This window comes from Arachis hypogaea, chromosome 14, assembly GCF_003086295.3.
Source record: "Arachis hypogaea cultivar Tifrunner chromosome 14, arahy.Tifrunner.gnm2.J5K5, whole genome shotgun sequence".
Lineage (NCBI taxonomy): Eukaryota > Viridiplantae > Streptophyta > Magnoliopsida > Fabales > Fabaceae > Arachis > Arachis hypogaea.
In genome coordinates this window covers 139940068-140010910 of record NC_092049.1, presented here as the reverse complement: position 1 = coordinate 140010910, position 70843 = coordinate 139940068, and the positions used below count along the sequence as shown (strand labels likewise).

Genomic DNA, 70843 nt, shown 5'->3' with positions numbered 1-70843 from the left:
ACAACAAAAATTACTAAGTACTTATTTTGATTCAGATTAATTGTCTATTTGTTTGACCATCATACATTAATTCTATTTATTTTACACTAATAACAATAAGATTGGTCTTACTATACATCAAAGTATTTTTTAAGTTATTAAAAAAAAATTTTTGTCAATCAAGTTTAATTAAATTATTCTAAATTCAACAAAAATCACTCCCACAATTATTTGTGTAAATCACACATTTTTTTTTCATACATTTTTTCATTATTATTGTTTTTTTTATTGTTGTTGCTGCTGTTATTACATTTTTTTCTCTTTCTTCTCTTATCTTTTTTTGTTTATTTTTTATTTGATTTTTTTTATTTCTTTCTCTTATTATTTTTCTTGTTAAGATTAAGATCAGAGGATGAAACAAAAAAATAAAAATGAGAAAAAATAAAAAAAATGAGAAAAAATTAAGAAGACGATAATGAATAAGAGAAGGATAAGGAGTTTTGAATTATGCAAAATTTATTCAAAAAAATAGTACCTAAATTTTTTAATCGTGACACAAATAATTTTTTAATTTTAATATCAAAATTTTTTAATAGTAACACTAATTTTTATTAAGATGGTAAAATAAAAAAAAATTATGAGAATATATAAAAAATACAATAATGACAATGATAATATATAAATGATGATGATAAGGAGGAAATGAAGAGTTAGGAAAGTTTTAAATTTTGCAGAATTTATTAAAAATAATATTAAATATTTTAATCGATATCGTGATATAAGAAGTTTTTTTAATTTTAACACCAAAATTATCTAATCGTGATATATATTCTTGCTAAGAAGACAAAATAAAAAAAATTATAAAAATATAAAACAAGAAGAAAAAGAATTAAAACATAATAATAAAGAAGACGAAAAAGAAAAAGTAAAATTTTAAATTATGTAAAATTTATTATAAAAATAATATCAAAATTTTGTAATTATGATATAATTTTTTTTATTTTTAACATTAAATTTTTTTAATCGTATATATAAATTTGACTTAGTTAAACTTACTTAAAAAAAAAATAATTATCTACCATTTCTCCATAAAAATACATAGTAACATGTATAGGAATTTGAAGTGTTGGGGTGATGAGGTCCTTGGCAATATATATGCGTGGTCTTAATGGTTACCATACAACACTCACTGAAATACTGACAACCAACCCACCTTCCTCTCATTCTTCATATTCATATTAATTCTCTCTTCCTCCATTCATATTCCTACTTATTCATTCTCTTACTCTCTCTCTTTTCTCTCTACACTTTTAGTGCAATTGTGGGAGCTTCTTTTCAACTTATAACCAAATAGTATTACACCACCTCAACAACCTAAGGTACCAAGGTAAGGTTAATTATTACTTTCATTTTTGTTTCAATTCCTTCTCTTTCTTTTTTCCTTTTTGTTTTTCTCCTTTCTTGAGTTTCATTTTCACTTATTATTTATGAATTCTGTTAAGTAATCAACAGAGGTTTAATTAACAAGATCATCCTGATTTTTTAAATTATCAATAATTAGTGATTATTAAAATTTTATTTTTAAAAAATTTAAAACCAATAATTATTAATCATAGTTGTTTAGAGTTGACTGATTAAGAATTATTTGTCTATACTTTTTTATTTATTTATTCTTCTTTAATTTTCCCATGCACTACTTCTGATGATGATGAGTGATTTATTTATTTATTTATTTATTTGGAGCAGCTAGAATTAATGACATGAGTAGATAGAAGAAGATATATAGATAGAAAAAAAGATCAGAGAGATGAAGGGTTTGGGAAGGCTTGTGGTGAATCTAAAGTCAAAGATAAAGTCATTGAAAATGATGAAGAAAGCATCATCTTATTATTATGATAAGATGGAGAAGAGTGAGAGCATGAGGGTTGAGATTCGAAGCAGAAAAGCCAGAAAGCTTATTGAAGACACACTCAAAATTGCTGATTCACCAAAATCTTCCAAGACTTACACCTTCTAATAATAATTCCATTATCTTCTTCAATGTAGTAACATATATATACATTCTCTTTAATATAAGCTAATTAATTAAGCTTATGTAATGTAACGCTCTTCCATATTTATGTACTTTCAATTTCAGCGTGTATAACGTATATTTAGCTTAATTTTTCTAATTAATATTCTATTAATAAAATAATCAACTCATGTCAATTTTAAATTCAGTCTTGTGTATATATATGCAATAATTAAGTAGCATGCAATAACAATTTTTAAATAGAGTTTAAATAGATAATAAATTAATTTTTTTTAAGCAAATAAAGCTGTAAAAACTTGTTTGTGGGGAAGGGGGAAACCTTGTTTTAATCTCAAAAAGTATATAGATTTTCACTTAGCTCCTTTCGTTTTCATATTTATTGCGTATTAAAATCAGGTCCATTTTTGGTTGGACCATCTATGAAGAAATAGTTCAGGGTAGTTATGCCATTCAATTTTATTTATTTAAAAAAATTATTAATGTCATGAATATAATAAATTGGTGGCACCAGAAATTGTTCTGTTGTTATTTTATTTTTAAAGACCTATGTGTGCAAGTAAATTAAACACTTTAAGGGCTGAGATTTTTAAGAATATACTATATACAGAATCCGGAATATTCTTCAAGGAATTTCAAGTTTTTACTTTTTAGTGTTACAAATTCTAAATATTATATTTAAAATTGAAATTAACTTGAAGAGTTGGAAAGTATCAAAGAAAATATATTTCTGATTTTTCTACCGTTTCATATAGTTAGACATTCGTTTCATATATTGGGTAGTCAAGTAATGTAAGTGACTGAAACTAAAACAAAAAAGAAGAAGAAGAGAAGTTGTGGAAATTGGTTACACATTAACCATGAAAATGTAGGGTTTGATGATGATGGAAGACAATTAAGGGACGTAATTTGTTTCCGATTTGGCTATTGCATGCACATGAAAATGAACTCTACTAGCTAAACACAGATCTACCTTTTTCAATTAACTAATAATTTGATGTTTTGGTTTTTCAGGTGTCATTTAATTCGGTAGACTTAAAACTACTCATTTACAAATTTAAAATTAATTTAATATTTTATTATTAACTAATAAATTACTATATATATTAAAACAGAATTCGATTATAATATTATAATAAATAAAATCTCAATTTAATTCTTAAAAATTTTTTATATTATAATTTTAAATAAATTAATTGATTTTACAAAATTCATATAATGATGCAAAAGTAATTCTTATTTAATTATTTTTGCTATTTAAATTTATGGATTTTTTATTCTTAATATTATTTTCGGTATCATGTAAAAAAATTGAGTAATATTTTTAGTATTTTTAAAAAGTAATTAATTAATAGTTAGAAAGAAATGCATCTTTTTATCCTAATTTTAGAAAAGAATAATTTTGATTTATCAATTTTATTTGACGGGATAATTACCTAAAAAAATTTACATTGATTGGATCATTACTAAAAAAAATCCAAATATCAAATGATTTGACTTTTATGTAACATTTAATTTTATAAAATTTGTATTAAGTCTGACAATTTTATAATTTAAATCTTGTTATGATTTTATATTTTACGTACTTAATTTATTTTTTTTAATTTATTATAAAATCTCAATTTTTTCTACTTTATTCGATACTAATTAATTAAGTAGACGAGAGAATTATCACTCTTTTAACCCAAATTTATTCTAACTAATTTGATTTTATGTTTGTAGCTTTTAACTAATAAGATCATAAATTTTAACCTTGTGAATAATAAAATATTTGGATATAGAAATCCTCAAAAGTGAAGGTAGTTGTTCTAAAGTGAGAAACTGATAAATAATTACCATTCAATATTATTTTGATTTTGGACTTATACAAAATCACAAGTATTAATATAATTAGTTTCTTAACTTTTCACTTTATAACAACCTTCACTCTATTTTAGGTTGGAAATGTTTAGAGAGCAGCAACTTTATTAAATTTTGGCCAGTATATAACGAGCAAAGAAAAATAAGTTATTGGATGAAATTTCACATCAATCTCACACCATTAAAATCATCATTAATAACTATTTGATGGCTACAAATCACAAAAGTTGCTGGCCCTAGCATTCCTCTCTCAGGTTTAACTAAAAATGACTACTAATGTCAAAATCTTCAATTTTCATAATGCATCAAAAGTAAAAAATAATTTCTGATGCAATAGATCAGAAAAGGACTTAGCATAATATTAGCATATATATAATTGTTTCTTCCAAAAAGTATAGTCCAAATTAAAACACACCACACATCTTTTGTGCTTCTCATCATAAACATTGAACAACTTAATATATACAAAACAAAATAGTAGTACCGAGAATAATAATTCTTAGACAGAATCAGATCCTTTCACACATCACTAAGGTAACAGTAAAAAAGGGAAAAACACATAAAAGTAGATCATATATTATATAATGTTCCCTCTCCTTATTAGAACTTTTTTTTTGCTATGGGGCCAGGATTTGAGAGAACCCAAAAGCAAGAGACATTCTAACAGAAAAAAGAAACATTCAAATTATTATAAATTGTTCTCTTTGGACAATGGGGTTATGAGATCCAATCAAAACATGTTTCTATTGGTAGTGTAGACTTTTGACATATACCATAAATATATGAGGGGTGCAATTCACATTATTGTTACAACTTTAATTTGATTTTATTTTGATCACATAATATAATTTATACTTTATAGTGATGATGAGTAGTCAAACTCTAAGTTATATATAATCCAAAAACATAGGACAAAACTTGAAAAAAGAGTTGCATGTTTCACTGAAAATGTTTTTGTTTCATATCATTCCGTATCATATATATTACCTCACATAATCAGGATGAAGCGGTAGAATCAAAGTATCCTTGTGTATGGAAATTATATTAACAAGGTTAGTTGAAATTCTTATATAATAAAAGAATTTTAGACAAAATAAAACATTATTTTTGCTTAAAGACATCAATACTTATTTATTTAAATAATTTCACGCTTAATTTTTTTTTAGCTTTGGTCTAATAGTAAAGGATTTGAATAATATTGTACAAAATAAGTTGTTTCAATTTACTTTTTCATTAGATATGAACATATATGTATATATATATTTTTTATATGAAATTATATCAAATATTTTCTATTTTAAAAGATATCATTTACTATTCTAATAAATTATTCTAATAAATTAGAATGCATATTTTTCTATCCTAATAATAAATATATACGAGAGTACTCTTTGAATACTGTATCTATATTTAATTATAAAAATATTATATCAATAATTATCCATTAATATCTTCTCAAGGTGGAACATGCAAGTCTTCAATATCCAACTTGAACAATATTGTCTTAAACTTTTTTGGCATCTAAGAGTTTTAGTAAAAAAGTCGACTTGTGAGTGAGAACATAAGATAGAAGGAGATTGGTGCACCATCTCATCTCGAATAAGATGATGGTCTATTTCAATATGCTTCGTGCGTATTCATGAAAAACTGGATTTGACTGTCGCAATAGAGACGAATGAAGACATAATGAGGCACATATAAAGATGAGAATATATCTTTAATCCATTTCAATTCTTTTGTTGTTTAAATCATTAAACGATGTTCAGCCTCAATCGAGGAAGTAGATACTGTCTGTTATTTCTAAATTTTCAACGATATTAGTAAATTACCAAGTTAGATGAATCAACCTATGATTGACTTGCGAGTGAGTGGATAACTAATCCAATACGCCGAATATGAAGTTCGGAAGGTTCTGTAATCCTACGCATTTGTTCAGGACGAAATCGAATATGACGAAAAACTCAAATCGGGCATTGATAACGACGTCTCGATCATGTATGTCATCAATGATCTTCGGCGACAGACGGAGGAACAACGGCGGCGGTGGCGCCTCGAATTTCCGGCAATCTGATCGAGAATCGAAGGGTTTCAACAACAAAATCGACGAACATGATCGGTCGTCTTCCACGGAGAACAAAATCTCTCGTGAAACCTCTCCGAAAGGTCAAAAACAGGCGGCGCCAGCACTTGCGCAGCGGTCGCGAGCGTTACAGGCAGAGAAGAGAGTGTTTAACTGGAGGCTATGCTTGAGTCCATTGGTTAGGGCAAAACCGAACGAGTACTTGGTCCATAACCATGGAAGAACAGTTCAAGAAACCGGTGCATCCATGGGAGGTGGGGCCAGAAAATTAGATTTATCTCGACGACGTAGTTTAGCTGCAGTCGATGGAAGAAGCTTGCCGATTTCAGAAGAGTCGCTCACAACCGTTGATTTTTTTTAGGGTTTGGATACTATGTAGAAAAGAAGTTATTTCAAATTATTTTTCTATTAGTCATGAATATATATACATTTTTTTGATATAAACTTATATTAAATATTTTTTATTTTAAAAGACATAATTTATAATCCTAATAAATTAAAATGTATAATTTTTTATCCTAATAATAAATATACACGAGAGTACTTTTTGAGTACTGTATCTATATTTAATTATAAAAATATGTATATTTAAATTATTCTTTAATAAATATACATAAAATATTATATAAATCGTTGTGTGAAAAAAAAAAAGAAATAATACAGTTGAATAAATTTCAGTAAGTAATCGAACATGACGAAAAATAATTGTTATAAGTTATGAAGTTAATTTAGAGGATTTATAGTTATAGTTAGTAATTGGGGTATGTTTATGAAATGAGAATTATTGTTTATAGTATTGGAATGAATTATTGGTTAAGTGATTGTGGAATAAAAAAGGAAGAATTGACACATTGACAATTATTTTTACATTTTATTTTTTTGTTGATATACTATTGGGCCTATATTAAAAGTTGTAAACCAAATTGGATTTAGCCAAAGCATTTTGCAGCCTGATCCTAATTATTTTGATAGAATAAATATTGTCACTCTTGTTAAAGTGAAGAAATTGATAAGATGAACAAATAAAATTTTATTAATCTTTAAATTAAAATAATAATCAAACATAATAAAAATTACAAATTCAATAATAATTTAATTCTCATTTTATCTTTTTTCAACTTTAAGTATACTAAGGATTTTCATTTAGTTTCATTGTTTTTTTTTGTTAGTAGTTTTCTGTTGTAACAAATATATCGAGTTTACTATTTTTTTTCCCAATTAATAATGGACAATCTTGATTCTAACCATTTATATTCATATTTATTTATTTTTGAGGGTCAACCAATCACTTTTTTTTTTTTGTCATAAACCAATGACCTTTTATTAAGAGTCCTATTTTATGAGTCTATTATTTATTTAGAGGTATCAGCTTAAGCCCAACTACAAATTGGACTATGTACGTTTTCATCCAAATTATTAGCCGTAGTTGTTACCAAAAAAAAGGATTAGCTGTAGTTTAAAAATGAACTATATTTCAAGACCAAACAAAAAAAAGAATTATATTTGGGTTTGGGTAGGGTTGAAGGGCTTAGCCCAAGACAAAAAAAAAAAAACTATATTTATAACTGAGACTTAGTTTAAGAGTTGTCCAATCTATTTGACAAAAAAAAAAAAAAACTATACTTATGCTGTAAGACTCATTTTTAACCGAAAATGGATCAACAGATCAGAAATGTTTAACAAATAAATTTCACTAATTTATATGTGTACACTCTAAAAAATATAAGTAAAAACGGTATTGATTCATGTATACAAAATTCTAGTAAATATATGTACAAATTATATTATTATTTTGTGTATAAAACATCTATAAATATAGATGTAAATTATTATTCACTAAGTACTTACAAAAAAAAATAATAACATTTGTTGATTATGTTGCATTGTTCGATGGATCAATCCGAAATCCCAATGACAATCTAACACCTCAAAAATTGATTTGTCCTTTAGGTAGTTGCCACTTGTCAAATTAATCTCATGATAAACAACTAGAGTGTGAAATAGTGTACGAGAAACTAGACTGGTTTAATTAAGTCATGTATCTGCTATGATGCATATCAGCATTATCTTTGAGCTTCATTTTAAACTTGATCATATTATTGGAATTCTAGCTTCCGCAGTATTCTCCTACAAGACCAAGTTGGTGGACTTCAAATCTTCTATGAAAACCAGTAGAGTAATACAAATTGTTTTATCAAGTTATGAATAAAAGAGTTCAAGAGGATCAATCTTCACTAACTTGATTGCTGTATCTAGTTTTAATAGTGTTAAGTTGAGATAGTTAATTGCTTATTGCCATTTATGTTATTTGATACTAGTTTTTTTTGCCTATTTCATCGAATTGTTAAACAATAATTGGATTATATGTAACAATGCTCGAAATTTGGGTATGAAGGAAACTAGATATAAAAGCCTATACACAATCTTGTCACTCAATCAAACTATATATAACTAACTCAATACAACCTTATATATGATTTGTTGTTGATGGTTTATAATCCTTTCTATGTATGGAAGGATACCCATCTTTTCTGTAATCAGTGAGCCTATTATGGGTTAGTTTCATTTCCCTCCCCTGAATAAATGTCTTAGAATTTTAAATCAAAGTCATGCATGCAAGTTCAAAATCTTAATTAAGGTTGTCAAACTCTCAAATGAGCCAATAAATTCTCGTAATTCAGAGTTTACAAACTGAGTTTTGATTTGTGGTTGATGGTTAGAAGAATAGATCAATACCCTTATCAATTGCAAAGATTTTTTTTTATCCAATAGTAAAAATAGGGTGGTCATGCGGGTATAAGAACATATCCAAAAATTTCAGGCCTTTTTCATCACTACCTTAATACAGATTTTACAGTCCTATACTATATTCTTTTTTCACCAACAACCAAGGAATTAACCATTATGTTCAATGGTGGATATGCTTGAAAAAAATATACAGGTAAATATTTCTTTGTGACAAAATATCCCATCAGCATTTCTTTTTAGTCCTTCATTATTTCATTACTCCACGCTGCATGCATTGTGCAATAACAAGGCTACTTCACAAGACTTATGATGAATTCATTGCTTTGCATCCAAGTAAAAAGTTTCTCATTTAAACACAAGCAAGCAAGCAAACAACTCTTAATAAATAATATCGTATATCAAATATATTATACATGGATTGAAAATATATACTTGAGTGTCAAATAAAAAATTAAGCTAATCTTATGAACATAGTTTTGGCAAGTAATAAACAGCAGCATTACTCAAACTCAAAGTATGATTCTTTGTCTTGTTTAGACTTGCCAATTGGGTCTCACTACTATGTATTCCTTCATCACCATCATATAACATTGTTCTCTTTTTAGCATCCTCTTTCACATCAACGATAATGTTCTTGAAGCTTTTGAGAAACATGGAATCAAAGAAGCTTTTCAAGTGATCATTTTTTTACAACAGGCTTTTCATTCGGCTTTGTTTATTTATATTTAATCTTGGTTTTGTTTCTGAAGGAAACGCCAGATTTCTACTAAGATGTGTGACAGCTTCAGCTGACAACTTTTCATGTTTCAATGTGAAAGATATTCTCATTTTTTCTTGATCACATTCTTGCATGAATCTATAGATTGTGTCCGCAAAAACCTTTAGTTAAGCATCAAAGTGAATTCATCATAAACACTAAAAACCAGGAACAACATCTTAATGAACACAATTCAAGCAAAAACTAAAGTACATTTAGATAAATATCTGACAATGCATAATTGATCATGAGATTCTCTTGCAGTATCTAGAACCACTCTAATCAATGCTTCAAATTTACAAGGTTTGAAATGGGGATCAGGAGCAACTTCTAATAGGAACAAATGCAACATTTTCACAATTCGTTTTTATTTTTCTATTACAAAAGCTTAAAATAGGAATGCTGAAAATTTAATTGAGAATGCTGTCATTTGTATAATAGTTAACATCTCTTTTTATTCTTTGCTGTCCTATTTATATTTTTTCATCAGTTTGAAATGCAAAATGGTAAAATTTGTATAATTTTACTATTTTAAATTAATTATTAAGAAACAAAAGTGGCTGCCAATGAAAATATGCTTAGATTACCATGCATGTGTCAAGATGTCATATTGATGGCAATGTTCACAATTACAAACCTTTGGAAACCCCTCATTTTCTGGATATAATTTTCAACAAATATTTTTATAAACACATTTCTAATCCAGTTGACAAGATCATAAATTGCATGGCAGGACTCTTTTCCGCACATATCAATTCATTCGGTCCAGACCAATCTATTTTATGGGTAGAAAAGATAATTTCTAGGAGACATTCTTTAGAAAAATTTTTAGTAGATAAATCATATATGCATACAAATTTGGATATTTACTATGTACAAATTACAAAATATTATCTATCCCCAAAAAAGTTATATTGCATGCTCATCTTATATTTTATTTTAGTTTCCTCTTTTTGAAAAATTAGTGGTTTAGTTTTATAAAAATGGGGATGGAGATTGGGAAGAGGATGGTTTTATTCATGGGAAAAAGGATCAAATTACAGTTATGTAAAATTTAAAAGTTCTGCTAGGGAACCAACTAGGTCCAGCCAACTTCTGTCAACTTTTTAATGGATTCGATTTCGAAATCCATCTTAACAAAGGTAAGTTGATATACATGGATGTTTCTTCTGCTAAACATTATGATGTTTCTTTTTCATACTAAATAGATGTTTTTTAATGTATTTTTTGAATTTTTTGCATGACTGATGTGGATATTTCTATTTTTTTAAGAATTATATGATTTTTTTTTAAATCCTATAATTGGACATTTCTTTTGTTAAGTATTAGGATTTTTTTTTTATATTAAATGGATGTTTTTTTTTATATATTTTTGCGATTGTTCAAAAACATCCCGTGCTCCACCACTCCTTCTTCCTTGAACAACTCCTGAAACTGAACCAGATTGTACTTTTCGCAAAACTGCACCACCTCCATCAGCATCGCAAAATTGTTGGCGAATCCAAAACCAGTAGCACCACCAGGACCAGCCAAGTAACCGTGACTGTTGGCAAACGACGGCGGCACAAAGTCCTCAACCATGGGGTTCAACTTTGACAAAAGCTCCTCCAAATCCCTCATCTCCCTCTTATAACTCTCACCACAGTTCTCCCCATTCCTTACAGCATTAATCCCAATATACCCATCATTGTTGACCACCATCTGTTGACCCTGAATACCGTTTCCATCAAACCTATTTCAAATCTAACCCACCTGAGTCTTGTAATTACCGTTAGGGACTGACACAATAGTGTTTGTACCTCTATCTTGATTGAATACACTGTTCAGATCACCACCACCACCGTTGACAGCACCTCCACCTCCGTCGCCGCCGCCGCCAGACCTTGCCTTTGATTTCTCCATCTCAGTGGTGTCCGATGAGACAACACTATTGTCAAATTTTTGACTGGAAGAACCGATTTATAAAAAAGCTTCCTCCTTTTTCTCAGCTTTCAGGTTTTGCTTCTTTGGCGGAGAACTTTTGAGAGAGAGAATCTGTGTGTATCGTTGTTGGGGGTGTGCAGGTTACTATAGAAGAGAAGGAGAATGTTTTTATAGTTTTTAATTAGGTTTAATTAATCAGTTTCTAATTATTTAAATTTTGAATTTAAAAAATTTTAAATTAATTATTAATAATTATAATTAATTGAGTTGTTCAATTCTTGGCTGATTATACACTTGGTTCCCCATACTTTTCCAAAATTTAATTATGTTATGCATCCCGCTATGTTACCAACAGCATTTCAGCCAACTTCTGCCAACTCTGATTTATAACGGTGTTTAATAGAAGTGTCTTTGTAGATGTGTCTAATAAAAATATTTTTTTCATAACTGTATCTAATGAAAGTGTTTTTATAGATATATTTTCTGAATGTGTCTCTTTATACATGTATTTAAAATATAATAATTAATTATTATTGGTAATAAGTTGGCAAATAGTATATTGGTACCTTATACTTTTCTTTATGTTATTATATATATATATATATATATATATATATATATATATATATATATGTGTTAGTTAGTTAAGAAAAAAATAATATAAACTTTAAGTTAACAAATAGGAAAATACATCGCATGTAAAAATCAGGCTCATTTTTTTGGATATGCAAATTCTGTGTGTGTAGTGCATGGATATGGAGATGCGTGGTGCTAGACATGAATGTGGGATAATTTTTTCTGAACCATAAAGTGAAGAAATCGAACTGTCCGATTTCTTTGTTAAAAAAATTATGAACACAAATCGGATTTGTGTGGGAGGAAAAATCGGAGGGTCCGATTTATACTTTTAAAATTTTTTTATTTTGGAAACAAAAATTGGATGATCCGATTTCATTATTAATTTTTTTTTAATTGTTTAAAATACAAATCGGACGATCCGATTTGTGTAATGTAATTTTTGTAGTTTTTTAAACACAAATCGGAGAGTCTAATTTGCTCTTGACACCATAACTGCCTAAACCACTCATACATTCCATAACTGTGTCCTACACCATTCCTCCTTCCATATCTAAATTATAAAGTGGATTATCACATCCATGTTACCTGAAAATATCACCGAACAGATACAGAAACAAAAATAAATACATAAATAAATAAAAAAAGAAAAAATAACAACAATATTACTAAAAATAAATCCAACCATTGCATTGTTATCGACTAACCTTCTACAATAAATTTTATTGGTATAAATTTTTTTACTTTTATTTTTTCAAATAATAATTTTATAAATACTAATAAATTAATTATAATAAAATTCATACAGTTTAAAAAGTTATAATTAGATTTTAATTATGTTAAATAAAAATCTGTAATTATATTTTTACTAGTTATTAAAAGTACTAAAAGTTACATTACCTGCTATTAGCAATTTAGCATTAGTATTATTATTACTGTCATTCAACACGTAGCTTGTGGCACTTCCCCTTCATGATGGGAACTGTGTTGTTCTACTGTTTTGGTCTTCTTTTTTCTTCTTCTACAGCTTCTGTTTCTTTTTCTTGTTCGTTGATTTCTCAGCATCATTGGGAGCTTCAGTTGCCACATCAGCATCGTCCTTTACCTTCCTCTTCTTATTCTTTTTCTTACTGGCCAAACCCCCTGAGCCATTTCCCTTGTTGCTTCCTTCAACTTCATTGGCAACTTGTGGAGAAGCCTCGGCTGTCGGTGTTCCAAAGATCGAAGCTTTCGACGTCTCTCTCTTGGATAATACTGCCATTGTGGGCAGTAGAGTCAACAAGACTTTTGAGAGAATGAGAAGAAGGAGAAGAAGAAGAAGGGGCATCAAAAACAACGAAGTTGGATTAAGAGGGCTTATAAAAACCCAAGGCCTGCATCAAAAGGCCTATATTAAAAAAGAAATAAAAAAGAAACCAATAAAAGCCGAAAGGTTTACTCCGTAAAGCCCAAAACCAAGAATATACAGATTACACGTGCAACACTTTGGTAGTGGACAACAATCTACTCCGTACCAGCCTCCCCCATGAGGCTGATTCTGCCAGCCCCAGGCTAGAAGTCACCATATGCATGGATGACAGCCCTTCGCAAAATGAATGAAATAAGCAGCAGTGCTTCTACACATCGTACAACAGTTATATGTATGACCTCCTTTATCTTTTTCAAAGCATTAGGAATATGATTGTTGAGTATAGTAACACTATAAACTAACACTAGTACAAGATACTTTTCTTTGTTATGTTTTTCATGTTGTTAGAGACATTGCAGCCATAGAATAGAATATTCAGGAAGAATGATCACATAACTATTCTCAATATACAAACTCCCTATCTCTCATACACTTATGTGTTGCACCTGATACAATAGTAGTAACTAAAAATTATTTGAATCTGAACGTGGATGCATCAACTTAAACTCTGGCAAGAAAAGAATGGCATGGGTTGTTTTAAATTACCAGTTAGAGTATATTTTCCTTTTCCAAAAAAAAAAAAAAAAAGGGGGGGGGGGTGGTTGAAGATTGTAATTTCTCATGGGCGACCTGCATTTTTTCATTCTTTGGTAGATTGCACATTATACATAAGAAAGATGAGGCATACAACTCAGGAAACACTAGACAATATTCATCGATTTTCCCCCAAAGTTGCTCATAAATCTTCCAACCATGCATAACGGGGCAACATCTCGTTACGAGAGGCATGTGGCATCTCAAGGTCATCGCCTAACAGCAGGGTTTACCCCGCGAGGCTGTGCCTCGTATCCAGCTCCACCTCGAGTGGGTGGTGTTGCAGATCCGTAAGGCATATTGTTTGCTGCTGGAGCATGTCCATGTGGGCCAGCAACACCCCTTGACTGTGCATCATAGCCGGCTGTCCTCGATGGATCATAAGCAAGTGCTCTCTGCGGATCGTAACCAGTTCTTTGGGGATCAAAAACCTGTCCTCTCTTTGAATCATAAGTGGTTCCTCTAAATGCATCATATCCAGTCAATCTCTGCGGATCATAAGTTGGCCCTGAAGATGTGTTGTAGCCAGGTCCTCCTCTGGAAGCATCATAAACAGCCCCTGCAGAAACTGGACCCGGTTGAGCACCAGCAGTAGCAGCAGCAGCGGCGGCAACAGCACCACCAGCCCCAGGGATAGGACCACGTCCCTATTAACCATCCAGTCGGATAGAGCATTAATATATATGATCAGAAAAACAATATAATTATAGTCACTGGAATAAAATCAGCATCTTACTTGAACTTATAATCAGAATGAATCAATCCAACAAACGAACCTTTCTAATTGGTAACTCCAATTATCAACAACAAAGAGATTTGTACTACTAGAAGGGCTTAGCTACATGTATCAAATTATCAAACAACACCTCATATGTTCACATTGATATCACTAACATCAAAATCTCTGAAAAAAATTTCTACGTATCCTTGCTGCTAATATACAACTACTACCCTCTATAGATCTTCATACATTCTGAGCAAGCATTCAGTCATCAACCACACATTCAAATTCTTCTCATTTTCTACTGTTAAACTGTATTTCTTTCACTATATTATAAGAAAAGCACAATTACATAGCAGTTACACACACAAAGCATCTTACCCATCTGTGTTACTATTGAATCAGTCCGATTTTTTATCTATAAATAAATGAAATACTTCTAAATATTGCTATTATGCAAATCACGTAACACAGACATGCTACTTCAACAGATTTTGAAGAAGTCTTTATCAAGGTTATAAAAAGACTAGTGTTAAATGTAAAATCAGTGCTATCCCAACGCCAATTATGAGTAACAATTCATTGCAGAAGTAAGATCAAAATATGTCCAATTCAGGCATACTCCATATTATACCACTAAAACACAAACAACTGCTAAGAATTTAATCATTTATAAAACCTGCAACAGGTTGGAAGCATAACAATGCAAGCAAAACATATCATGACTCCTTGACAACAGAGGCAGATAGTTCTAAATACAATTAATTCATTCTACTTTCTACCTAGATACTATATTTAAGGCTAACAAAGTATCAACTTAAAAACATGAAAACATGAAGAAAAAAGTTCAAAGATTAAATTTTATCAAAAATAATATAGAAGTTAATAATATTAGATAATGGATCTGAATGCTGAACTCCCACGAGAAACTTAAAAACAATGTAGCACATGGTGCATCACACACCTGCATAACAGCATAACCATCTTCGTATGCATTTTGTCCCACAGGAAAAGTAGAAGGCTCACTCTCATTAGTTCCAGAGGTGCCACCATATGGCCCACCTAAATTTTATTACATACCATGATCAATCCACAATCTTGAAAAATTGAAGACAAAGGGTTCCAATGTAGAAAACAGGTAACAAAAGGAGATACATACTGCTTCTTCGATCAACATTAGCAGTATTTGTAAGCTCTGCTCGGAGTTTTTCCACTTCCCTAGTCATGGAAACATAGTTCTTTTCCATGACCTGAAGTGATTCGAGGTGATCATTGTATAATTTCTTTTCATAGTCAAAGGTCGCCCTGCATGACCAGAACAGCAGATTATAACTTATAAGGGGCGCATAACATGGCAGCCGACACTACACTAGCATGATGTAAGCACAAAAGGTGAGATAGAAACCAAAGGGTTAGGTTATCATGCTACAAATGTGTCGAGATGCACATAGAAAGATCAAGTGGGTAGATATCAATTGGATATTATGGATGGGACTAAAGGGCCACAATGAAAGCTGTTTGGGTGCTCAATAGAATGGAGAAGAGCAAAAGGAAGATTCAGATATAAAACAAAGAGGAAGGTATGACCTATGCGCCTACCAGTTGCTGACCGCACTAAATGGGACATCCCTACCCAAGAAGGGAAGTATAGATGGCTCAATATATGTTTGGCTCAGTCACAATCCCTGGCTAGTAAATTGTTTGGCAAATTTACCATGTCATCCTTCAAGAGATTCCCATGAGCTCGACTCAAGAAGCCAATGAAATGTCCCTGGCATTCAAACTTCCAGAGGGACTGTTTCTAGAAAATAATTACAGTCCAGAAAGAAAAGGCCAATTGGCCTTGTATAGTAGGGACTCCAGCTCTGGAACAAGCATATTGATTCCAAAACCCAAAAAAATAGGATCTTTGGTTTAACAGTTTATAGGGTAAATAAAATGGAATCTTTTAGATAACCAAAGAAAAGAAATTTTTTAAAAGACAAAAAGTAAAACTAGGCAGACTTAAGGAGCAATTGGGTGCTGTTAATGAAGTTAGATAACAGGAACTACTAAGCCTTATTTCGCGCTATGAGGTTCAGATTCGCTGCATAGATCATACAATGCCACTGCCTTTATCATAAAACAAAGTCTATATAAAGCCACTAGAGTCAAGTCATTTCTGATAGTTTCATCTGCAGTTTTTGTTGGCCTAGGGCTGTTATTAAGCCACAAAAAGGAAAATGGGAAATATAGATAGTCTTACTCTTTTCATTTCTCTAACCATAAGTCCCTCAAAAGATGAGGACCATTATTTACAGAATGCATACAAGCACTGCTAAACCTGTCACATCTCCACATTATCTTTACCCACTGCCTAAGCGACCAAAGCTTCTAAAAAACACTACCATAAGTTCACTTAAAATTAATGGACACACTCATGTCTCACTGAAATAGCATTTCAAATTGTCTATTCTAATTATTAACGAGCAGGAAGCATTGTCATTCAATCCAGCAGCAGTTAAACTTATACCACAAAACTTAAATAAAAACAAACGATTACCTGCAATGCTGATATTCTTGTCTGAGATGCTCCAGCTCTGTGATCAAGGCAGGAATCTGCTGCACATCCGCGTGGACCCTTTGAAGCTCCTGATTCAATTGCTGTGCTTTACCAATAAGCTCCTCCCTGGACACAACCAAGCTCTGGGCCTCCGCTCGTGCCTGCTGCAGTTCATGCTTAATAGGCTCCGCTGTTTGCAGCTCAGCTTCCATCTTGCCAATCTTTTCCAACATGCCCCGTATCTGCTGCTCCCTCTCTGCCTTCACGGTGCCAATCTGCAAGTGCAACATTTGCAGCTCGTGCTGTGCTGCAGCAAGCTCCTGCCTCAAAGTCCCATGTGTTGCGGCGAGCCTCTGATTCTCAGTAGCCAATCTCTGCATCTCCACATGCTGTGTAGCAAGCTTCTGCTCCATCACTTGCGGGGGTGGCAACATATCGAAAGGAGAAAACGGGCCAGGATGCGGATGCATCACAGGAGGCACCTGCTCCGGGTGTAACAAGCCATGCCCCGGGGGAAGTGGCCGCCTCATATGGGGAGGAGGCGGCATTCGACCTTTACTCCCCATTTAGTCTATATCTAAGCGTTGACCTGAACGTGATTTTACACAATTGCATAGAATCATGACTATGTCAGGGAACAAACGCCATTCGATATCAAGTCACCCATATGACACTTCTAACGGGTTTAAACAAAATGAAAATTTGAAGTTTATGCAAGCTAATACCATAATCATGAAATTAGGACACACATATACAGTACATATATGCAAGTCGCCAAAAGACAATTTTGAATGAAAATTTGAGCAAACTGAAGTGAAACAAATATACCCAGAATTCATATAACGAATAAGCTTAACGGGAAAAAAAAAAGATGGGAATCATTCGAATGTAAGAAAGGAGAGAAAGAAAAGAATGTCGTACCTTTTTTTGCCGGAGAGTATGGGGATTTGGGGAGCTCAAGAGGGATTGTGAAATTGTGGTTGGGTAGAGTGAAGATTGAAGCTGGAAGAGGGAAAGTGGGAACACTGAAGAACCCTAATTTGGAGGATGAAGGAAGGAAGAAGCGATGATAGTTCCTTTGGCTTGCTGACAGCTGCATTCGTTGCAATGGTACCTTCTTTTCTCTTTCCTTTTTTATTTTTTTATTTTATTTTTGACGAAATTTTCTTTGATATTACCATTTCGATTTTCGATTAACTTTTTTATTCAAAATCATTATAATATTATTAATGTTGCGAAATAAATAAATAAATAAATAAGATAAATAAGGAAGAGATAATAAAATAAAGTATAAATAGAAAAATACTATTATCAGTATTTATCAATGCTATTATACTACTATAAAAATAATATATTAATATTATATTAGTAATAAGAGAAAAATAAATAAGTGCTTTATAGTAAGAAAGAGAGAGAATATTTTAGTTTTATTATTGCTGCAGGTAACATTCATAGGATTACTTCATTATATATAGGCACATGAAGTTCTTCTTTTAGCATTGAAAATAAAAACCAACCGCCCACATTAATGGGCATTCAATTTAACCTTATCACAACACTCCCCTTTGAATGCCCATTTAGGAATATGCCTCATTAAAACCTTACTAAAGAAAAACTCAGTGGGAAAAAACCTTAGTGAAGGAAAAAGAGTACAATATCCTTTGTGACGGGGACTGCCTCGTTAAAAACCTTGTCAAGAAAAACCCAATGAGAAAAAAAACCTGACCAAAGAAAAAAGAGTACAATCTCCCCCTCTTGTCAACATCATTTAATGTCTCGAAATCGGTGCATCCCAATCTCATGTACCAATCTTTCAAAGGAGGATTTTGGAAGTGACTTTGTGAATAAATCTGCCAGATTGTCACTTGAACGGATTTGTTGGACATCAATTGTCCCTTGATTTTGAAGATCATGAGTGAAGAAGAATTTGGGAGAAATATACTTTGTTCTATCACCTTTGATGTATCCGCCTTTAAGTTGAGCAATGCATGCTGTATTATCTTCAAACAGGACAGTTTGAGCTATCTTATGATCAATCAGTCCACATGATGATAGGATATATTGAATCAGACTCCTCAGCCAAAAATACTCGCGACTAGCTTCATGAATCGCCAGTATTTCAGCATGATTAGAGGAGGTTGCTGCTATCATCTGTTTCGTGGACCTCCATGATATAGCTGTACCACCATATGTGAACATGTATCCTATTTGAGATCTCCCTTTATGTGGATCAGACAAGTATCCGGCATCTACATAGCCAACTAGGTTTGACTTCGATCCATAGGGATAAAACAATCCCATATCAACCGTTCCATGAAGATATCGAAAGATTTGTTTGACTCCACTCCAATGTCTTCTGGTTGGAGAAGAACTATATCTTGCTAGTAAATTCACCGCGAATGATATGTCAGGTCGCGTATTATTAGCAAGATACATTAGCGCTCCAATTGCACTAAGATATGGTACTTCAAAACTAAGGATATCTTCATTCTCTTCTTTAGGACGAAATTGATCCTTTTTCACATCCAAAGATCTTACGATTATTGGAGTACTTAATGGATGTGACTTATCCATATAAAATCTCTTCAAGATCTTCTCTGTGTATGTTGTTTGATGAATAAAGATTTCATTTTGTATATGCTCGATCTGCAGGCCGAGACAAAATTTAGTCCTTCCAAGATCTTTCATCTCAAACTCTTCTTTTAGAGTTTTTATAATTGTTGGAATCTCTTCAGGAGTTCCAATGATATTTAAATCATCAACGTACACAGCAATTATAATGAATCCAGATGCAGTTTTCTTTATGAAAACACATGGGCAGATATCATCATTCTTAAATCCGTTTTTGGCCAGATACTCAGTAAGACGATTGTACCACATTCGTCCAGATTGCTTTAGACCATATAAAGATCTTTGCAATTTGACTGAGTATAACCCTTTGCGAATATTTATTGGATGGTTTAGATATCTTTAGTTCTTCAGAGCCTTTCATATAGATATCCCGATCTAATGAGCCGTATAAATAGGCTGTTACCACATCCATTAAATGCATATGCAGTTTATGAGATGCAGATAAACTGACCAAATAACGCAATGTTATCGCATCCACTACAGGTAAATATGTTTCTTCATAATCTATACCTGGCCTCTGAGAAAAACCTTGTGCTACAAGTTGAGTTTTGTAGCGTACAACTTCATTTTTCTCATTTCGTTTTCTCACAAATACCCATCGGTATCCAACAGGTTTTACATCTTCTGGTGTAAGGATTACAGGTCCAAAGACTTCACGTTTTGCAAGTGAGTCTAATTCAGCCTTCATGGCTTCTTTCCATTTTGGCCAATCATTCCTTTGTCGACATTCTTCGACTGATCTTGGCTCAAGATCCTTACTTTCATGCATGATATTTAATGCCACGTTATATGCAAATATTTCATTGACAATTGTCTTATTTCGGTCCCATTTCTTTCCTGTAAAGACATAATTTATCGAGATCTCGTCATTTTCACAATTTTCAAGTACCTGAACGTCTTCTGGCGTTAAAACTATATCAGAATTTTGGACAATTGCAGGTGTCTCTACTATGTCTTTTTCAACAGAAATAATATTTACCTCTTTTCTCTTTCGAGGATTTTTGTCTTTGAAACCGACAGGTCTGCCACGCTTCTAGCGTGAATTTGCTTCGGTGGCAATTTGTCCAACTGGGACATCAATCCAAATTGGGGCATTTTCTGCCGGTATATATGACTTGGTTATCCTCTTTGTATCGGAAAATGCATCAGGCAATTCATTTGCTATTTTTTGCAAATGTATAATCTTTTTAACTTCTAGTTCACATTGCCCTGATCGAGGATCTAAATGCATCAACGATGATGCATTCCAGTTAAGTTCCTTTTCAGGAAGCTTATTCTCTCCCCCCTAATGTTGGAAATTTTGATTCATCAAAATGACAATTCGCAAACCGGGCTTTAAATACATCTCCCGTTTGTATCTCAAGATACCTTACTATAGAGGGAGAATCATATCCAACATATATCCCCAATTTTCTTTGGGGTCCCATTTTGGTGCGATTAGGTGGTGCAATGGGAACATATATCGCACACCCAAATATTCTTAAATGGGAAACATTTGGCTGCTGGCCAAAAGCTAGTTGCATGGGAGAGAACTGATGATAACTTGTTGGCCTCAAACGAATAAGTGCTGCGGCATGTAAAATAGCATGCCCCGAAACCGAGATTTGTTCTCATAAGCAAGGGTCTAGCAATTAATTGGAGGCGTTTAATAAGTGATTCTGCTAACCCATTTTGTGTGTGAACATAAGCTACTGGATGTTCAACACTTATTTCATTAGCCATACAATAAGCATCAAAAGCTTGGGAAGTAAATTCACCAGCATTATCAAGACGAATTGCTTTAATTGGATTTTCTGGAAATTGTGTTTTTAATCGAATAATTTGAGCCAGTAATCTCGCAAACGCCAGGTTGCGAGAAGATAATAAGCACACATGTGACCATCTCGAAGATGCGTCTATTAAGACCATAAAATATCTAAAAGATCCACATGGTGGATGAATAGGTCCACATATATCACCTTGAATCATTTCCAGGAATTCAGGGGACTCGAATCCAATCTTTACTGGTGATGGCCTTAAAATTAACTTCCCTGAGAACATACAGCACAACAAAATTTACTAGTTTTAAGAATCTTCTGGTTCTTTAGTGAATGTCCATGGAAGTTTTCAATAATTCTCCTCATCATGGTTGTTCTTGGATGACCCAATCGGTCGTGCCAAATTATGAATTCATTTGGGCTAGTAAACTTCTGGTTTACAGTGGCATGTGATTCAATTGCACTAATCTTGGTATAATACAACCCAGATGAAAGTGAGGGCAACTTTTCTAATATAACCTTTTTATTTGAATCATGAGTTGTGATACATAAGTACTCATGATTTCCCTCATTCATAGTCTCAATATGATATCCATTTCGGTGAATATCTTTAAAACTCAACAAGTTTCTTCGAGACTTGGTAGACAACATTGCATTATTTATTATGAATTTTGTTCCTCCGGAAAATAAAATTATAGCTCTTCCGGAGCCTTCAATCACATTGCCTGAGCCAATTATAGTATTAACACATTCTTCTTTTGGCACAAGATGGGTAAAATATATATCACTTTTGAGAATAGTGTGCGAACTCGCACTATCCGTAAGGCATACATCTTCATTACATATCCTTGCCATTCTCTTCAAAAACAAATAATAATAAAATGATTAGTATGCACAGTTAAATTGAATACTTGATCGGAATTATTTTTCTAAAAAATACTGCACATAAAAATAATGTCATATACTAAAATTTTATTTTTAAACTTGACACATTTAATAATTTCAAAATTCATAAACATTAATATTTCATTATTTATATACATCATATTTAAAACTTAAATACATAGAAACTAAAACTTAACAATACGTTCCTTACATTATTTATTTACATGAATGCTTAACAATCTCACACATTAAACTATTCCATCATTGATCAAATGACGAATATTTTCTTCAGGATCCTCAAAGAAATCAGATACATCATAATGGGTGGTGGAATTTTTAGCATCATTTGAAACGAAATTTGACTCTTTTCCCTTGTCGTCCTTTTTTAAAGATGCCTGGTAAAGATCAACTAGGTGCCTTGGGGTACGGCAGGTACGTGACCAATGACCCTTTCCACCACAACGGAAACACTTATCCTCTGTTGATTTATTCTGCTCGATATTTCTTTCTTTATCCCACTTCTGGTGAGATCCTCTCTTTTGAATATAATTTCTTTTCTTTCCATAATTTTTCTTGTTATTAAAAGCTTGCCATTTACCTCTTCTGGGGTAATTTGCCGCATTTACTTCAGGAAATGGGGCGGCGCCAGCTGGGCGCGCTTCATAATTTTTTAAAAGCAACTCATTGTTGCGTTCAGCAACAAGAATGCAAGAAATTAACTCAGAATATTTTTTAAACCCTTTCTCTCGATACTGCTGCTGCAGGAGCACATTCGAGGCATGGAAGGTTGAGAAAGTTTTCTCCAACATATCATGGTCAGTTATCTTTTTCCCACATAATTTCATCCGTGAGGTGATTCGAAACATTGCAGAATTATATTCATTTATAGATTTAAAATCTTGTAGACGCAAGTGCGTCCATTCATATCGAACTTGAGGAAGTATCACTGTTTTTTGATGATTGTACCTTTCTTCAAGGTCTTTCCAAAGATCTGCAGGATCTTTTAATGTGAGATATTCATTTTTCAATCCTTCATCAAGATTACGACGAAGAAAAATCATGGCTTTGGCTTTATCCTTCTGGGATGCATTATTTTCAGCCTTGATGGTATCTCAAAGATCCATTGAATCAAGATGGATTTCAGCATCTAATATCCATGATAAATAATTATTTCCAGATATATCAAGAGCATTGAATTCAAGATGAGAGAGTTTCGACATAATGAAAATTTGTTACCTGAGTCTTCCTAAAAATTTGATCAGAGTCTCGTGCTGATAACGTGTTGTGAAATAAATAAATAAATAAATAAATAAGATAAATAAGAAAGAGGTAATAAAATAAAGTATAAATAGAAAAATACTATTATCATTATTTACCAATACTATTATACTACTATAAAGATAATATATTAATATTATATTAGTAGTAAGAGAAAAATAAATAAGTGCTTTACGGTAAGAAAGAGAGAGAGGGAATATTTTAGTTTTTATTATTGCTGTACGTAACATTCATAGGATTACTTCATTATATATAGGCATATGAAGTTCTTCATTCAGCATTGAAAATAAAAACCAACCACCCACATTAATGGGCATTCAATTTAACATTATCACAACAATTAACGAATTATTCTCCTCACTTGCATGGTTTGTTAACATAATTATGTTAAAAATTTAAATAATCAATAGTGTATGTTCTTCAAACAAAAATAAAGAAATATTTCCTTAAACCTTTTTTAACTTTATTAACCAAAATTTGAGGGAATGAGAGAAAGAGAAAGGGTGTTTGGTTTTAAAACTAGAGAATTATGTCACCATACTAGAGATTTTAGAATTTGGAATCGAGAAGAATACTATCGTTTAAAAAGCGAATCTTTCTTCATTTTTTCGACAATTTACCTAAAGATATATCGAAAAGAGAGTTGTTTTTTTGTTCAAATGGACGGAATGAATCAATGACATATACCTTATTCGGAAGCAAAAAAGTAGCAACCTTTTATCTATTTGCTTTTGTGCACTACACGACGAAAGAGGGCCTTAAAAGCTATATCGAAGATGAACCAGATGACCTTGAGAAGTAAATTAATATCAGTAGGAGAGACTAAGTATAGGAGAATAACCGGAGAAACAGATAAAAGGTTGCATGGAGAACAAAGTGAAAGAAAGAAAGTGATAGCTAGGCAACCTCAATGTGGTAAAAATATGGATACTCCTAAAAAAGTAAAAGCTTTGATGACGAATACGATAGTCAATGACCCGCACGAAAATGGTTGGATGAAAAAGGTAGAAGTGCCAATGGCAAAAGAGAATATGGATTGGATGCAGAGGAGTCTAGTTGGAGATACGACAAAGCCTATAGATTTTAACTCGTTGAAGATAGCAGTTAGCAAGAATATGCTGCAAATTATTCAAATGCGAGAACTAGGAGCGTACAAAAGCGTTATTGACTTTCGATACTGTACTAAATGCAGAAGAAGCGTTCACTTTCAAAATGAATAGTCTCCTACAATTCTTTCATAGTGTATGGAGATGGGAAAAGATGGAACGGAGTGAAACTAGACGAATTTGGTTATAATGTTTTGGAATTTCAGTACATGTTTGGTCGATAAACACGTTCAAAATTTTAGGAAGGCAATGGGTAAAAGTAGTCAGATGTGATGAAGTGACGGAATCGTTCTTATCGTTAAGTGTGAGACATGTTCTAATTGATACTTGTATATTAAATGTTATTAACGAATGGATCAACATCACTATCGACACTAGTGGTTTTGATGTCCTTGTAAAAGAGAGTGGTTGTGAGAAATATAGGGCAAAGAGTATTTTGGTAAAAGAACTATCACAAGTAGCCACCGAAGATGTCATCTCGGAAGACAGGTGCATGAAGGCACCGGAGTTGGCTTGGGATCTGATGGCTGAATTGGTGTTGATGGAGGGATGGACGAATGTTGAAGAAATGGGTAAAATGGTAAGTCTACAAATGTTTTTGAATGACTGGAATGTCGAGCAATTAAAACCAAGATTCTAAAAATTCGATCGGATCGATCGGTTCGACTGGATTAATTAAGAATCGGTCCTCTAGTCAGTCCGATCGTTCTCAAAAATCGTCCTATAAAAATTTAGTAAAATACCGACTAAATCGGTGGTTAATCGATAAACCGAATTGTTATTTTTTTATGTCTATCTATTTTTGTTACTCCACCATACTATGTTAAACTTTTTTTGTTTAAAAATAATTTTTATTAAACAAAATATATCGTTTTTCAAAAGTTTGTTTACTACGTTCAACAGTTGTATATTAAGATATTTTTTTTTAAGCCAAAGTTTTGATGCAATATAAATCATTTGGAAGTATAGAAGAGAAAGTACCGAAGTGTTAGTGCTGCTTTATTGCAAAAGTATCAAATCTTTTATATCTAAATCGAATACTTTAAAATTTATTTTCTTCACAAAAACCGAGTAATTTAATTGTACAATAACAACTATCTATTACCCATTTTTTAACGATTTTTTTTTTTATAAAAGACTAGTTTATCTAATGTATGTTAGATTATTTTTTATATAGGATCTATCAATCCAATATATTAAAAACTAATATGCCGTAATTCTAAATTCCACTTAAAAATTTGTCACATAAATTACTGCCCACACAAGACAAGACTTAAACTTTAACTTTTGCTTAAATGGATAAGTGAACTGATTTCTTAACAAACCCAATGGTTTGTGAAAATGTTATGCCACTTCAGAATCAGTTCCCATTTGATACATTAAGCTGTTATTTTTGCCATCTTTTAAATAAAATATTTAATTGATGAGAAGACACTATTTTTGCATGTGTTTTTGTGGGGTTGGCTGAGTTGCAGTTAGGAAACGAGAAGAATAATGAGCGATTCGACAGATCAAGTAATGTTAGGAGAGGCCACATACTAAGAGCCATGGATTTAAGAACAAATGAATGGGTTGACTAATGATACATTTTTATGTACTTTCCCCTGAACACAACTAATGATACAAGTATGGCAGCTTCTTTGGTAACTTGGTTACATCACATCCTCTTCCTATTAGCTTGTGTTGCAAAATCAGGTCACTCTCCTACAAATCCGCCAAAGCGTGCCGACGTGGCGCGAATTCTCGCTCAGCTGTTGGTACTGCTTCTATACACAATCAGCCAAAAGCACAAGCAGAGGCCAATCCTCATGACCAAGGATTCAGATGAGGATAACTTGCATTAACATCAACAATTATGAGCTTCACATTGCTACAAGTTGTCTTCAATCTCATCCGGAACATGCAATTTCTCTATGGCAGCCTGATAGATGAAATGAATATGCAGTTGCATCATCAAATATACATATATAAGTTGCAATTTTTTCTAGTAGAAAGATAAGTAAATTGTGAAAATTGTTGATGAGTTTAGTGTAAAACAATTGTTCTTTCTTCTAAATCAAATCACCTTGATGGCAGCAGCATCTGTAGCAGATGGTTTCAAATCCAAAGAAATACCATAATGAAGCATGGCTTTCTCATGCATGTTGCGCCTTTTATAGATCCTCCCCATCAAAGCATAGACACTACTTTCTCGGGGAGCATACTCTTTAAGTTCCTCTAGAACTTCCAAAGCCTCATCAAAATTTTCCAAGCTCATTAGTATATTAGCCTTCTGATACATTGGAAGAGGATTTTTCTTATCTGCTAAGATAGCCTTCTCCATTACCGCTAGTGCTTCCTCACTCCTCTGTCATATGATACAAGCATACCGAAGTTTCAGAATGCTGGTTGCAAAAGACAAGTACAAGCATAGAAAATGTAGTCAACTACTATATTCAGCGTATATAACAAGCAATCGACCTTTAAAGCATGCAAAGCTGTGCCAAGGTATGACATTATAACCGATGAGCGCGGATTAATTTGGAAAGCCATCCGAAAAAAATGCTCAGAGAACTCAAACTTCTCTTGGCGAAGATATACCATTCCAAGTCCATACCATGCATTATAATGTCTTGCATCAACCCTAAGTGCACTCTGATAGCACTTAATTCCATTCTCAAAATCTTCTAATGCAACATATCTGTAAGTACCAAGTAGAAATGATTAAAACTTAGAAGACCATAGGAAGTTGCCGAAGATACACTCAATCACACGGATAGTCATATGTAGTAAACAAAATGAGCATGTACGTACTCATGTCCACAAAGGGTGTGTGCATATGCGAATCTGGGATTTAGTTGAACAGCTCGCTGAAAGTTCTTAAGTGCAGTTTCATGATCTTTTTGCAGGCTGTAACAATTACCCATGGCACACCTACCAGAATATTTTAAAAACAATAATAATTAAAAAAACACTAGCATAAATCATAATAACTAAAATGGAACACCCAAATATAGCAGAAGCTACTATAAAACTTTTCAATTCTCAGCCTGTAATTTCCAAAAGCTCATTCATGTGGTTAAATGGTAGATAATGCTGTGATGGTAAATATTTTTATGAATTGAAAGGCTTCAAAAAACAGAGAGTTCAAATTAGATAGAGAAGTGAAATACAGGGACTATGGAATGGCCTTATACCTCATATATCATATATGCCAGGAATATGATATCAGTCCAAAAATAAATGCATTTATTTTCAATAAAAGTTACTGTTTTGATTCACAGCAAATGCAGCAACATGTATGCATGCGTGCGACAGATTTGGGCCTTCTGACAAAGTGAAGAAGGAAAATCGCAAGTGAAAATGACTCCTAATGGGGATAAAAACAATCACAAAAATGTTTCAGATAAGCCTACCAAGTCTGCGGAGCTAAGCGGTCAGTTGATATCAATTCCTGAGCCAAGTAACTTAGCTTCATATCTTCCTTTAGATGCTGCATATAGATAACAGTATTATGGTCAAACAGTAAGCATGCTGATTTGCATTTATAGTTTTCACTTGAAATGGAAGGACTAGTACTAGTAGTAATAATAATTAACATTAATATAGACTCACATAAAGAACTGTGGAGTACACATCCATTCCTTCCAAACTATAAGGCGTACTCTGACGAGCAAGACTAAATGCTCGGTCAGCTTCTAAATAATCAACTAATTCAAAGTGCGCTTTTCCAACCTGCATTAACAGATATTGAAGCATGCAAATAACTGAGATTCACCTGTCAAGAATTGCCAGCCTAAGAACCATTCGAGAATACAATTGCCAAACATAAGGAAATAACTATATGAAGCAAAAAGTTGGAATATTAACCAGGAATTCCTATGGAAGGTCGCCCGCAGGCGCCGGTGGGGGGCAGGGGGGAGGGAATCAAAATTACCTGGGAAAGCACCCAGCCAGTATGGTAATGCTTAGGTGGAACTTTAAGATAGGCATCCAGTGCATCCTGTTTCACCAATAATAGAATCAAGGACAAGGAACTTGTCATTGTTTTTCCTTTTCTGAAATCCCTAATACAAAATACTAATGAATAAATAAATATAAAAGCATAAATGATATCCTGCTTTCTCCAGAAATAATTAATACCTGGCACCTATACAAGCAGGAAAGTCTATAGGCGTCACCAAGATCTCTTAAAAGGGTCAATGCTTCTGAAGCACCAGTCATGACCTTGGAGCTGCTCATTAACTGTCCACCAACTGAAAAATTGGCTTCTTCTTGTTCTTGGGATTTAGTTTCAACAGCAGGCGAGGAAGTAGAAGTTGTTGATGTAACATTTAAACGAGAATCATCAAGAACATCATTGCGAACCCCTGAACATCATTGCCATATTAAATAACAAAAACCAGAAGGAAATAGAATCCAGCGAAACCATCACTGGCTGACTTTACCCTCTTGTAATACTTTTAAGAAAGTAGAATAATTGATGAAACAAATATGAACTCTTCAGCCATGATAACACATAATAAACAAATGGCTTAACTATCACCGCACAAAAAGTAATATTTATATAGGAAAAGAATAACAATACAAACAGACAGTGCCATACATAAACCTAATCATCACCTTCATCAATGTTTTCATTGGCCCATCCCTGTCCCTTACGAACTATCATGCTACGGAATGCCATAGAGCTAAGCTTTGACCCACCAAGATACTTAGAAGAAATATTCGTTCCATTTCCAGTTACCGTTGCATTAGAGTTAGCATTTGCATCACCAGAGAGTCTTGAACTCCGTCGAGGACCAGAATCAGAAAATAATCTACCAGAAATCTGGCACAATAATTCAGAAACCATTTAAAATTTTCTTCAAAATACACAATATCTCAATAAACTAAATGATCAAGCAAATAAACAAATTGTAGATACACTAGAGGTTTATGTTATAATACTTGAAGTAGTTCATATAAACCAGAAAGTGCAATGACCTATAAGAAATAACAAGCTTATCCCTCAAATAAGATATGATACGAAGCCTTTCAGGATCATTCATAGACCAATAAACAAAATGTATAACATCATTTAGTAATGCAAAACTAGTAGACAATAAAGCCATAGGAATTAGACCCCCAACCTTCCGTATCTTTCCTTCATCCACAAACTTTCTTCGTGGGGCTTGAATAGTAGAGTTCACTGACGATTTAGGAGAACTTTCAGCAGCACCGGTACTCAGATTTGGGCCATTTGGCTGCACATTCCTACACAAAGGGGGTGGAGCAACATTTGACAGCTGCAAAGAGGTGAACCAAAAATGTCAACATTTTGAAAGGAAAGATGGACATCAAGGCACATTCAGTAGACCAAGGATGTAACTACCATTTAGGGACCCATGGGCCACATTTTATCAACATTTCTGTATTTATATAATCATTTTCAAATTCGAAATTATGACATGATCATTTGACAATTTAACTTATCCACAATTTCTAAAAGCACATTAAGATGCATATAGTATGGAATCAGACTTAATTACCTGTGCAATTACTGGAGATGGAGTGTTATAAAATGATATGTTAGAGATGCTACTATTAATGGGTTGACTAGCAGTTCCCCCTAAAACAGATGCTCCATTATGAGTTCCAGGAATATCCTTTAGGCCTTGCATGTGTTTCGGTTGCCTTGGACTCGCATCATCTGAGACACAATGTCTGGAGTCAACTAGATTACTATCCTCAGCAGATGATTGTGACCTTGGAGAGGTGGAACAACTTAGGTATTGCCTTTGTACGCAAACAGCAGCAGCTTCACCAAAAACTGCAGATGCTTCTTCAGCAGCACCTAAGGATTACGGAAGAAAAGAAGAAGGGGGTAATGATCATCATATGCACAGCAATATAAGGAAAACGCTTGGGTTTACATGAAACTTCTTGAGCCTTAATTTTAACAAAGAACATATGTTTGCTTTGCTTCAAGCTGCCCATTTCATAGGATCAACATATACTCATCTCAATGAGAAAAGCATAACTATATAGCTTAGAAAGCAGACCCAAAAACTAAACAGCTTGGCTTCTACAATCAGTTCATTAAATATGTCCAGTGAGCATCAGAAATCAGGTCAACATCATTTTACGGACCTAATGTGCACAACTCCTCATATGCAGACCACATTAAAGGATCCATTGATAGTGCCTGCTTAAAGTGATCTATGGCACTTTTCCTTCTGTCAGTGTATCTGAAAAAGCAGCACAACAATCAAAAGAGAATATAGATGAATAAATTCATCAAATGTGTGTGAATGTGCGTCCGTGTGTAAAAATAGGAAGCAAATTTCAGAAAAACAAATTGACAATTGATGGGAAAACTGATCATCAACCTGTAAATAAGCCCTAACAGATAATGACCAGCTGCACCATTTGGAACCTAAATATTAAGGAAAGAAACAAAACCAAAGAGTCATTCAAGTTCTACCAAATGCATCAACAAATTGTAAAAAAATAAAAAATAAAAGAAGAAGAAGTATGTCAATGTGAAAAAACATTCTAAATTATCTGACTTTACCTCTGCACTAGGCTCATTAGCAGGACATAATGCCGCTTCTGCTTCACTTAGAAGATCCATCTGAAAGCATGATATTGCAAACAAGTATCGGGATTGAGCCATTTGTGTTCCTTCAAGCAATAAAGACAAAAAGAATAGCAAGTGAGACATAATAAGAAGCACTGCTATGAGCGAATAGCAAACAATGGGGGGGACAATGTAAAGAAAATCCACAAAATAGAATGCCAATGGAGACAACTAAAACTAAAAGGAATAAGAATGCAACTCCAAGCCAGGTTGGCACAAAAGATATTGCAACAAACATACCTTTTAAGATGGAATATGCAGAATAAGCTTGATTATTCTGCAAGTAACACCCAGCCAACAATTGAAGATTTGTCTGCACAGTATAAAAGAAAAATATGATCATAACACTACTAGAAAGAGAGTAAAAGATACCCTTCAGAAAGTCATGCTGAATACTCAACCAACGAAAGTAATGTTGGTTCGACGAGTCTGACATCTCATTACATATCTTAGACACCACAAATAAGAAGGTTCCACAACAAATAAAAAATACTAAGCCTAAACATATAATACATTATTAAAACAAAGCATGAACTTCATACTGACATATTTTTTTAAGTTGCTGTTTCTGCTGAACAGCAAACATTTTGTGAACAAAACTATTTGTAGAAGTACCAGGATTTTGTCGCACACGAGACTATATAATCATAAGGGCATGACAGCATAATGCCTAATCCTTAACCCAAAGACCCCTTAAAAAAACAGCTTCATTTATGACCAACCAAAAATACCGAAATTTCTATAATAAGTTCCAAGTAGTAAACATAAAATCCCTCCACTGTAACCGCACTGTGCACATAAGCAATATACCCAAAAAAAAAAAAAAAAAAAAAAAAAAAACTAAAAATTAAGCTTTTCTTATAACAAAACAAGACTTGCAGGAGGCAAAACTATCATACATTGTTCACTGTACCTACCAGTACTAGCCTAATTTAAACATATAAGAGCGCTCAGTTACTCACTACAGTGAACAAAAGATGATGCAACCCAGATATACCACGAAGCTAAGTTTTATTTTTTATTTTTTTAGTCGAATCCAAATCCACCAAAATAAACTACGATAGAAGAAACTAAGAAAAGGAACTTGAATCGAATAGCTGGTTCATAAACCAGAACCAATCAGTCTCTGCAGAGAAAGAAACAGAAGCAGCGAGAATAGCTCGCCGAGAAACAGCATGAAGTTCTTGCGGAGCTTAAAAAGGAACCAGGATTAAATTTAGCTCTTCTAAATTTTCCCATGGTTTCTCAGGAACCAAACAGAAAACTTTTTAAGGAAAAAGGGAAAAAGAAGAAGAAAAATTTTGAATTTAGAGAGAGAAAGAGAGAGAGAGACCTCAGTGGGGAACTCAGCGCAGAGACGGTGGCAGAGGAAGATGGCGTTGGAGTGCATGAAATGGCGGAGGCTCTTCTGCACGCAATCTACGAGTATGGCTTCCATGGATTCGTTGTTGGTGGTGGATCCTTCCTTCTTTCTTCTTCAAAATTCGATTTTTGATTCAGAAGAATGGAGAGAATAGGAAAGAGGAAAAAAGAGGGGTTTTTGGTTTAGTTTGGTTCTGTTGTTCTCAATTGAAATTTAAAGGTTTTTTTTTGTTAGTATTTATTTTTGGGGCAAATTGGGAGTGGCACGTGATGAGTTCTTCTATTTCAAATTGGGTCACGTGATAGGTTGGTCCTTTCCTCCTTCCTCCATCATGTTCATGAATCATGAAAATTTTTTTTTTTGGTGACTTCTTGAATCATGAATATGAATGATATTGATGAAACCCTCAATTCCAAAATTTGATCCGTTGCTAACAATAATCAACTGATATAAATAAAATACAGGAGGATACAAGGTTTGCCTAATATTTATTTCCGTAAATGTCAATATGATTAAAATCTTATTTGATCTCTAACTATTTTGCTAATTCTCATTCGATTCTTTATCGATTGAAAAATGATATTGTGATCCTAATAATTAATTCTGTTAGACATTTTATTTCTTCTGTTAATATTTTTGTCCAAAACTAATGAATTTTGTCAACGTATTACGTTAATTGTTGACGTGTCAAGAAACCATTTCAAAAGACAAAATTCTCTTGTCATGTCAGCAATACGCTGCAGTAAAATATAACAATTAAACTCCTAAAATTTTTTTTAAGAGACACTTAAACCTCTAACTAATTTAAACATAAACTTATAATGAATTATGAAGTAAGATAAGTATCCCAAAATTTCGACAAGTCATTATACCTGCTATTGTATTGATTGTTGACCTTGGTTGGTAGTAGCCTTAGTTTCTTGTTTCTTCTCTTTCTAATGTTGCAAAGTTGTTTGATGACATATCCAAGAAAATGTTGGTCTCGAATGGTGTTACTTTCACTACTTTGATTGATGGACAATACAAATATGAAAATTTGATTTGGCTTGAAAGAATTTTTAAGTAATGATCAATTAAGGCATTAGGCCGGACTTGATCATGTACAATGCGCTGATCAATGGCTTTTACAAAATCTGCTATTTGAAAGAAGTTAGAAAACTTGTGAATAAGATGAGTAAGAGAGGTTTAAAATCTAACAAGATCATGTTCACAATAATAATAGATAAATATTACAAAGATATGGACATGAAATTTGTATTAAAGATAAAAAAAATGATTAAAAAGAATTTAATTTGACGAAGTAGTCTTTACTGCGCTCATATAAGGACTTTATAGAGAAAAAGAAAGAGAAAGAGGAGTAAGGAACTGAAGCTGCTGCCAACCAAGGCCAGCAATTAGTACAGCAAATACAATGACTTGTTAAAATTTAGGGATACTTGTCCTACTTTATGGTTTATTATGGGTTTATGTGTTTATGTTTAAATTAGAGTTTAAGTGTCTCTTAAAAAAATTTTCAGGATTTAATTGTCCTATTTTACTGCACCGTATTACTGATACGACAAAAGACATTTTATCCCTTGGAATAGTTCTTTGACATATCATCAGCTAACATAACACGTAGGTAAAATCCGTTAGTTTCGGAGACATTAACGGAAAAGGTAAAATGTCTGATGGAGTAAATCGTTAGGGGCCGCAATGTCATTTTTCAATTGATGAGGAGCGGAATGAAAGTTCGCAAAATAATTAAGGGTCGGGGTAGAATTTTACTCCAATATTATTATGGCCATGCCTCTGAGCATGCGTTTACGTTTGGTACGAGATATTGAAAATGAGATTAAGGAATAAAATTCGGGATTATGTTTGGTACTTAAAAATTTGAACAACAATTTCAATTTTAAAATATAAAATTTTATTTTTTTAATACTTTTAAAATATAAAACACAGAAAACTAAAAAATTTTGTAAGATGTGAACTAAAACTTTATTAATATTTTTTTTCTAAAATATTTTTAATTAAAACTTGAAAATTAAACTCTACCTCTTTAATGAAAATTAGTTAAGGCTTTCTCCTTCGTTTTTTTTCTTGCATACTCACCCTCATCAAGTCCGGACTTCATAGTCGCCACCAAGATCAGCTCATTACCGGAGTCACTGTGACTTCCTTCTTCTCCATTTCTCCCTGTCTCCTGGTGTTCGTCAGCTCCTACTTTTTCCATTGTTATCATGTTGACTTCTTTGTAAGTTCTGCCCTCCACCTCGCGATCCCTTTTAAAAGGGCTAGAGTAGCAGCATCTATAAGGGAGGGTTATTTCTTTTCTTTTTTTTTTTTTATCAAAGATAGGAGACTTGAACTCGCAACCTCTTAATTGAGTATGAGGAGATTATGCCATTTGAGTTATAACTCATTGACAAGAGAGGGTTATTTCTTATCCTTTTAAGACATGCACCTTTTATTTTATTTGATAGCATAAGAAGATTTAATTATTGACTTTTTATCTATGTGATTAAGTTGAGAAGTTGGATAAATTATGTTTATTTTCTGATTAAACTTAATTATTATTTTGGTTATTTATTTATTTATTTTTGTAGTAGTTTTCATTTGTGGAGTTAAAAATTTTGAGGAAGTGACCCAATGTATAGAAGAAGAAATTTAAAAAGAAAAAGTGTTGAAGGAAAAAGAAAGAAGAGTATTTAAGTAATTTTATTTGTTTTAATTTTTATATATATTTTAAATTAAATATGATATTAAAATATAATTTAATTATATATATTTTATATTAAATATAATATAAAAATTTAATTTAATTTTTTATTTTTTAATCTTTGTTTTTTAATCTTAATTTTTTTTCTTAACGCATACTAATGATTAGGGTGGCTAAAAGTTGACCAATAAGTCAGGTTTTCATTTTTGACAGTGAAAAAAAAATGTTACTTGTACAATAAAATTTAGTTTTTGGTAAGCTTTTAATATTATTTAATTATTTTTTAATTAAAACATATTCTTATTTTTTAGATACACATTTATAATTAAGATTAATTTAAATTTTAAAAACTAAAATTTCTCTACCATCTTACCCACTTCATAGTTAGTTATTGTTTTCTTCTTTTTTTTTTCTCTTTATAACATGATTTTCTTCTTTCTTCTATTCTTCTATCTCGCTTCTTTCTTATAGTGACCGTGATTTTTTTTGTCAATTGTAACACATATAAAATTATTAACATATACAGAAAATATTTTTGAAATACATCTAAAATCATAAATCTAAAATTTAAATTTAAACATTAAAAAATAATTATAACACATCTAAAATTATGAAGTGATACACAAAATATTTCTAAAACATATTCAAAATCTTAAATAAAAAATTTAAACTCTTGCCGTGGCTGTAATTGCAGATATAACAGTGTTGACAATGTGAGAATTGTGATTCTTTAAATTGTTCTTCTACCTAAATCATTCTTCAATGCAAATTAGGATGTTGTACATAGCATGCAAAATCAATGTGATTGAATAACTAAACAGATACATACGGTTAATTATGAAATATGAATCACTTTCTCTTAAACACATCCAAAATACCTGAGATCCACTTCCAACGAAGAAGGATTAGTGACATTGATGAGGACTAACACGACGAGGAGGAGGACGAAGGAAGGCTACGGACTGAGCGGCGAGGAAGAAGGCAATGCCAAGGACGACTGAGGCAGCGTTGCAGAAGAACGGCAAAGCAGAAGAACGGCGCTGGGAATGACGCGGCGCCGACGAGGAGGACGGCGGCGTGGACGAATTAAAATTTTCAATTTTACTGAATTTATATTTTTGAAAGTGTATTTAAATGATAATCTGTTAATAATTAAAAATAATAAAACTGAAACAGAAATTTTAAATTTTAGATTTTAAATTTTATTTAGTTTGTAATTTAGATGTGTATTCAATTTTAAAAAAATATTAAATCTATTTAAATGTTTGTTTTATTTTTTTTTAATTATTGTAATAAAAAGTTGATTATTATACCATTTTTAAAGAATACTTAGAGGCGTTAAGTCAATTACTAAATACTAATGTCTTTTTTTTTTTTTGGTGTCATTACTAATGTCTGATTAAGCCACAGTAAACATAGGTAATTTCTACTTATTTACCGTGAGGTCAAAAAGTGGTAACTCCTCTAAAACAAACGTTTTATTCGCACTAGTCACCAAAAAAAAAAACCGTTTTATTCGCACTGCATTAGAACAGTACAAAACACAATGAAGCCGGTGTTAAACGCTTACCATAGAGATTAGCAGCGTTCACCATATTTACCGCTACAACTGCCACAAAATTAAAAGATGGTCGCGATTCGACCAACGACTGCTAAATAGTCGCTGCTATCTACCGCCTCTTTTGTAGTGAGCTGAGGCATCAAATTTGCCATGTTTTGTTTAAGAAATTTGCTCCAGGTCATAATCCGATCAACAAAACCTTCCTCCCTCCAAGTGTCAAGGTCTCTTTGAAGGGACGGATCTAACTTGTAGCTTATGAGAGCAAGTGTTGCTATTAATATTTCAGAATTTTTGAGATAACACTTGGAAACAAAATTTACAAGATTGATCACCTATCAATTAAATATTTGAGATAATTGATCTTGCCTCTATTTAAAATATGAGAATTTGTTCTTCACTAACTGTATTAACCAATGTTGATTATTATTCATTTAAATACTATTACTTTTGTCTCTTCTACCAACTACTAAGGGCATGAATCATTCTTTTTTATTTTGATTAGAACACTGATACATCTTCATCTCCAGAAAGGAAAACAACATTGATACACAATTCTTTTAATAGTAGTAGTGTTCAAAATTTGATGAGTTATACACTGAAAGCACTTGCTTTTTTAGGTAAAAAAAAAATGGAAAGTCTTTGGACTATTAGAATATTAACTGTCACAACACTCTTAATTTCATAGTCATGCAGTTACCACATCTATGCTGATGAATTTCTTTATAATTCCCATCATTTCACTTCCAGGAAAACGTCCCAAACATCCCCTTGCAGCTGCCAATTCATTCAGCTCATAAACTGAATCGCCGCCATAAGACTCGGAACATTTCTCTTTTCTCTCCTCTTGTTCCAAATCATTAGTCAAGTCCTCACCAGGCACAACACTGGGAATAGGAAAAGGGTCCAGAGAAGTGGTTTGAATGGTGGACTCGCCAATCGCACCAACGAAGTCTTTCAACCAACACATCGTGAATGGAACCGGTTCAAAGCTGTGATCTCCATACTCTACTGGAGTAGAGTGATCACCTGTGACACAAAGGTAAAACTGAAATTTTCCTGATGATTCTACTTCCCACAAAAGCCTTGCCAACTGCCCTACTGCAGTGTCTACAGCTTCTAATCCTTTGACTTTGAGAATGCTAGCTTTGTCATGGCCTGCATCATCTATTGCCTGTAGCACCACATAATATCTCATCACAATTCAGTAATTAAAAGAATACAACTTAGAATGCAAGCTTTAAGTAGTACTAAACACAAGACATTTGTTTGGAAATTCCCATAAGATCATGAAAACTAACGTTTCTATCAATAAAAATTCAAAACACTGATAAATATACTCATGAATGAATGAAACTAGCTTTGTAGTTTGTACCCGCGAAAGACGGTCTAACATTTTGAACATTCATCGGTAAAGATGGCAATTTACTCATCTTTTATGAATACAAAGTTTGTTTCGTTTATTCATAGATAGATTTGTCAACGTTCTAAATTTTTACGGGTAGAAATGGTAGTTTACTCTAAAGATCACTCTCTCATTAGATCATAGTCTAAACAACTATGCATTTTCCAAGCAAGTGAAAAGAGAGAGAAACCAAAGCTATAAAATTTTGACCTTGATATGAAGAAATCCAAAGTCATAGCCATCCAACCGGCCTTCTTTATGCTCATCCTCTCCAGGTACAAAAACTCGGGGGCAAGATTGCAAAGGAGCTGAGAGAGCCTTAGCTATTGCTGATGATTTTGAAGTTAGTAAAGTTCGATAATCTCCGGTGGCTCCCGGAGCTTCTAGAATATCAATACCAAGTGATAAACCCAGGCCAGCAATTATTTTTGTGGGAGCAACCATGCAAGGCCATAAATCATGTTTGTTTATAAATGGAGGAACCTGTAATAAAGATATACAATTTGAAAGACTAATAGCAGATCAATAGTACATTTACACTAATATCTTGTATAACAAAGGTTGCAGCTTAACATAACTGTGTAATATAACAATAACTGAAACATCATACCTCAATTCGAATGCCACAACCTCTTAAAAGGACTACATTTGCTATGTTCTTCCCTTCTGCGGCACGTTTAGCATTCACAGGATGAGAAACCAATATTTTTGTTATTTCCTTGGACAACTCATTAACGACATCAGCTGTGTTTCTTGCTTCATCAGAATCATCTAAAGCTTCGGCTTTCAAAAGTAGGCGGTTGTCCTTTAATGGGTCTGTTCCTGAAATATTTCCACTCAAATTTGGTCCTTTGACAACCACTCCACATCTATGTTCTGTTGCATACCTATGAATTTTTTAAATTAAAGCCAAATCATCCAAGATGCCCCAAAATGTATGTCATGAGTAATATATATAGATTTCTTTGCTACTTAAATTTTCTCTGGCAACAACCAAAATGTTCCCAAGTCTACTTCATAAAAATGGAGAACAAAAACATCAAAAACTCAATATAATTAATGCTAAGTGGCAACCTTAAGCATCTTCACCTGACTCTAACTTCATATTGAGGGAAAGATGGCAGCTTCATTCCGTCGAGGGCAGCACAAAGTATGGGGCCTTCTTCTTCGAAGTGCCTGTCAGCCCTCCTACTGGTGACTATTCCAGTTTTCTCATCAAGTGTTGCAAAATTTGACTGCAGAAAATAAGGGGGGAATCACCAAGTTATTAACATGTGAAATTCAGAAAAGCCTGAGATATAACTATTTTGCAATAGGAAGATTAAGAAGTAATCATAAAAACAAAGAATACTAAGAAACCACAGTTTTTGCGAGGAACATAGATATAACATCAGTAAGTATGTTGAAAGTGTAATGTCAAATTAAAATAAAGTATGTTCATATCTACTAAAAAATGATACCTCTGTTTCATTCTATTTGTTAAGTTCAAGTTTTTTTTCCTAACTAAATAATGAAAACAAACAGTGAGAATTGGGATCTACACCAACCTTAAAAGCAATATCACCAGGTGACATGGCCAATCCAGCCCCCATGGACTCAAATGCACCTCGACCACGATAATAAACTCTAGGATCATAACCCAACAAGGAAAGATGTGCAGTGTCACTTCCACAAGCCAAGCCAACCTCAACAGGGTCCATTAGTCCATTGATTCCAGCTGACGCAATGGCGTCCAAGTTAGGCAGTTTCGCTGCTTGAAGAGGAGTCTTGTATCCAAGCCTCGGCAGCGACACATCGCCCAGCCCATCTATCAGCACAAATGCCACTCTTTTCTTTGGCAGCTCTGGACTACTCATTCTGCTCCTTCTATTCTCAGGTTAGATATATAGTAGCAGTGTTAAACATCTAAAACAGAAAATTCTTAAAAAAAAAAAAGAAATTGCTGATATATTCAGCAACTTCACTCTCAGATGATTCCTTCACATAGAACACAAATAGCATATTATCGATTACACACAAAGATTTTACCTTTGAGCTATTTCACAGCTTAGAATACACCACCCAACACTTCATGTGTATTTTTCTAACAAAAATCTAAAATCAATTATTTAAAGAAAAATGGGACCTGCTACATAAAAAAAAGGGTAATAACCAACCAGCAGAAAACCAACAACAAAATCATAACTTTGTTTCAGTTTTGTGTTCAGTATTCAATTTAGAAACATGTGTATGCATTGATGTTGATAGTGTTCATTTGCCAAGTTAGAGTACGTACTGCAGAGTACTGTATTATTTATATATATACCATGTTAGTTAGGCAATTAGTTAAATTGGTAGTGGCTAGTTAGTTAGGCAAGGGTTGTATATAAGGTTGATATACACTGTAATTGTAATTAACTTCTCTGATAAAATAGCCACTGTTCCAGAAAGTTCTCTTTTCTACTCTTTCTTTCTATCTCCCTCTCCGTCATTGTTATTCACCATTTCTCGCCTGGTTCTTGGCAGAGCTCATCAAATGGCTTCTGAACACACTTTTTTCACAACTGATCCGCTTCTTGTGTATTTAAAAACTCACGGCAACAAGTAAAACGGGGCAAAATGAACATGCAATGAAAGAAATCAAATTTCCATTGATGAATTTGACAGCATATCAGAAGAACATTGAAAAATTACAAATGTTACCTTGATTGATCAATCAGCGTGCGGGATCCAGAGAGAATTGATGAAGATTGATGAAAATATGAATTGAGGGATGCTAATTACTTTCAAAATGACAACTTTATTCTCTTCATAGCCCTTTATTCGCACATGAACCAGAACTTATTCTCCTTGTGAGTGATTCTGTCAATAAACTAATAAACAAAGTTGGCTCAGGATTTGGTGGCTCAGGAACTTTTGGACCATTTAGTGGTCCAAGTAGAAAACATATTTTTGGAGTTTTTTTATCAATTGCTACGTAGTCTTTGAACTAATTTTAATTACAAATCAACCCCATATATTTTATTTAATTATAAAAATAGTTTTTTATTTTATAAATTATTATTTTATCAATTATCTATTATATTTATTAACAATCAAATACAAAAATAACAACCAATTATATCCTCCATTCATCCTAATAATTCCAATTGATTAAAAAATTAACTTTGATCTCGTTACATTCGTCCATGGCTTCCAAATTGTGTTTCCTTGAAATTCAATCGATTGGTTTTTCAAAACAATCGATTTAATGATATCTCAATCGATTGGTTTACACTATATCACAAAACAATCGATTGAAAGTTATAAGGTAGAATGGTAAAAAGCTTAAACCAATCGATTGTTTATACTTTCCAATCGAATGAATGTCTCCAAACAATCGATTGTTGTTGTTACTCAATTGATTGAATTGACGAAAACAACATGGATTTGCCAAATACAATCGATTGGAAAGTGATGATATTGAAGTTTTAGCCAAATTCAGTCGATTGGTAATGTAATCCAATCGATTGGAAGGTGATGAAGTTGAATGTTTTGCCAATTTCAATCGATTGATAATGGAATATCCATCTACTCAATCAATTGGTAATGTTCTCATTTTTCAGAATTCTGTAGGATTTTGCACAATTTATTCTATTCTACTTTCATAAATCACAAATAGGTTGTACAAATCCTCATTAATCCAATTTTTTTTTCAATCACCATGATCAGGATCTTATTATCTTCTTGCACCAATATCAATGTATTAACATAAGAACAATTTTTATCACTTAACTTAAATCATTGATCCTGTAGTTTGGTCTAGTTTGGACAAAGAAAATGTATTTCTACTAGTATTAATACTACATGACGAAATTATTTTGCTAACCAAATTTAACCAAGTTGGTTCAATAGCTTATTGGTATAATAAAAAACAATTGATTGAGTAGATGGGTACCATTACCAATCGATTGAAATTGGCAAAACATTCAACTTCATCACCTTCCAATCGATTGGATTACATTACCAATCGATTGAATTTGGCTAAAACTTCAATGTCATCACTTTCCAATCGATTGTATTTAGCAAATCCATGTTGTTTTCGTGAATTCAATCGATTGAGCAACAACAATCGATTGGTTTAAGTTTTTTACCATTCTACCTTACAACTTTCAATCGATTGTTTTGAAAAACCAATCGATTGAATTTCAAGGAAACACGATTTGGAAGCCATGGACGAACGTAACGAGATCAAAGTTAATTTTTTAATCAATTGGAATTATTAGGATGAATGGAGGATATAATTGGTTGTTATTTTTGTATTTGATTGTTAATAAATATAATAGATAATTGATAAAATAATAATTTATAAAATAAAAAATTATTTTTATAATAAAATAAAATATATGGGATTAATTTGTAATTAAAATTAATTCAAGGACTACGTAATAATTGATAAAAAAAACTCCAAAAACATATTTTTTACTTGGACCACTAAGTGGTCCAAAGGTTCCTGAACCACTGAATCCTGTGCCTCAAATCTTATTAATTAAAAAAAATAAAGCTTAAATATTTCTTATGTATTGATTAAATGATAGGTTGATTTTTAGAAGAATTTATATTAATATTTTGAAGAATAAATAGTTAAATTAGTTTTTAAAAGATTATGCATATTTAAATTAAATCTGAATTTTTTTAATTAAATTCATCCTTAAAATCAATACTTATTTTTACAAAATAAAACTTTATTGTTAAAATATTTTGAAAATAAATTTTATTGATTAATTATTCCAAAAAATTATTTAAATTAATTTTATTGATTAATTTTTAAAAAATTAATTTAAATAATAAATAATTTTTAGGAATAATTTTAACTATTAACTCTATATATAATAGATTCACATTTCTATTTTAGAAGATAACCATTTAAATAGTGAATATAAAAAATATAGTTCTAGTTATTTTACTTATAAAGTACAATATATAATTACACTAGCGTACAAACAAAATACATATAAATTAAAGCCTTTAGTTATCCACATAATCATGTCATTTAAAGGTATAAGTTGGCAAATGAATATGACTTTGTTCACCATGAACAAGAGATCATCAATTCTATCTAACTCTTATGGAAATTGTGCATAGAATCAATACTTTAATTGGTGTTTAAGAAGTGGTGGAATCAACCTTTTTTTTTTAATTATTTAAAGCTAAAAAATAAGAATAATGCCACCTTATCCTGATAAAATTATCCTGAAATTATTTATGATTATTCATATTTTCTTTTATGTTGTTTGTTGATGATTGCATGCTTAGTTTGTTGATTACTATTGTCTTTACCATTTGGTTATTGCCATGATTTTTTAAATCATTCTTCTGTGTAAACACCAAGTTGATATGGGAAAAACAATACCAAGCAAATATGAATATTTTTATGGATGATTATTTTTTTTAGAATTTACTACTTTTAAAAATACTAGTACTTAAAAATGGTCAAATTATATTTTCCATGGTTCTATTCTATGTCATTGCACGTTCATTTCATATTTGTTGCTCATGATGTTGATCATATTTGTTACTTCTTATGATTTAGCAATTATAAAATAAAATAAAATAAAAAACCAAATAATTCTTTACAAATATTGGGACAAAACTATTCTCTTCATAACTGAAGAGTTGGCAAAACAACCTTTTCTATAAACTATTTAAAATAGGATATAACTACTACTGCTAAAACAAAAATTGCATATCTAATGCATAAAACTCCAAAAGTCCAAAACTAAAACACTGAAAGATCTACTCCACTTGATTCATTTGTGAGCCCCAACTGTGTTCTTGCAAGCATCAGCACATTCTTGTGGCTTTGCCTTGTCCTCACAAGTCTACAAAATTAAAATACATTTATCAGTCACTAAAATTGCTTAACCAAGATTTTAGTATTCTAAAATAAATAGAGACAACATGACTTATTTTTCATGTTCTCATTATTTATTTATCAGTTTGTTACCATAGAATATAGGCTCCATCTCAAGAGTACATACCACACTATGATAAATAATATATTTTTTTAAACAGTAAATAATTTTTACTAAATTTATAAATAACATGTACATTGCACATAATGTACGGTAATCAGAAAGTTAGTTAGTGAGTGTGTCCAGCTCAGCACAATTAGTTAGAATCTGTTAAACAATTGTGTATATATAGCACAAATCTCTGTCTTGTTCATTATTTCTTCATCATCTCAGTTTCTGATACCTCACATTTTTCTATTCTAAAAGAAATAATTTTTACTCTTCATCGTAGTATTATTCGTGATAAGTAGTAATAATAATAATAAACCACACGAACATTACTCTTTTGAAAATAATAATAAAAGCTTTATTATTCATTGTACATAGGCTTTTTCCTTGAAATCTAATTAAAAAAAAAAAAAAACTAATCTGTTCAAATAAATGACATAACCTCTTTGCAGGGTTGATCAGCATTGCAAGCCTGACCAGCATTGCAACAAGCCTTGTCCATCATATTCCCCTAAGTCATCAATAACACTAGATATCAGCTATCATGACATTTTTTACTATAGCTTGTTTTGTCAAAATCAAAATACATAACATAGAATGAAATACTTAAATTGAAAGATCATGAATATATTCACCTGAGCTTGTCCAATGGCTTGGCCAGGATTCATGTTCTGGTTCTGATCCATTGTTGATTTCTTTGTTTTGGACTTGTTAAAAAAAGATTAATTCAACGATATGAACTTATTAATGTTGAATTTGACTCATATGGAAAGCATATACATATTTATTTATATAATAGCTTAAATTGATCAACTGAGTGACACATGTAATGATTTTGCACCGTTTATCTTGGTTGCTTTGGTTTAGGCTTAAGACCAGGAATTTGTCTTTTGTTACTAAATTGACGGTTAAATCAAAGTGAGAAAGCTAAAATTAGAGCAAATGGAACGAATTCATGGCAAAAAAAAAAAAGAAAGTATCAAATAGATCAGTCCTCTTTATTTTCCCTTTTTGGGTTTCTCTTCATTCAAATATGTTTTGGAATTCAAGTATAAGCAAAGTAGAATCCCTTTCAATCTCAGGCTAAAATACAATGTAATCAAGAAAGTGGAAAATATGTAACCAGAAAAGAGAATATGCTAGCATATTAAAGATAAAAATATATATCATAAAATATAGTAGATTCTAATCAAATTAAACATATGCTGCTATCATCTTTAAATGATTTGTCCTCGCTCAATTCTATTTGAGTTTTTTGCTTCAAAAAAGAAGTTGCAATTCAATCATTTTCATGCCTTAGGAGATGTTCAAAGTCATGGCAACTGCAGCAAGTTCCACAGAGTAGTATATCTTCTAAAAGCAATAAAATCTTCGAAGACAAAACAAATATATTGGATCTACTTGACAAACATATTGAAATTTGAAAGTGAAAATGTAAAGCAAATAGTTTTCTTACTTTTTTCACTTCCTCCTCTCATTGTAGATTCACAAAATGGTAATCAATATGTGCTAAATGACCACCAAGTAAGATGAAATCCTGTGCAATCTGCTAAGTGGACCTTTGAACCAGTTGAGCTAACCAACATTGCAATCTTAATACCAAAGGAAGATAACATTTGTTAAGGCTTGGAGGTTCATATCATACAAATGACTCGTCTTTGATTCATTCAAAAGTCCAACTACTTCTGCTAGGAGACGCAAGTTCTTGGGGAAACAATGTCATCTGGGATACAGAAGTTTATCCGTGGACAAACACCACCTGAAGACATGGCACCATCTTTTGGTTCTCTGACACCACCCTTGCTTTTGGATATGTAACAAACTCTGTCAACAGGAACATTTTCAAAATCCCAGTATCCAGTGCTTTTCACCTCTATGATCTCATCATCCAAAACCAGAGTTTGCAAAATCTCTTCTATCTGCTGGTTTGAGACTTCAGCAGTGAAGACTCCACTCTTTCTGCTCCATTCCAGAACTCCATCACGCGTAACAACTTTCTGCCTGGAAATGTACTTCAAGCACACGCTCTTCATGACATTTATTAACTCTTTATCAAGATTCCCTTCGCTGTACCAATCCCCACCTGTGGTTTCCTCGGATGGTTCAAACTGTGCTGCCATGTAGTGCTTTTTTGCTTTGTTTTGGATGTTAACAACCTCCTTGATCAACTTAAGGGATTTATGACCATATTATCTGGGAGATTTGTTCCTCTTTTCATGTCTGCTGACCACATCCCAATGTCTCTCTTGCTAAGAATGAGATTATAGAGTACATGCTATCCATCTGTCAAAGTATCAGAAACTAAAGCCAACTCTCACTTCTGTTTAAGGCTGGAAGAAGATCCTTGCAAACGACTCATTCCTTACGAAAAAAAAAAAAACTGGCAAAAACAACGTGTATAACTAATGTAATTCAAATGGTTTGTAACAAATTGAACTATCAAATGTATATCACTTTTCTGAAAATCAAATAAATGAACAACATTGATTCAATCAAGCATATGATCTCCAACCCCTATCTCATCTTGTTCATGAACATGACAAAGGAAATAATCACTATCAGAAAACTGAATATTTGCAAAGTAGCTCAACAATTATCACTATGACATGACATTTACAACTACTTACAACTCCAAGAACAGAACAAGCAGCAAAATCCAAAATTCACGACAATTCAACTGCTATGTAGTATCTAATTTTCAAGGCAAAACTAAAAGTGATAAATATAACTGCATTCAACTAAAATGGCTAATACTCATGAATTGTGATGAAGGGGAAAAAAAAAAGTCTTGCCAATGTTAATCATAAGCTAAACAGATTATCCTGACTAATCAGCAATAATTCATTAGTTACATAAACAATATTCAGAAAGGGAGAGACTGCACCAAGTGGATAGCTTGAATACCAGAATAGCAATTTCAGCTTCTTATCCTTAGATGCAGGTACTAATAATACAGAAGAAACAAAAGCCAGAGAGTTGAAAATAAAGCTAACATTACTTGTATACCCAAAAGGGTAGACACCCAAATACCCTCTCTATTTCACTCACAAGGGTTCAACATCATTTCTATTGAAAACAACTAAACAACCTGCAAAGTTAAGTTCTTTTGGGGACAAATTCATAAAACAACAATTCCAAAAAATTGAGGGGCGTATATAATTGATGTCTTTGACGATTCTAGAAATCAGAGGCAACATAAATGAGAACAACAGAGAAGCATCACAGGAAACAAGGAAGCTAACACAGACGAATTGGTCAATCAGAGGATCACACATTTTATCAAACATGTAGCATGCAACCAGTTGCAAATATAACTCAACAACAAACAGAGTAAGACACGGACGAGTTAACAACAAACAGGGATAATCCAAACAACATTTAGTATAAAATATATGTTAGAATACAAAATATATATATATATATATATATTTTTTTTTTACCAAAGATAGGAGACTCGAACCCGCACAACCTCTTAATTGAGCATGGAGAATCTATGCCATTTGAGCTATTACTCATTGGCGAATACAAAATATATATTAAAAATGAGTTAATTAATATTTGTATTTATATGTAGATACATATATAGGGATTGTCTTATTCAGTTTGAGGAACAAGCATGGAATATGTTCTCACCTTAACATGTTCGGCAATGTTTAAATATTTTGGTTACGAAACGCCGTCATATGAAGGGTAGGAGTGTTAGTGGATCGGATTTTATCTGGGTATTCGTGGTATTTATTCAAATTCAATCTAAAAAATACGGATATGGATTCCATCCGCACACTAATAGAATTGAATTGCGAATTTTGTGTATGTATCTTGAGTATCTGTAAAACTAAAAAAATAAATAAAGAAATATTTTTTTATATTTTATTTTAACTAATAATTATCCTATATGTTATATTATTTTAATTTATTATTTAAAAATATATGTTTAATATTATTTAAAAAAAAAACATATTTAAAAAAATATAAAAAAATAAATTTTATTGATATATTTTTAATAAAAATAAACTTTTAAAAAACCTTTTGTATTTTGAAGATATATCGATAGGAAGGAATGTGTGGATCGTATCAGATCCAAATTTAAAAACTGTGGATATTAGATCCGATTTTATTTTAGTGCGGATTGAATCGAAATTTCGGCCATATCCGATCTGATTTGATCCGCGTTCACCCTAATAAAGGTAACCGAGGAGAATTGTTCCTTTGAACGACTTGGTTTTCTTCTCCATCCAGTACTTCCTCTGGGATCGTGGAGAGATTTTCCGGTTTTTGTTTTATTACTGGACTCTCACTATAAAAGGAATGAGCGTTTCTACATCAAAAACTATGTTGTTGATCATTCATGTGGTGAATCATCTTCGTTTTCACTTCGTCAAGCGTGAAAACTGAGTGATCAAGATGATCCCGTCTTCCGTAGCTGCGTCTATCATAAAAGAACTGGAACTCCGGATCCACATTTTGAAAGGCATCCAGGATGTCTGAGGCATACAGGGGGCAAACCCCGCACCCTATCACCTCCCATTCGTATCGCAACGGCTCATACCGTGGCCTTCCTTCCACATAAGCTATCATAAAAGATTCAGCTTCGAATTTAAATGTAACATTCTTATCACGCAATCGATGGTGATGACTAACTTCAAACCATATACAAACATGGTTTGAGCTCCATCTACTCGTTTTGGCAAACTGTTGACTATCAGATAAACTGGATTTACATCTGAATCTGGGAGGCCATTTTGCAGAACGAACAGGACCAATAGGAGGAACTCCTCTTTGAGAAGGAATATGATAAACAACACAGCACAAAATGAACCCCACCAGCGTATGGATATAAGGTTCATCCGCATCAAGGTCAACGGTTACCGAACTCTCCCTTGTCTGATATTTGAACCATGATGGAACCTCGCTTCCGGGATAAAAAACCTGGCCGTTGGATTTAGTGTGATATATAGGGTCCCAATTATTATCACCAGAGTATGGATCGCTATATTTATTTTGCAGCATCCCATTCGACAAGTCTCTGATTGCTACTCCCATCATTGTATGATGCACATATTCTACAAATGAATTCTCATCGAGCCTCTCGCAGTTTTCAAATGAGATAGATATTAGATTTAAACTGAACACTGTCTTTGCGTTGAATACTTTCTCCAGCGATGTGCAGTTTGTGGCAGATAAATGTATAATAGATGGTGGAAGCTCTGGTAAAGATCCAAGGCTGCAGCAGTCAATTAAGTTGACATCCTGTAACTGTGATAAGGCTTTCAAATTGTAAGGGAGTTCAATCAACTGTTTGCATCCTTCAAGATTCAGTTCCTCAAGGGATCCTAAGAGACACAGTTCGTCTGGAAGAGTTTCAAGTCTCATATTAGTGAGATGAAACTTTACGAGTTTGTTGAGACGACCAATTGATGATTGCAACATTTCGATTATTGTCCCATATAAATTCAAACTCGTTAATTCCTCTGATGACACTGAAAATTCCTTCAAGCTTGAGCAGCCACTAACATCGAGTTTTTGAAGAGATTTAAAATGGATCTTGTTTTCAAGACTCTTTAGTGCTTTGCAACCTCTAACACTCAAGGTTTCGAGCTTGTGGGTGGATAAAATGGATGGATGAAGTTCACACAAGCTTACACATTTATTGAGGTATACTTTTTCAAGGTTTAATGCCCGAGTAAAATCTGGAAGCTCCACCAGCTGCTTGCATCCACTAAGGTTAATCTTCTTTAAATTTACAAGATCCTATAACAATTAAGGGGACCATCATCGCATCTTCAAATACGTTTGGTTTACATTTTCATTTTTAATGTTGTTTGTTTTTTGGATTTTGTAAAGAAAAAAATGAAAATAGAAAGAAAACATGTTTTTATTTTTTTCACGTTTTTTTTTTTTTGTAAAATCCAAAAAACAAAAAACACAGAAAATAAAAACATAAACCAAATGCATCTTAGTTTTCTATTTAGAGGAGACTATAAAAGATGCTCTTGTACATATAAATATCAATACCTGAACTCCATCCCAAAGTTTAGAAAGTTGGCTATCTGGCATAGAAAGAGTGACAAGCTTCTCAGCACAAAAAGTTGACGGAAGAGACTTCATAGGGCAGCCACTCCACTCCAAGTATCTTAGTTCATTTGGAAATGACTCGAGAGTTGAAGAAACGCACACATTCGCTGATGTTTCATGCCTCCGGGAATCATAAAATTTGAGAATCCTTATATTAGGCATCTTTTTGAAAGTGTCACCATCTAAATGTAGATCTCTTGTAATTTGAGACAAGTCCAACATAATGCCTTCAATAGAGTCTGTTCCCTGCAAACAATCCAATGGCCAAACATGTTATCATGTTAGTTGCATTTCCTGCATTAACACATATAATCAAGGAAAGTAATTAAATATGTGGTTTTCTTACCTTATTATTATTCAGTACATTGTAGACATCCTTATGGTTACTTAAGCGGCTACGTCTTCCTGGGTATTTAATTGATTCTTGACGAACTATTTCTCGACCCATTTGCTCTATCAAATCATGCATTTCTATTGTATTACAATTTGAAATAGTTATGAGAGCTTTACGTGAAAGGTTGCCTATACCAATAGCAGGAAAAAGACCACAGGAATCTAGAAATGATACGACAACATCCTTATCTTCTCCTTTGAAAAAAAATGCAAGGTCAAGGAATATGTCCTTCTCTAAATCATCTAGCCCATCATAACTCAATTTTAAGACATTAAAAATGTCTTTATTAGGATAAATCTTGAGTTTTCCCAAAGCACTTTCCCATTCTTCTATGGTTTTGGAATATAAAAAAGATCCCAAGACTTTTAAAGCCAATGGAACACCTTTTGCATAATTGACTGCCATTTTAGAAACCTCTTCATATCCAGCTTCAGAATAGACTTTGTCAAAAGCATTCAAGCAAAAAAGCTTAAGGGAATTTTCAAAACTCAAGCCCTGGAGCTCATATATTCCATGAACTTTTCTAAGGACATGCTTGTCTCTAGTAGTTACAATGATCCTACTACCTGGTCCCAACCATTGTGTAGCAAGATGTTCAAACTGTTCTAATGTATCCATATCATCAAGCACTATGAAAACTTTTTTTCGACTCAACTTTCTCTTGATAAAAGCGGATCTTGCTTTGGATGATCCTTTCAAAACAAGACTTTCTCCGGCTAATAACTCAGAAATAAGTTTCTCACATAAATAAGGCACACCAAACTTTTGTGATTCTTCTCTTACATTTTTCAACATACAACTTCCTTCATACTGGGAAGAATATTTATCAAATAAGAATTCAGCAATAGTAGTTTTACCTATTCCTCCCATCCCCCAAATTCCTATGATTCGGACCTCGCTCGATTCAATTTCCAATAATGATTCAATACATGTAAAACTATCATCAATTCCAACAAGACCTTTGGATTCTATTGAAAAAATATATGACAATTTTTCTGAAATATCATTCACAATTTCTTCAATGAATTTAGATTCATCCCTGTTGTATAAACAAATATAAGAAAATATTACACATTACAAGTATAATTGAAAAGAAAACAAGTATAACAATGACGAAATAAAAAATAAAAAGCTTAGCAGGTATGCATATGCATATGGCAATATAGTGGATTAAGTAGTAAAAAGAAGAACTTACGGATATTTTGATGGATAATGAAATCCAGATAAATTAGAAGCTTCCTTTAAAGCCAATCTCCAACTTTGCACCTTCATCATATTTCCCTTCAATCTGTGTTGGTGTTTATCAAAAGCCTCCTTAAAGGAATTATTCTGATGCCGCACATCAGAGGGAACAACGTTGTAGAAAACAGGTATCACAATCCTTTTATCTCGTTTCATGCATTGAATTACTTTCTCGAGTTCATTCAAGGACCAAGTTGAAGCAGCATAGTTTTCCGAAAAGATGACCAAAGAAATAGAAGACTCTTCAATGGCTTGAATAAGCGTGGATGAAATGTCATCTCCAGGGTGCAGTTTCTCATCGTCTACGAAGAAATCGATATGGTTACGATGCAATTCTTTTCTCAAATGGCTAAGAAAAGAAGTGCGGATGTCTTCTCCTCTAAAGCTGATGAAGACATCATGTTTGATGCTGGGAGCATCCAATAAAAAAGAAGAAGAAGCCATTGAAAACTAGGAATTGACTCTAGACAGCGGTGGGATCTTCAACACAGTGATTTTGTGAGTTACTATGAGTGCAGTGTCAACGTACATACATAGATTAATCTTCCGGGTTGTTTCTTGGCTGGTTCCTCCTTAGAAGACTCGAATTCGCAACCTCTTAATTGAGTAAAAATTTGGAAAGATAAGAGAGTCGAACCCGCAACCTCTTAATTGAGTATGAGGAGTCTATGCCATTTAAGCTATTACTCATCGACGCACTATTCTTTTTGTTAAAACTCTCAATTCTTAGTGTTAAATCCAATTCAACTAGTTATCTTTTACAAATTATATAATATTTAGTCTTTTATTATAATAACTAAAAAAAAATAAATACATCTAAATTTAGTGTCTTTTTTAAAATTAAATACACATCTAAAATGAAACTAAAATTTAAATTTTAAATTTTTATTTTAGATTTAATATATTTAATTATTAATTATTAATATATTATAATTTAAATACACATCAAAAAATTAAATTAATTAAAATTTTAAATTTTAATTTTAAAATTTTAAAATAAACCTTAAACCATATCATTATTAACTAATACCATGTAAAATCTCGTAGGAAGCACTGCAGTCACATTCACCGCATTTTTCTAAATCCAGAGGCGCAAGCCGTTTGTGGTTCGTCATCTTCCGCCGCTTTTCATCCATGCCACCTTTCTCTTAGGCGCTCAACCTCGACGCCGCCTTCCTCCTCCTCGGCGCTCATCCACAACGCCTTCTTCTTCTTCTTCGGTGCTCATCTTCATTGCCGCCTTTCTCCTCTTCTTCGTCATTCGTCCCGCATCAGCGTCGCTGTTCGTCCGCACCGAAAACGTATCCGTGTCGCACTTCTCTATCTCTAGTATTTTTGATTGTACAATTTTAAAAAATTTTGGTTGAGTTCATTCATAAAGATATGTTAATCCTTTTTTTCGTTTAATAAAAGGTTTTTTTTTTAATTTATGCATAATATTAAAAGTGTCTGTATTTTTTTTTTAAATGTGTTTGTGATTATATATATATATATATATATATATATATATATATATATATATATATATTGCATTCATATGTTTGATTTGGAAGTGATAATATTAAGGTAATTTAGATGTGTCAATATTTAATTTTAAATGTGTTTATATTGTTTATTATGTTTTCATGTCCATATATAAGTTTTTTTACATAAATTTTAGATGTGTATTTAAATTTAATTTTTTCTGTATCTAATATGTAATTTAGAGAATTACAATACCAATAATTTAGATGTGTCAATACATAAATTTGGATATGTTTATATTGTTTATTTAATTTTAAATATATTTTTGACATAAAATTTGAATATTTTGAATAAAAAAAATAATTAAAATGAGTTTAATTTATTTTAAAAATTTTACTAATTTCAAAAAATTGTTACAAAATTTATGTTTTGATTTACGAAAAATCAATATATTGCAAGTAGTTATAAATTTTACAGTAACAAATATAATAATAAATTAAATAAAAATAAAAGTAATTTTTTAAAAATAGAAAACTTGATTAATTAAAAATAAAACTATCCATGTTGAAATTTCATTTTGTTCGACCTTCATGTTGACCAAACGCGTTTGGAACTGGATTGATTTTGATGAATGATTTTAATATCCAAACATTAATTCGAAAGTCAAAACTCGTACGAACTAGTGTTACTGTTTTTGGTCAGATACTTGGGTATTTGGGTTAGGCACTTGGGCCGTAAAAAACCCTGTCATGCTTGTTAAAAACCAAAATCTTGAAACGACGTCGTTTTTCTTTTTGAAAAAAGAAACCTAATTTTTCCACTCCCCCTCTCACACCCACTTGAGAGACTCGTCTCTCAATCCCCTCGTCTCACACTCGCACACAAGCAGAAGCAGCAGCAGCTCTGCTCACACATTACGTCACCGACGTCTCGTCGTGCACTCGTGGCTTCTGGTTCGTGTGCCGTCATCTTCTTGACCTCGCCTCCGCCTTCATTTTCTCTCCGGTCACCCCTTCGTCTCGCCTCTGGTAGCTGCTCGCCGTGATTGGTGAGTTCCTTCTTCCCACTTTTTCAATTTTCAGTCAGCTTCTTCTTTACATCGATTAACTAATTCGCTGTAATAATAATTAGTTGATTCAGGTTTTTAAATTTTAGATAAACAGGATTCGCTGATTTATTAATTAGTTTTTAAATTTAGGATTTTAATTATGTAATTTATTGACTGATTTAGGGTTTAGGTTTTCAATTAGTTTTCTTCACCAGAGATAACAAAAGAATGGCCACTATCTCCATAACATGGATATGGCACACTCATCCTACCTTTTTGTGCTGAAATTTTAACTTTTATTTAAAAGAATGGGGGCAAATAATAACTGAAATTCAGACTACTTGGTAATGGTAACTCTGGCATTATCTTATATTCTTATGAACTATGTTTCCCAAACTTTAAACTATTAGATATATTTTGGGTATAAGAACGAAGGAACCATGACTGCAGAACAAAGGAAATGAAAAAAAAAAAAAAAAATCTTTTTTGCTGTGCGATTCCTTTAAAAAACTTTGTCGTGGGGCTCCATTTTGGTCAGAAGATAGGGTTTTCTCTGTGGGTGAAAGGTTATAGGTCTATGGCAGAATATTGGTTCATGAAAATTGAAAAATGAGAGGAGAATAAGGAAAAATGAGTAATACAAATATGAATTTGATGATGTGAATTTAGTGTGTTAGGTATTGTGATGCGATATCCTTTTCTTTTTCTGCTTGTCTCGATTCTGCCGAGATGAAAAATGGACCTTTGAATTCAATTGAATTTTTTGAGAATGTACACGTAACTAATTGAGTTCATAATTAGTTGGTAATTAATGAAAATATATAATATCTTATATTAATTTAATGGTGTTATGTTTCAAGCTATGATGGCAAGTTGGAATAATGTCTATGGTGTCTAACAATTTGGGGAACTGGGGTGTGGCAAAAATCGTTGCATCTCTGCTGATATGGTTCTTGGTACCAATTACCATAGTAGGTTTATGGAGTTTACTATTTTTTCATCTGAAGAAAGGATTGTGTATCTGGATTAGGTTGATTGATGCTTATTGTTTTAGTTGTTCACTACTCATTAGAGTTGTTCTTTTAATTGGTTCATCTGCTTACTATCAAAGTTGTTTCTACTAATTGAATTTTTTTTTTTAACATTTCAGATGCTCATTACTAGGGTTGTTTCTAGTAATTAAAAGTTGTTTTAATTAGTTCAGCTAGAATTTGAAAAACATACGCACATATGCACACAGTTGCTTCTGATTGATCATTGAATTTTTGAATTTTGATAAGGCAATGAAAATGTTGTTTCTACTTTCTAGTCATTAAAATTGTTTATATTCATTTCAGGTTTGATACGAACAACATTACATCCGTAAAATCTGAGAAGCCAAATACTGCAGTTCTGAAAGATGAGGCCTTTGGACGAGAAGGAGACAACGGCAGTGTTCGAGAAGCTGTTCAAGTTTGTGGGAAACAACCTCAAGAACATTGTGGAAAATCCCTCTCATGAAGGCCCTGAACCAAATCCTGGGCGATACTGCTTCCGTCTCCACAAGAACAAGATCTACTATGCGAGCGAGTCGCTTGTGAAGCGTGCCACCAATGTTGCCAGGCCCAGCCTCGTTTCCCTTGGAACCTGCATTGGCAAATACACCCACGGTGGAAGCTTCCATCTCACCGTTCAGGCCCTCAACCTGCTCGCCGCCAATGCCAAGCACAAGGTGTGGCTCAAGCCGCAGTCAGAGATGTCCTTTTTGTATGGAAACCATGTCTTGAAAAGTGCATTAGGGAGGATCACCGAGAACATTGCCCCCGGCGATGGGGTTGTGGTGTTTTCAATGGCTGATGTGCCGTTGGGCTTTGGGGTGGCTGCCAAATCAACACAAGATTGTAGGAAGCTCGACCCCAGTGCAATTGTTGTTTTGCACCAGGCTGATGTTGGAGAATACTTGAGGATGGAGGATGAGCTTTGAGTGTAAGGTTTTGACAATGGTGGTTGTTGTTGTAGGCTAAACTGTGAGGTTGATTCCGAATATGCCTTGTAACCTCATAAAATTTTGTTAGATATTGCAGTTAACTATAGTTATATACTTTCCTACAAAGTTGTTCTTAAACTTATGACATCAGCCATGTCTACTTTTTTTATTCCTTTGAGATTGCTTTGGATGATCAGATTACTTACTCTATTGTGTCTGTTTTTACTTTTGTTTTGTGAATTGTGACTGAGGATTGGTGTAATCTTCCTCAATTTTATCAAATGAAGCTGCCTTAACAGTAGAGCCTTGCACTAGCACATTTAGCTCAAGTTTCACCATAAACACTTCTAATAATTGATGGGTAGTGAATTTTGAAAGGTTTATCATTTGAAATTCTTTGATACCAATATTTTGTTACGCATAGGGATGACACATTTAATTTTTCAAGCAATATTTCAATTTTGGTTTTCTTTTACCTGCACACCCAAATAAGTGAAAAAAAAAATAATAATGTTAAAACAATTAAGATGGACTAAGTTAACTAAAATCACATATTATATATTATAACCACTTAAAAAATGGACATCAATATTAGTTCTTTAAAAGAAATTTGCTAAAACATTCATTTATAAAGTTAGCTAATAATTTTAGTTTTATATACTAAATTATCTTTCAAACAAAAACTTGTATTTTGAATTTAAAGATATCTGTTAATAACAAATATAATAAAATCTCGAATTACGATGCGAAAAAGATGAATTTTAATATTTTTATATTAATAAAATTTAAATAATACTTTGGGAGGCTAACATTTTTTCAGTTGGTAATAAATTATTTTCTTTTGACTTTTCTTGAAAGAATAGAGAAAACTTTGAAAAGAAGGGTTTTGGCCCTTCGAGCATTTCCATTTTCAAGCTCTTAAATATAGAAGAGGTACTGAGGAAGGAAAGAGAATAGTAGAAGGTTCCAAAACGGTGCAAATTGAGAAAGGGAACGGGAGTTAGGGAGTCTCATTCCTCTGCCACCGCCATTGCCGAAGGTTCATTCTTCTTCTTCTTCTTCAACCTCTATCACTATTTATGTAATTTTTTGTAGCATCCTCTCCTTGTTATGATTATCAGTTATAGATTTTTGTCCCCCACCCCTCTCTTTTCATGTATTGACCTTAAAGCTTTGAAATTTATACTCTGATGAACCTTCAATTTCATTGCTCTCCATCTGCTCTTTATTCCTCTTACTTAAATCGTATTGTTATTATTTATTATTACATATATGTTTTGCTTTAGTGGTTAGCTAAAGTGTTAATTTTTACGAATTATTAAATATGGAGTCAACAAATTGGGGAATTAGGATGTAGTGAAAATCTTGCATCTGAGCTGATATCACTCTTGGTACCATTTGAGCTGATCATGTTTCTAGTTAGATGATATATTTTGGGTTATTTTCATGTGATGAGAGATTAGATGCCATGACTAATGTTGTTTTTGGGTTAATTACTAGTTTCTGCTCATTACTAATGTTATTTCTGCATAATTAAGTTTGTTTATGTTTTTACCTTTTTTTTTTCATATTTCTTTTAAATTAGTTCATCTGCTATAGGGTTCTGCATCATTATAAATTATTCCCTTGAACAGGAAAAACAAAAGATAACTATTTCTGATTGATTACTTAACTTCTTGACATGGCAGTTAGAATGTACAATAATGTCAGACCCCAACTTGGGGTACCTCAAACCCAACCTCCAACTAACTCGCAACCGAATCCATTTGGTAATGCATTTCAATCTGCCGGTTCAGGACTCATTCGAGGTGGATTGGGTGCATATGGAGAAAGATTATTTGGATCAAGCTCTGAGTATGTTCAAAGCAATGTATGTACAATTTCCATTTTAGTATTTATTTTAGTCAGTGATTCGTACTTGAACTATTACATCATATAGTGTTTCAATGATTTTTTTTGTGTGGATACTTCAATGATGATGTCTTCACATGAAAATGACATCGGGAACCGTTCGATGGATTGATATGTTTGACGGGGCCATCTAATGGTTCAAAATGTCATCTTCATGCGAAGACATCATCATTGAAGTATTCACCTTTTTCCCCCTTCATAAAAAGCTTCGGATACCAAATCTGATTGTATGTCTGTGATCAGCTCGATGTGTTCAAATTGTGTCTGGAAAAAAACTGCTAGTGTTATTAAAGCTGTGATAACATTTTCAGTCACCGATTTCTAAGAAGTGTATCATCAGAATAATACCTACTGTTGTAGCACACAACTGAGCATTATTGTAAATGGGGTTTTGATATTACATTTTACAAGAGTATTTGAAGTGTTCTGTAATTTACTTTTGATTGTATTTCCTATGTGGCATATGCTCTCCTACCTTGGCTTCAATAATGGTTACGTCTAAACTAAATCCATCTTGAAGATCATATTGACTAGATAAATGGATCTTTAGTTGCTATCTTTGCTTATGTTAAATGTAGATATTCTCTCTAGTCTGAATTTGGGGTTTTATATTTGAATTAACTGTAGATGTTCAATAACAGATAAGTCGGTACTTCTCTGATCCTCAATACTACTTTCAAGTGAATGACCAGTATGTTAGGAACAAGTTAAAGGTGGTTTTGTTCCCATTTCTACACCGGGTAAGAAGTGATGTTACTCTTTTTTCACATTTATCTCACCGATTTTTTATTTGAATATCTTAATTTATATTATTCCTCGCGCATTACCCTTATCTTTGTATTATATTATATTGTTCAGGGTCATTGGACAAGAATCACCGAACCAGTGGGAGGTAGACTCTCCTACAAACCTCCAATCTATGACATAAATGCACCTGACCTGTATATTCCACTAATGGCATTTGGCACCTATGTTGTTCTTGCCGGCATCTCATTGGGTCTTCGTGGAAAGTAAGTATATTACCTTTACTGTCCCCTCAAATTTGAACTTAGCCACTCATAGTTGTGCCTGCAGTTTGTGTTTCTGCATACAGTGTCAGTATATTAACATTTCTCTTTCACTTGTATCTGATTATTGAACAGCTCCGTTCTCGCACCGCATGATCGGTGCTTAGCACTGTTTCTTCTGCTGAACCAATTTTTTTTTTTTTTAATTTTCTTCTGTCCGCACGTGGTTTCTACTCTCTAGTCTGTATTGTTTGTTAAAACCACTCTAATCTTGGCCAGGTTTAGTCCTGAGGCTTTGAACTGGTTATTCATCAAGGGTTTGCTTGGTTGGTTTATGCAAGCATCACTGCTTAAAATGATATTGCTTACATTGGGTGGTGGAGAAGCACCTCTGTTGGACATCGTAGCGTACGCCGGTTATACCTTCACAGGTATGTCTTTGGCTGTGGCTGGAAGAATCTTATCGAGTTACGCGTACTACTTTTTGATGCTCTGGACCTGCTTATGCATGGGAATATTCTTGGTGAAAACCATGAAAAGAGTCCTCTTCGCAGAGGTCAGGAGTTATCATTCGAGCAAACACCACTATCTCTTGCTCTTCATTGCCTTGGCTCAGTTCCCATTGTTCATATGGCTTGGCAATATTACTGTCAATTGGCTAATATAGAGTAATAAGGTTACTCTACTTAAAAGCACTTAATGAACATTTTATTTCCTTCTCCTTTATTGTACATCCTCACCAAAGATGCATAATTTTAGGACTATTACACAAATGTTACATGATTTTGGTTTTACAATATGTTTAATAGTAGTTGAAACTTGAAAGTTTGAAACTTATTTCTTCTCTACAAGGATGTTTCCACATGTGAAATAGGTTACATGGTTTTTCCAACATCTATATTATGGAAAGACTTCATGCTTCATAGTTTCTATCTTTGTCACAATTTTAAATCTTATATTGATTTGTATATCTTTAGTGTAACTTAGACATTAAGTTATTGAAGTCACATGCAAATTTGAAACTTCAAATTGATTCTTTTTTCTGTTTTAAGAACTGCTTTTTATTTAAATTATTCGTTTCAAATCGCCTTATAGACCGATTTGCTTAGTTGGCACTACACAATTAGCAAAAATGAAAAATGTTTATATAGGTTCACGTTTATATTGAACACTACTCTCGGTAATACAGCAACCAATGGGTTGTATGATGCAGTAATACATCTATTTTTCACATGATGATTATGATTTGTGAATATGTTTTTTCTTTAAAGAGAGATATTAAAACAACAACATCATTATTATTATTATTATTATTATTATTATTATTATTATTATTATGTACTCAAAAACTCTCTTTCTTCTTCATACAATGTAAACATCAATGATTAAACTTATACACACACGAGAAATAAATATAGTAAAAGTTTTATTTTGATTAGATTAGGTACAAGATGAAAATAAATTTTCTGTTTTTTTAGTTGATGTTATAAAATACTATATCTCAATATCGTATTACGTTTATAAAAAAAATCAACTACCAAATTAATTATTTTATAAAATATATATTGAAATTGAATTAAAAAATATATGTATTTAAATATAAATATATGATGATTGATTTAGTAGTTAATTTTTTATATGTACATGATATTTTTATTTTCAGTTTAAATTGGTCTAGTAATTAGTTTACTAATTAGTTTAAATAAATATTGAATTCAAATTCTTCATGCATGCAAGTTGTCATTCATAACAGATTAATTCTTAGTATATTGAATTGACTCAGTTGAAAGATACCATGAAAAAAAAATCTATTAAAAAAATCATATTTAACAATATTATTTAAAAAAAAATTCATTCTCGATTTTATTACAAGACATATTAGCACGCCTAACCTCTTAATTAGTATTTAGTAGTAAAGAAAGAGCATCCGGATGCTTCGTATAATGCCAATAGATTATTAGAGTAGTGGTGGATCCACGTAAGGTCTGTCTCAGCTCTGAATCTCTCTCAAAATTTGGACTCTAACCTTAGTTTGTTCTCCTCAAATCACGCCCTGTTCAAACTAGTGACTAGATACCATGTCCATTTGTACTCCTCTCCCACCACCAAAAACAACAAACACCACCCACCACCAACTTGCACCAAAACTAAATTACAAGATAATACCCTATTTTAAAGGGAATAAAACCAAGACCAATTAGGATAAAGATATCACACACTGCCCACATGCACTTGACTTCTTCCCACCATATCACACCCTTTATTTTTTCTTAATTACCTTAATTAATTAACCTGAAACGTTTCGTTTCTTTCCCACCCCTATATAATCCCCTCCAATCCCTCACTTCAAACTCCACATCTTTGCATCGCATCATCCCATTGCATCCCCAATAGGCCATATAACCAACGCACACCAAACAAACAAAGAGAAGGAGAGAGAGGGAGAGAAACAACAACAAACAACAACCAACAAACAACAAACATAAAAAACAACAACCACCGCCTCCGCAACCACAATCGCAGCCGCGCAACCAGATAAAAAATTCTTTTAAGATATACGGTGATAAGAATTTTTATTTTATCGTTTTATATTCCTGAAAAAAAAAAAAAAAGAATCAACTCAAACCGTTGATGGCCACCCGCGTAATCCCACCAAGAATCCTGAGGAATCTGCGATACAACACAGCCACCAAGCCCTTGGCCTCGTCCCACCCTTCCTCCCTCTCCCCAACTCTCTCTCCTCCTTGTTTATCGGACCCTAAGCCGCCGTCCCAAACCGTCCTCCGCCCCGCCTTGGACCCATCCGCCCTCAACTTCAACGACGTCCAGTCCCTCTTCTCCTACGTCCCAACCTCCAACCTCCTCCGCTCCACCGCCGTCCTCCATGCCACGGCCGTCGAGCCAATGGTCGACCTTGGAATGTGGATCATGCGGTCCAAGCTCTTCGAGGTCGAGGGGATTAAGGACGTCGTCCTCGCCGCCATCAGAAACACCTTCTACGGGCATTTCTGCGCCGGCGAGGATGCCGTCACCGCCGGAAAGAGCATCAGGGCTCTGAATGACGCTGGTTTGAGGGGAATGCTTGTCTACGGCGTAGAAGACGCTCATGACAACGAAGGATGTGATCGGAACCTGAAATGTTTCCTTCACACCGTTGACGTCAGCAGATCGCTTCCACCATCTTCGGTAAAGCCTCTCATACTTACCATTCTTAACGGTTTTAATGGCTTCAATTGAATTAAAATGTTTTTGGCATGCCATGTTTATCACACCATTTTTTCTATACTAATTAAATGATGTACAGTTCTTAATTAACTGGTATGTACATCGTTTATTAATTAGTATTAAATTTGGTGTTATAGATATTGGTGTGCATGTATAAGATTCTGTCGTTTGTTTTTTGTTTGTGGTGTTGGGTTTTTGCATGTAACGGACGGCAACGAATGAACGTGAAAAGTGAAAACTCAATTCGATCTGCACGATCTGCATGAGAGAAGGAATGAATATGAACCATGGAGAATAGAAGGAGAAGGAGAAGGAGTTGGAGAAGGAGGAGGAGGAGGAGGAGAAGATGCAAAAAAAATCATCAATCACCATCTATGGATGTTGGATCATTGGACCCCACCCCACTATTGCTGCTTTTTTGGTTCGGTGGTTGATCACATGGAACATATGAATTGTTGATGAATGGAAAAATCTAGTACGGTAATTGTTACTAGGGAACAAGGATTGATGATGTCTCAGATGGGGTTCATTCATCAGTTCATACACGCAATACTAGCTAGTGTGAACAGCAACTAAGAAAGAAACAAAGAATCTTCATGATGATGATTTCATCAATGTCTAGTATTTGGTAAAAGATAAAAAAAGCTAAGCACAATAACTTTTTTGGTTCGGTGGTTGATCACATGGGACTAATTGATGTTTGTTTCAAATTTCTTTGTAATTTTGATTTGACAGGTGAGCTTTGTGATTGTGAAAATAACTGCGATATGTCCCATGAGCCTGCTAGAGAGATTGAGTGACTTGCTAAGGTGGCAACAAAAAGATCCTTCTTTCAACTTGCCATGGAAGCAAGATTCATTCCCTCTATTCTCAGATTCAACACCATTGTACCACACAAGGAAGAGACCTGAGGCTCTAACACCACAAGAAGAGAGTGATCTTGAACTTGCAATGCAAAGACTCAATGAGCTTTCCCAAAAGTGCGTGCAAGCCAATGTTCCTTTACTGGTTGATGCAGAGCATACTTCAGTTCAACCAGCCATTGATTATTTTACCTACAATGCTGCCATTAATCACAACAAGGGTGAGAGCCCTATAGTGTTTGGGACCATGCAGACATACCTTAAGGATGCCAAGGAGAGGCTCTTGCTTGCAACAGAGGCAGCAGATAAGATGGGGATCCCAATGGGATTCAAGTTGGTGAGGGGTGCTTATATGTCTAGTGAGAGGAAATTGGCTTCTTCTTTGGGCTATGCTTCCCCTATTCACAACACCATTCAAGACACTCACAAGTGTTTCAATGATTGCTCCTCTTTTCTTCTTGAGAAAGTTGCCAATGGCCCTGGTGGCCTTGTTCTTGCCACCCATAATGTTGAATCAGGTACTTACTTTTTAGTACTCTAATAACAATTACATGAATATAGTTAGAGTAGTCTATGAGTAATATCATTCAAAATCGTTAGATAAGTTAACATGTTAATGTAAAATTAATGAATGTTGAATAATTTGGGCAGGGAAATTAGCTGCTGCAAAAGCACATGAGATAGGGATTGGAAAGGTGAACCACAAGCTTGAATTTGCACAGCTTCTAGGAATGTCAGAGGCACTTTCCTATGGTTTGAGCAATGCAGGGTTTCAGGTTAGTAAGTATATGCCATTTGGACCTGTAGAGACAGTCATGCCTTATCTTCTTAGAAGGGCTGAAGAGAATAGAGGGATGTTAACAGCTTCAGGCTTTGATAGGTTACTAATGAGGTAATTAATTAATTAACCATTTTTAATTATTTTAATTTAACTCACCCTCTAAATTATTATCATTATTAATAAATTCTTTAATTTATTATGTGCAGGAAGGAGTTAGGAAGGAGACTAAAAGCTGCTTTAGGAGTTTAGTTTAGTTAAATTGTTGGGATGCATGGGATGTAATAATGTCTTTTGTGCAGGCAAAGATTAAAGATTGATTGCCTTTTCAGTGTACAAATTAGAGAATCTTGTATTCTTTTTTCTGAATTATGAATTCAGATTAATGAAATGTGCATTGCCATTTCTGTATTTTCATTTTTTTTATGTGCATATATGCTGCAATTGACACATACAAGCCATAGTTATAATTTAAGCTGAATTGCACAAATTAAGAAATAATGAAATCGATCCACAAAAACTATATCAAAAGTTGAGGTTTAATAAGGTTCCAAGTTTATATAACAACAATGCAAGTTCTATAATTTTCTTTTCCTCAAATCTATCTAATCTATGTTAATGCTAAATTAAATGATCAGATAGAATAATAAACTTTAAACTATTTGTCTAGTGCTTAATGTTAGTGATCATCTCCACCTAACAAGGGCAAAAGTTGCATATCTACCAAGCACTAATTAAAGAAGACAAACTTGTTCAATCTAAACTTGAATACTACTATATGTTTAGAAAAATAAATAAATAAATGATATTTAGGTATTTAATTAAATTAATGCATGTCTTATTTTTGTACACTAATATTAAGTCATTATCTTAATTAGGTGTCCATACAAATAATATTACCTACATGTGTTTTTTAAGTGTTTTTATTTAACTATTGGATGATTGGATCTAAATGGTTGATAGAATAAAGTTGTTCTATTAAGCTAATAATATATATACCTTGAAAGTAACCTCTTAACTTGAAATTTAAAGTATAAGTCTCTTTCATGCAATTTCAATGGTAATCCTTACTTGTGGTCTTGTGAAGCATCCTATATGTTGGAAGAAAAGGAGTAAAATGAGTCAAATCAAATGTAAATATCAAAAGAAAAGTCCAAAAGTTTGGCATTTTCTAAGGTTGGAAAGTGACTCAGCCGAAAAGTGACTGTTATTAGTAATATGATTCCAACTCCAAATACAAGAACAAAATAAATAATGATCCAAGTCCAAGTTGCATATTCCACTAGTTTAATTTCAATTCAAAGTTGTCTATTTTGTGAATAATAATAATAAAGAGAATATATATGTCATCGGTTTATCACCACTCGTTCCAATTGTTAGGATGTGTCCGAAAGCGTTTCTCTTTCTACAAAAAAATTATTACAACTTGTCCCTATATCTTCTGCCATATAATATAAATACAAGACTAATTACACTTGCTTTTTTTTTTTTTAAAGTTTAATAAAGTTCAATCAAACTCATTTCTATTTCTAAAATTTTACATTGATACTTCACTGGTTTTGATAGTAATACTTAGAACTCTTATAATTTTTTTAAGAAATTAAAGTACTTTAAAAATGAAAAAGTGAAAATTCTTATAAATAAAACTTAGCTCCCTCTTACAAGAAGTTCATGGTCATTGTTTTTTGTCTAGCCATTATAAACAATGGTTCTGGCCTACTTGATACTGTGACAAATCATCATAACATAAATTATTACATAAAAACATTTAATTAAATTAACACAATTTTATTTTGGCAAGTGGAAATCGGAAAGGCCAAAAATAGCCGCAAGTTGCAAGTTGCAACAATGAAAGTGACCCAAGCCAAAAGAGTAAGGACAATGTGCATAAATTGTGCATGCACAACAGCACAAGTGTATGCTCCATTATTAATAAATTATAAGTAATTATTTTAAGGCCAATTTTATAATTTTTTATTTGGTATTTAATTTTTGTTTTAATTTATTTTTTATAATAATTTTTGAATATTTAAAATTTTTTAACTTTTATATTTTTAAATTTAAAATTAATTATTTAACATTTTTTAGTAGTAAAGAAATAATTTTTAGACACTATTACAAAACCTTATTTTAATTCAACGGACCAAAATGAAAGTTGAAGTCAAAGTTGGAGATTCCATTCCACCTATTGCTGAGTTGGATTCCATGGATTTTCTCCTATCACGCAGACATTGCATTGAATTCCCATCATAATAGGAGGACAACCTAAAATAAAGTTCAACAAACATCATTTAAAACCAAAAGATACGCTCCACCATTAACATGTGCTTCTTTGTCCTTTTTTCTCGGTAGATTCCCATTAACTTGTGCATGTTAATTGTTAAGTGAATCTATGATCCTGGGAAGTAGGAACTCTTAAATTTTGTGATCTTAAAATATCCGAGATTTATTGAATTTGCTAAAAATTGTGTTGAAGGTTTTTTTTAGAAGCAGAAATTTTCTTTTATTAAAAAATGTGTAGAGAATTTTAGGTCATGACATATATTCAAGAATTTCTAAGAGTAACATACTTAAATAATTTGGTATATAATTCTCTTAATAATTAAGGTTTTTGAGCTCTAAATATAAGAAAATATTAACACTAAATAACTTTACCCTAATAAATAATGGAGAATGGTACGGTGTAAGAGTTAACACAAATTAGTTGATATTCAACAAGATTTGATAGAGGCAGAGTGACACATGCACCGAGATCCAATGTTTATTTAACACACTATTTGTGTTCCTCATACCTCAATTGTTGGTGGTAAGAAATTTCCACCTAAATATCCTAAACTACTCGTTTTTTTTTTTTTGTGACTGAACATAACACAAAGAAAAAACACCTAAGAGAAAGAGTAACACTCCTCTCTAATAATAATGTCTAAATTATTAGGGGGTTGTAACCACTCTAGGTACACCTGCTTGTTTAAAGCAGCAGTCTTAGCCATTAAATTAGCCGCTCTGTTTGCTGTACGCTGGATGAGCACTAAAGTAGCTGTCCAATTGCGCTGAAGCATCTCTTTGATTTTGCCAAGCAGATCAGAGTCATTCGTAATCATGCTGGTTGTGCCTCGCGAAACAAGAAGAAATGCATCAAGATTATCAGTTTCACATATGACCTCTTTACACTCGCAATCCCAAGCCATAACAAGCCCTCTCCAAATAGCATGAAGCTCACAAGAGAGAACACTAGAAAGAGGTATACTGGCAGAACAACCTTTCATCCAAATTCCCATGCTGTCTCTAATAATACATCCAAAGCCCGCTAATTGCCCATTTTCAAAAACGCTTGCATCGCAGTTCACTTTACAGACATTCATTGGAGGTGGTTCCCAGTTATATTGCAAAGAGGAAGGAATAATATGTTTTTGGTTGGTAACAACCTTAGAGGAATATCATAAACTACTCGTTTGAAAGAATAATAAGGGTAGAATGTTTATACTCTGAATTATAATTTTTTTTATCTCTAACTACTATTATTATTATTATTATTATTATTATTATTATTATTATTATTATTATTATTATTATTTGGAGGCTTAAGCCTGATATAGATAAGTAAGTAACAGGTAAGAATTTCGTTAAGGAGCTAATGGAATATTTGTACAAGTGTATAATGAGTTATAAGTTAAAAAATGAACATCACGCATACTATCCAGAATAACCATCCGGATACCAGGGATAATAAACATCTCATGTCATGAAATCACTTATTCCAAAAGCTTAAGCTGATTTTGGTCTTGATCTTTCGGATCTAGAGCTCTGATACTATGTCATAAAACCACTAATCCCAAAAACTTAAGCTGATAGAAAAAGATAACACTAATAGTTATATCTCTAATACTGAATCGGACATCCCTAAACCTCCATTGTACACATTGTACAGATATTTCATTGACTCCCTATACTTCCTCAACGGGTAATCATCAGTAGTTGAGACTCACTCAACAGTGTTTAATTCAAGTCAGACATTCTCGTTAAAATGTATAATGTAATTTTCTTTTAATACTTTATTAAGCATATATACTATATCTTTTTATCCTAAATAAATATTTTTTTTATATATACACACACATACACCCACAATACATTAATAATGAGCTCGGTTTTTTAAATGTTGGAAGGAATGTAAAATGTGTTCATACTATAAAAATTTAAATTGGACATTTATATGAATTTTTTTTTTTTTAAAGAACAACACTGTAATATATTAAACTTTTATGAACAACATGGTAATATATTTATCTTTTTCTAATTTTGGGTTTTTTTTATGATATTTTAATTCTGATAAATAAATAATTAGTTCATCCTGAATTGAAATTCTATAAAAAGATTTGTTGTTGACGATTAATTCCATTTTTTCTAAAAAAGTCAAGGTTTACTTTAACTAATACCGATTGGTTTCTGTAGGGAATGAATCTTTTTAATTGTTAAAAAAAATTAAGAAAATAAAGTGTGATTTATAATCTTTTAATATTCTCTTTTATATTTTTTTAGTCTTATTTATAAAAATTAATAATAAAAGATCATACTTTATTCTTTTAATTATTAAAAAAAGTTGAAGAGATCTATTTCTATTTGTGTGTATAGTTGACAAAATTTTTTATGTTTTAATTTATTTGGATTTGGGCCACTGTGGAGAGCTTTCAACCACCGAATTGGCTCTGATACCACTTGTTGGGCTTTGATACCGCATCTCTCACCCCGGCTTTCTCACTTTCATTTCACCTTCCAAAATGACAGCCACCTCCCAGCGCTCTCTCTCTCTCTCTCCCTCTGTCACCTCAGTTCACCGCCATAGCGCCACCACACGCTCGCCTCCGTATCCGCGCCTCTCGTCGGATCCACCTCACTATGTTCTCGCGAGTCGAGTCTGGTCTCTCTCCTCCGTCTGTGCTGTGTGCTTGGCCGCTCGCGTCTTGCCGAGCCTCCGCTGGTGAGTGCTCATGCGCCTTGCTTGTGCTCGTCCTCGTCGGCGGCAGAAGCAGCAGGTCACGGACTGGTCGTCGTCATTCTCTGTCTTGTCACTGTCTCGCACTCAGTCGCGATCCTTTCTTGCGTTCGTCGTCGCCGACGACAGCTGGTCCCCAGGCTGATTGTCGTTGTCGTCTTTTTGCTTCGAGTCTTGCAGTCAGCTTCCTCCCCATCGTCTGCTTCTTTCGTGCAACCAGAAGCTGGTCCCCGATTTGGTGAGTTCCAACAAATTCCCCAATAGTCCGACCGACTGATTTGGTTAATAGTTCCGTTCTGACAACTATGAATTGCAGTTTAGTTTGTTTTGCAACATGGCATGTTACAACTATTGCTTTGCAGTTCAGTTTTTCCTATGACCTATACTCCTAAGAGATCCATACTTCGACCTGTTTGCTTTGATGCATGTTACAATTAAATATTTTCTTCTTTTGTATATATCATTAATTTATGAATAAAAAGTTGTGTTTGCTTAAATCAATTCTTTAGATGAATTCTAACCCTCTATTTATAGGGGGAGAGAATCATCACTCTTTCCAACCCTCTAAACTTCTACAATGAAGTCAATTTTCATTGTTTTCTCTGTCATACTAATTGCATTTTCAACTCCTCCTACTTCTGGTGCTTATCAACCATCGACTTGGCTCTGATACCACTTGTTGGGCTTTGATACCACTTGTTGGGCTCTGATACCGCATCTCTCACCCCGGCTCTCTCACTCTCACCTCACCTTCCAAAATGACAGCCACCTCCCAGCTCTCTCTCTCTCTCTCTCTCTCTCTCTCTCTCTCTCTCTCTCTCTCTCTCTCTCTCTCTCTCTCTCACTGCCACAGCGCCACCGCACGCTCGCCTTCGTATCTGCGCCTCTCGTCGGATCCACCTCACTATGTTCTCGCGAGTCGAGTCTGGTCTCTCTCCTCCGTCTGTGCTGCGTGCTTGGCCGCTCGCGTCTTGTCGCGCCTCCGCTGATGAGTGCTCGTGTGCCTTGCTTGTGCTCGTCCTCGCCGGCAGCAGAAGCAGCAGGTCACGGACTGGTCGTCGTCATTCTCTGTCTCATCACTGTCTCGCACTCAGTCGCGATCCTTTCTTGCGCTCGTCGTCGTCGATGACAGCTGGTCCCCGGGCTGATTATCGTTGTCGTCTTTTTGCTTCGAGTCTCGCAGTCAGCTTCCTCCCCATCGTTGGCTTCTTTCGTGCAACCAGAAGCTGGTCCCCGATTTGGTGAGTTCCAACAAATTTCCCAATAGCTTGAACGACCGATTTGGTTAATAGTTCCGTTTTGACAACTATGAATTGCAGTTTAGTTTGTTTTGCAACATGGCATGTTACAACTATTGCTTTGCATTTCAGTTTTCTCTATGACCCATACTCCTA

The 70843-nt window shown here is 33.1% G+C and overlaps 8 protein-coding genes, 2 long non-coding RNA genes and 1 pseudogene across 10 annotated transcripts; 4 read left to right on the top strand and 7 right to left on the bottom strand.

The window, feature by feature from the left end:
• The first annotated feature begins 1103 nt into the window (after positions 1–1103).
• Positions 1104–2198, top strand: LOC112740712 (uncharacterized). Its single transcript, XR_003171284.3, has 2 exons — positions 1104–1366; positions 1726–2198. It is a non-coding gene; the product is annotated as an uncharacterized lncRNA (long non-coding RNA).
• Positions 2199–10815: 8617 nt separating this feature from the next.
• Positions 10816–13213, bottom strand: LOC112743394 (uncharacterized). Its single transcript, XM_025792607.1, is given in 2 exon segments — positions 10816–11412; positions 13058–13213. Coding segments are annotated over 2 exon segments (753 nt in total).
• A 521-nt stretch (positions 13214–13734) lies between these two features.
• LOC112744700 (protein FLX-like 2) lies at positions 13735–18393 on the bottom strand. Its single transcript, XM_025794401.3, has 5 exons — positions 18139–18393; positions 17218–17806; positions 15835–15980; positions 15640–15737; positions 13735–14601 (listed from the first exon to the last, which is right to left on the bottom strand). Exons 2-5 carry the CDS (start codon positions 17781–17783, stop codon positions 14164–14166), a joined length of 1248 nt encoding a protein of 415 aa, XP_025650186.1. The 5' UTR covers positions 17784–17806; positions 18139–18393; the 3' UTR covers positions 13735–14163.
• Positions 18394–26393: 8000 nt separating this feature from the next.
• LOC112744698 (cell division cycle protein 27 homolog B) lies at positions 26394–33048 on the bottom strand. The gene is made up of 16 exons (XM_025794400.3): positions 32809–33048; positions 31716–31788; positions 31410–31519; positions 31225–31271; positions 30986–31083; positions 30385–30689; positions 29986–30141; positions 29477–29684; positions 28997–29223; positions 28791–28856; positions 28469–28588; positions 28270–28346; positions 27668–27787; positions 27335–27554; positions 26940–27221; positions 26394–26795 (listed from the first exon to the last, which is right to left on the bottom strand). The coding sequence occupies exons 1-16, from the start codon at positions 32911–32913 to the stop codon at positions 26745–26747; spliced, it is 2265 nt and encodes a 754-aa protein (XP_025650185.1). The 5' UTR covers positions 32914–33048; the 3' UTR covers positions 26394–26744.
• A 4523-nt stretch (positions 33049–37571) lies between these two features.
• LOC112744697 (uncharacterized) lies at positions 37572–41389 on the bottom strand. Its single transcript, XM_025794399.3, has 6 exons — positions 41185–41389; positions 40050–40368; positions 39592–39737; positions 39113–39389; positions 38713–38985; positions 37572–38271 (listed from the first exon to the last, which is right to left on the bottom strand). Exons 2-6 carry the CDS (start codon positions 40356–40358, stop codon positions 37786–37788), a joined length of 1491 nt encoding a protein of 496 aa, XP_025650184.1. The 5' UTR covers positions 40359–40368; positions 41185–41389; the 3' UTR covers positions 37572–37785.
• A 2811-nt stretch (positions 41390–44200) lies between these two features.
• LOC112744696 (uncharacterized) lies at positions 44201–45254 on the bottom strand. Its single transcript, XR_011871523.1, has 3 exons — positions 45119–45254; positions 44926–44994; positions 44201–44342 (listed from the first exon to the last, which is right to left on the bottom strand). It is a non-coding gene; the product is annotated as an uncharacterized lncRNA (long non-coding RNA).
• A 777-nt stretch (positions 45255–46031) lies between these two features.
• LOC140173157 (uncharacterized) lies at positions 46032–46998 on the bottom strand (annotated as a pseudogene).
• A 1622-nt stretch (positions 46999–48620) lies between these two features.
• On the bottom strand, positions 48621–52708 carry LOC112744694 (disease resistance protein RML1B-like). Its single transcript, XM_025794397.3, has 4 exons — positions 52148–52708; positions 50905–51991; positions 50499–50804; positions 48621–50234 (listed from the first exon to the last, which is right to left on the bottom strand). The coding sequence occupies exons 1-4, from the start codon at positions 52636–52638 to the stop codon at positions 48807–48809; spliced, it is 3312 nt and encodes a 1103-aa protein (XP_025650182.2). The 5' UTR covers positions 52639–52708; the 3' UTR covers positions 48621–48806.
• Positions 52709–54442: 1734 nt separating this feature from the next.
• LOC112744693 (uncharacterized) lies at positions 54443–56877 on the top strand. Its single transcript, XM_025794396.2, has 2 exons — positions 54443–54706; positions 56044–56877. The coding sequence occupies exon 2, from the start codon at positions 56106–56108 to the stop codon at positions 56667–56669; it is 564 nt and encodes a 187-aa protein (XP_025650181.1). The 5' UTR covers positions 54443–54706; positions 56044–56105; the 3' UTR covers positions 56670–56877.
• A 652-nt stretch (positions 56878–57529) lies between these two features.
• On the top strand, positions 57530–60427 carry LOC112744692 (uncharacterized). Its single transcript, XM_025794395.3, has 5 exons — positions 57530–57711; positions 58361–58542; positions 59225–59323; positions 59442–59593; positions 59870–60427. Exons 2-5 carry the CDS (start codon positions 58366–58368, stop codon positions 60255–60257), a joined length of 816 nt encoding a protein of 271 aa, XP_025650180.1. The 5' UTR covers positions 57530–57711; positions 58361–58365; the 3' UTR covers positions 60258–60427.
• A 1108-nt stretch (positions 60428–61535) lies between these two features.
• Positions 61536–64867, top strand: LOC112744691 (proline dehydrogenase 2, mitochondrial). The gene is made up of 4 exons (XM_025794393.3): positions 61536–62776; positions 63551–64196; positions 64330–64570; positions 64666–64867. The coding sequence occupies exons 1-4, from the start codon at positions 62222–62224 to the stop codon at positions 64706–64708; spliced, it is 1485 nt and encodes a 494-aa protein (XP_025650178.1). The 5' UTR covers positions 61536–62221; the 3' UTR covers positions 64709–64867.
• Positions 64868–70843: the final 5976 nt, after the last annotated feature.

Excerpts from the sequence above, each read along its gene's own strand:
- LOC112744693 (XM_025794396.2), top strand. The coding sequence starts at position 56,106 with ATGAGGCCTTTGGACGAGAAGGAGACAACGGCAGTGTTCGAGAAGCTG.
- LOC112744694 (XM_025794397.3), bottom strand. The coding sequence starts at position 52,638 with ATGGCTTCTTCTTCTTTTTTATTGGATGCTCCCAGCATCAAACATGAT. Across the intron at positions 51,992-52,147 it reads CATTATCCATCAAAATATCC|GGATGAATCTAAATTCATTG; the intron begins GTAAGTTCTTCT and ends TTTATACAACAG. Across the intron at positions 50,235-50,498 it reads AACTTTGGGATGGAGTTCAG|GATCTTGTAAATTTAAAGAA; the intron begins GTATTGATATTT and ends TAATTGTTATAG.
- LOC112744698 (XM_025794400.3), bottom strand. The coding sequence starts at position 32,913 with ATGGAAGCCATACTCGTAGATTGCGTGCAGAAGAGCCTCCGCCATTTC. Across the intron at positions 31,520-31,715 it reads TGCATATTCCATCTTAAAAG|GAACACAAATGGCTCAATCC; the intron begins GTATGTTTGTTG and ends TATTGCTTGAAG. Across the intron at positions 29,224-29,476 it reads CAATGAAAACATTGATGAAG|GGGTTCGCAATGATGTTCTT; the intron begins GTGATGATTAGG and ends AATGATGTTCAG.
- LOC112744692 (XM_025794395.3), top strand. The coding sequence starts at position 58,366 with ATGTACAATAATGTCAGACCCCAACTTGGGGTACCTCAAACCCAACCT. Across the intron at positions 58,543-59,224 it reads CTGAGTATGTTCAAAGCAAT|ATAAGTCGGTACTTCTCTGA; the intron begins GTATGTACAATT and ends GTTCAATAACAG. Across the intron at positions 59,594-59,869 it reads TCATTGGGTCTTCGTGGAAA|GTTTAGTCCTGAGGCTTTGA; the intron begins GTAAGTATATTA and ends AATCTTGGCCAG.
- LOC112744691 (XM_025794393.3), top strand. The coding sequence starts at position 62,222 with ATGGCCACCCGCGTAATCCCACCAAGAATCCTGAGGAATCTGCGATAC. Across the intron at positions 62,777-63,550 it reads GATCGCTTCCACCATCTTCG|GTGAGCTTTGTGATTGTGAA; the intron begins GTAAAGCCTCTC and ends TTGATTTGACAG. Across the intron at positions 64,197-64,329 it reads CACCCATAATGTTGAATCAG|GGAAATTAGCTGCTGCAAAA; the intron begins GTACTTACTTTT and ends TAATTTGGGCAG.
- LOC112744700 (XM_025794401.3), bottom strand. The coding sequence starts at position 17,783 with ATGGGGAGTAAAGGTCGAATGCCGCCTCCTCCCCATATGAGGCGGCCA. Across the intron at positions 15,981-17,217 it reads CAAGAATATCAGCATTGCAG|GGCGACCTTTGACTATGAAA; the intron begins GTAATCGTTTGT and ends CTGGTCATGCAG. Across the intron at positions 14,602-15,639 it reads ATGGTTATGCTGTTATGCAG|GGACGTGGTCCTATCCCTGG; the intron begins GTGTGTGATGCA and ends GATGGTTAATAG.
- LOC112744697 (XM_025794399.3), bottom strand. The coding sequence starts at position 40,358 with ATGAGTAGTCCAGAGCTGCCAAAGAAAAGAGTGGCATTTGTGCTGATA. Across the intron at positions 39,738-40,049 it reads CTGGTGATATTGCTTTTAAG|TCAAATTTTGCAACACTTGA; the intron begins GTTGGTGTAGAT and ends TATTTTCTGCAG. Across the intron at positions 39,390-39,591 it reads CAATATGAAGTTAGAGTCAG|GTATGCAACAGAACATAGAT; the intron begins GTGAAGATGCTT and ends AAAAATTCATAG.